The following is a 71,587-nucleotide window of genomic DNA, read 5'->3' on the forward strand; positions in this document are numbered from 1 at the left end:
GACTGGCCCGCTCCCCAAACCAAAAGGCAGGTCCAAGACTTTATTGGGATGGCAGGATATTATCAAAGATTTATGCCTGCCACACTTTAGCTCCATAGCCCCCCACATCTCTGAGCTGTGCAAGAATGAGAAGCCAGACAAGGTGGTCTAGACTGAGCAGTGCCAGGGGGCTCTCTGTGTGCTGAAAGAGGCTCTGGTCAGTGGCCTAGTTACGACAAACCCAGACTTTGACAAGCCCTGTTCACTGACGCCTCAGACATGAGGTCGGGTGCGGTGTTAATAGAGGCTGATGAAAAGGAGGAGACACATCTCATCGTGTACTTGAGCAAGAAGTTACCTCGGGAACGAAACTACGCGGCCATCGAGAAGGAATGCCTGGCCATAGTGTGGGCCCTTAAGAAACTAGAGCCATATCTCTCTGGGCGACACTTCACTGTGTACACCGACCACTCTCCCCTGACCTGGCTGCACCAGATGACAGGAGCCAATGCCAAGCTCCTAAGGTGGAGCCTGCTCCTGCAGGACTATGACATGGATGTGGTCCATGTGAAGAGGAGTGCCAATGTGATAACTGATGCGTTGCCCCAGAGAGGGGGACCTGAACTCCCCCAGCTCACTGGTTAGAGTGACCCTGCTCAGATCAGTCTCGAAGGGGGGAAAGATGTGACGGAGTAGGGAGTATTTAACTGGTAATGTTGCGTGGGAGTTTTACTAGTTTACTGTCTGCATCAATACTGATGGTGGTGGGATATCAGGGTGTGACCACTTGAAGGATGATAATTGCACACGCACCCTGAGCCCAGGAATCTGGACAGAGGCTGGAGGAGGAGCCGGGGTGTGTGGCTGGGGGGAGACGGCTGGAAGGGGTTTCAGTTTGGAGCTGGCTGGGGAAACGGCAGAGGCCCTGCACCAGGGTCTGGGCTCCCTACCCCCAAAGATGGAGCTGACCGAGGGGTCCTGTTTTCTGTACCTACAAGCTCTGTTTTGACTGTGTTCCTGTTGTCTAATAAACCTTCTGTTTTACTGGCTGGCTGAGAATCACGGTGAATTGCAGGAAGTGGAGGGTGCAGGGCCCTGAATCCCCCACACTCCATGACAAGGACCCCCTGCGGCCCAGCAGGGCAGGGCAGCAATGGGCCACAATTAGAAGGAAGAGCTTGGCTGACCAGAAGGAAGAGTTTCCTGATAGCGAGGGGTCTGCTGGGCTGGGGGCACTTATGAGTAGACAGGCCAGCCTCGTAAATGGCACAATCCTGCCCTGGCAGGCATGCTGGAACAATCTGTGCTGAGCACCACTGAACCAAACTGTAAACCCTGCATATAATATAATGGAAACCACTTCAAGCCGAGGGGCCGAGGGGTGAGGAGCGGGTAGCACCCTTGGTTCCAGCACGTAGGGGCACAGGTCAAGGAGCGCAGCAGGATGGATTCGTAGCGTGGAAAGGGACCATCACGCAGATTTAGCGTCACGTGCATTATGCTGGCCTCGAATTTCACCCAGCCATTCCTGCACTGAGACCAGCAGCTCGGCATCAAAGCAGGGCCAGAGCTGCTGTCATGTCCCCAGAACTGTTACCAAGTTGCATTCCCATAGCACCAAGGAGCCTCAGTCACCAACCAGGCCCCTGCTGTATTCGGGGCTGTACAAACAGAACAGACAGATGCGTTAGGAAAGGAGAGATTCCCCAACATGCACAGCTCCGGGCTAGCAACCAATTCCCCTTCCCAGAGTACTATTCAGTCAGGCCGGGGGTGGGGGTGGGGGCTGAGCAGCTTCTACACCATGCCCCTACCCAAAGGGGCCACACACACTTGGGACAAGCGCCACCCCACCAGCTTGAGACACAGCGGTTCTGTTATATGCCCTGACCCAAGTAACGGAGCAGGCTCATGTCCACTATGAAGACCTCGGATGCTCCTGCTCCAAAAAGCAGAGCACTCTACTCCTTGAACTGAAGGAGAATCTGCATGAGCAATATAGTGCATATGACCCAGCTGAGCTGTTAGGATTCCACCCAGCAGAGGGCAGTGCAAACACAGGCACACATTTTATTTCAGGGCAGGTGCAATACAGAGAAAACCAAATAACTTCAGCCAGAACCCAATTTGATTTTATTCTCCACAGAAGCAAAGGGAACACATCACAGAGGAGTTAATTTCACAGATAATATAGAACCCAGGTGCTACTTTCAAACATCCCAAAAGAGAGAAGTCTCTGCTGATCCCTCCCTTTGTACAGTGTTCAATATATCTGTGCATGTTCCAAGAAGACTGTTACAGCCTCTCCACGCTAGGACGAGATGCTGCCTCTCCATGGGGCAGAGGAGCACATGGGCAGATGTCCATCCACAGAGGTAACACACAGATCATGTGGTCTCACCTTCCACCTTGGTGCAGCTGGTGGTGGTTGCAGGGCACGCGCTGACTGAGCGTTACTGGCGGAGGGGAAGGATGGTTATATCTTCCTCTGACCCACCTGGCACCAGCCTCTGGCCAAGATAAGCTACCCACAGGCATTAGAGTTGCAAGGGACTGTTACGGACATCTCGTCTGACTTCCTGCAGAGCACGGGCCGGAGAATTCCACCAAGTGATGCCTGCATCAGGCCCATAACGTGTGGTTGAATTGGGGCATCTTCTAGAAAGCCACTCTGCCTCGATGCAAAGCACCCACCGCATGGAGAAGCCACCCCATCCCTGGGGAAGCTGTTCCCATGGTCCATTACCAGCACTGGTAACAATTTGCACCATATTTCCAGTTTTAACTTTGCCAACTCCCAGCCCTTGGATTGTGTTCCACCTTTGCCTGCTGGCTCAGGAGCCCTCCAGTATCAAGTATCTTCTGCCCATGCAGGTAACTAATTAGATGGATCAGCCACTGGTTCGGATGCAGCAAACCCTCTGGGGAGAGACGCTGTGCTGCTTTTCATTCATGTTCTCTCAGTCATACCCTGCCTGGTTCACCCACGCCAGGCTGGTGACTGCAAACGCCTGTTACCCCGATCGCTTCCTGCCACATGGTCCCTCATCGCTGCCTTACACAATGGGGCGAGCCTCTCTCGCAAACAATGTTGGATAGGCATACAGCATTAGAATACAAAACTGCTTACCTCCTCCCGCCACGTGTAACCTGTGCTAACGGTGCGACTTCGTCCCCTTTGGGGTGACACCGCGTACACAGGTTTACGAGTGTTACTGGGTAAGCGAACAGACTTGGTCCGTCAGCTCAAACAGCCACAGCCACGTTTCTAGAGCCAGAGATCGCAGGTTCAATCCCTGCAGATGGATCCATTCAGGAGCACTGTTATAGACACGGCTTAGCGAGAGCTCAGCAAGAGAGCAGCTGCTCTGAGGGTTTTAAACATCCCTAAATTCGAGGCTTGGGGGAATTGAATTCAGTATAGTCAGACTGGCAGAAGCTGTTACACTAATGGCCCTGACTCTTCCATGCCCAGAACGGGACACTCTACTCCACTGCTGTCTCTGCTCTATGCTGGAGGATCTGCCGCTTCGGCCCCTTCCCACAGCCAAGCACCTGGGGCTGCAGGCACATTGGCCAGACCTGAGGTGACCCAGCTGTGTGCTGTGGGGATACCAGTCCCGGCGTGGCTGTCGCGTCAGCGTGGGCATGGCCTGGAGGCCCTAGCAGTGAAAGGCTTCATATCCCATGCCCAAGACTCACTTCAGAGTCAGATGAAGCCCCCAGAGTGGAGTCAGCACCCTGGAGGGCTGGGCTCCAGATCCCATTCCCAGCCCCACCCCCCCCAATCTGGTTTTTGGCCACTAGCCCTCCCCCCTTAGCAGCCCCCTCCTGATGCTCCTCTGGCTTCAGTGTATCAGTAAGGATCAGTGCAGGGTCAGGGGCTGATCACTCTCCTGTCTGGTGTCACTCCCATCTGGATACAGCCAGCTGGTCCAGGCCTGGGGGGAGGAAGCTGGCTAGGCCCCCCTCCCCATACTCCAAGACCACACAGGAGGAAAGACGCTTGTACCTGCATTATACCGCCAACCCCCCTCTTACCTCCCTTCCATACCAGCCAGCGAGCCCGGGTCCAGAGCGTCAGCCTTCTGGGGAAGATGCAGCCAAGGCAGCTTTCAAGGCAATTCCCAGAGAGGGCCGGGGCAGCTGGGAAATATTTTGCTCTTTTCCCTCTTTAAATAAAAAAAAAAAAGCTGCCAAAATAAGGGACCAAGATGTCAGTTCCTTGGGCGGGGATGCTACAGATGATGCTGGAGACGTAGCAGCCTCTCGCTGGCTGCCTGGGGGTCTCTCCTGGGGGCTATTCCCTTGTCCAGTCCCCTGCAGGGCAGGGTGAGCAATAGCATGGAAAAACGCAGGTCTCTTCTTCCTCCTGGGGGGCGTGTCCCTCCCCACACGGGACGAGAGGCATTCGCTCTTCTGGGTGGGGTTTCAGTACCAAGGATCTGCTCGGTGCTGCTGGTTGTAGAACTGCAGCTTGATCTGGTCTTTGATCTGGCTGATGAGGATCTGGGAGAGCAGGATTCCCACCAGCTGCAAGGAGAGGAGAGCACCACAGGCTGAAGGCACCTGGGAGGGCTCAGGCACAGATGAGGTTGCTGCTCCAACCAGGGATGGCCGGCATCCTCGCTGGCCAATTGGTGCACTCCCCTCCCGAGGCTAAGCCCGCCAGAAAGCTCTCGCCAAGGGACAAACGCATGGCTACTGACGAGAATATCCGTCGTTTACGTTTGGTGCTCTGGCTGGAGCCGGTAAAGGGGTGAGCAGGCCAGGCGAGGGCCCCCCACCCCCAGTAACTCTGTCGATCCCGAACCACAGCCTGTTCCAGCCCCGGGCTCCCCCACAGGGCTCTGCCACGCTCCTCAGCCCAGGGCACCAGTGCGATTTGAGGCTTCCTTAGGATTCCCCCCCCCGTTACATCACAAAGTCAAAACGTGACCTGGGGGGCGGGGGAACCAGTCCTTCCCAGTCTGAATGCCAGGGGGTGTGAATTCACGCGTACGCACAAATTACAGGCTACACCCCTCAGATCTAGGAGTGCCCAATCCCCTGGCTTCAGATAAGGGGCCATTCCCTTTTCATCCAGATGACGACCTCTGCTCCATATAAGATGGCTCTCATTATCCTGCAGGGGCATGGAGGCTATGCTGAGCAGGCTGGGCCTCTCCCTTGCTCAGACTCAGACTCCAGGGTCAGAAGGGACCAATGTGATCATCTAGTCCGACCCCCTGCAAAAAGCAGGCCACAGAACCCTACCCATCCACTTCTATAACAAACCTTGCTCCCCTCTGCCAAAGCTAAAGGGGGGCAGAAACTCCCCCCCCCCAAGTTTGAGTCAAACATCAGACCCTCTGGCCCCAGCAGAGAGCAGCTGGGGGAGGTGGGGGCTACCTGGGGAATGGCCAAGCCGAGCGCGATGCCCCCCAGCAGGAAGAGGTTGCTGTGGATCCAGTTCACCAGCTTGTCAATGCAGCCATTGGTGTAGATGAACTCGCTGGCCTCCAGGTAGTTCATGGCCTGCATCCCCTGGCCACACATGGTGTTGATGACAGCCTGTGGGGAAGCACCGGGGCAGGTGACAGTGAGCCGGGGTGCCAGGGGATGGATAGCCTGGTGCGGCCACACCTCACACACCCTGGAAGTTGCTCCAGCTCCCTCTCACGCCTGTGGGATGGGGGGAGGAGGGGGTGTTGGGCTTTCCCGAGCTGCTGCCTAATGCCACGTGGGACAGACCCAGGGACAGCCAACATAATGTCAGGTTTTCCCTGTACGCTCTCTCTCCTGCAAGCCCAACCCTCAGCCCTCCCTAGTTCCCCCACCGCGGGAGTGTCTGGGCTCCTAGCTGGGAGAGCGGCTGTGCTGCTTCCTAGGGAAAGGGCAGAAGCTCCATTGCTTGTGACTTTTTGGGAGATTAGGCTGCAGGGCATCACCTTGTCTGGCTATGGGACAGGCGGACTAGAGGGGATCCCATCCCTTACGGACGAGGCAACCAAAAAGTGCCATGACGTATGGGAACCCACGTGAGCTGCTTTCCCATCCTGCCGCACATCCATGTGGCATTTACCAACACAAGCCATACAAGTTTCATGGGATTCCTTTTCCACCCAGCATCTACAGCGAGGGTCTCCCCCTTGTAGGAGCTGCTGGGGCTGGCGGGGGGGAAGCGGGAGGATATGCATCCCTTGCACAGCCTCTGTCTCCCTGACCCACTCGGGGACCATGGGGGCCAGTACCCTGCAGGTCCCAGCCTGCCTGTGCCTGGTGAGAGCCTGGGAAACCCCAGAATCAGGCCCCTTGTTTCTCACCCAGGATCAGTAATCGGATCCCCCTTTTTCCTGGGGCTCAGAAACAATAGCCATTCCCAGTCACGATCGGGGCAGGGCAGCACTGGCCATCTGATCGGCTCCCCTAGACACCCTGCCTCCAGAGGGAGAAGAATTAGCAGGGCCTACACCGATTCCTATACAGCGTCCCCAGCCCTCTCCTCCTACCCCAGCCTTGTCACTTAGCTGAGGGAGCTTCTGCTTCCACACCCAGCCAGGCCACGGCATGGACCGGCCACGGCTGCAGCCTGGTCAGCTGGAGCTGCAGGAGCCACTGGGCTATGAGCGCCCCCTAGTGGCACGAGGGTTTGTCCAGCTGCAAAGGTCATTAAAGAGAAGCTGGCACAGGGATCACATGGGGGACATGACTCATAGACCATAGACCAGGACTGGAAGGGACCTCGAGAGGTCATCTAGTCCAGTCCCCTGCGCTCATGGCAGGACTATGTAATAACTAGACCATCCCTGACAGGGGTTTGTCTAATCTGCTCTTAAACCTCCAATGATGGAGATTCCACAACCTCCCTGGGCAATTTATTCCAGTGCTTAACCACCCTGACAGTTAGGAAGTTTTTCCTAATGTCCAACTTAAACCTCCCTTGCTGCAATTGAAGCCCATCGCTTCTTGTTCTAGCCGCAGAAGTTAAGGAGAACAATTTTTCTTCCTCCTCCTCCTTATAACAGTTTTCAAATACGTAAAATGTTGGTACATCAGTTTCTCAGGTTTCTCTTTTCCAGTTTAAACAAACCCAATTTTTTCAATCTTCTCTCAGAGGTCATGTTTTCTAGACTTTTAATCATTTTTGTGGCTCTTCTCCGGACTCTCTCCAATTTGTCCACATCCTTTCTGAAATGTGCCCAGAACTGGACACAATGCTCCAGCTGAGGTTGTATCAGCGCGGAGTAGAGCAGAAGAACTATTTCTCATGTCTTGCTTACAATACTTCTGCTAATACATCCCAGACCCCCAGATCCCTTTCTGCAATACTCCTTCCTAGACAGTCATTTCCCACTGTGTATGTGTGCACCTGATTGTTCCTTCCTAAGTGAAGTACTTTGCCTTTGCGCCTTTATTGAATTTCATCCTATTTACTTCAGACCATTTCTCCAGTTTGTGCAGATCATTTTGAATTTTAATCTTATTCTCCAAAGCATCTGCAACCCCTCCCAGCTTGGTATCATCCACAAACTCTGTAAGTGTACTCTCAATGCCATGATCTAAATCATTGATGAAGATACTGAACAGAGCTGGACCCGGAACCGATCCTTGTGGGACCCCACTTGTTATGCCCTTCCAGCATGACTGAACCACTGATAACTACTCTCTGGGAACAGTTTTCCAACCAGTTCTGCACCCACTTTATAGTAGCTCCATCTAGGCTGCATTTCCCTAGTTTGTTCATGAGACGGTCATGTGAGACAGCATCAAAAGCTTTACCACATCTACTGCTTCCCGCCTATCCATAAGGCTTGTTACCCTGGTTGGTTTGAGATGATTTGTTCTTGACCAATCCATGCTGACTGTTACTTATCACCTTATTATCTTCTAGATGTTTGCAGATTGATTACTTAATTATTTGCTCCATTATCTTTCTGGGTACTGAAGTTAAGCTGATTGGTCTGTAATTCCCCAGGTTGTCCTTATTCCCCTTTTTATGGATGGCAGAGGGCACATGGAGGAGGAGTCCAATGCTACTCAGCTACCCGGCTTAGAGACTTCCTTGGCCCTGGGTGCAGGCGGTCACCAGAACTTGAGGGTGGTAAGGAGAAGTCCTGTTCCCAGCAGAATAGCGCGGCTGCTCTTACCTGGTCAGCTGCATGCAGGCAGCACGAATAAGGCACAGAACAGCGCTCCCTGCTGGGGTTGTCAGCAGTGCAGTTGAAATACATGTTTTGGGACCAGTCCTTGTAGGAGATACCCCCACAGCAACTGAACTGTAATGAGACAGCACAGTCAAAGAGGGCCAAGGAAGGGAAAATTGGGCAGATCTCAAAGGGCATGTCTTTAAAGAGAGGCCAGGTCAATTTGAATGGGTTTTTAATGTTTTAGTAGGTCCTACATAAACAACAGCTTAAAAACAGATGTAGCAGGGGAATGAAAGACTTAAATAAATACATTACTTCCCATGGAGAAGAAATCTTAAGAACCAGAGAGACTGTCAGTTTGGGTCAAATTTAAACTTGTTTGTAACGTGGCTTCATGCTTTGCCAGGATGAGACCACGAAAGCAAAAGACAGGGAACTCTAAAGGAAGCATGATTGTATTTGTCTAGCACTAGTCCCATTCCCATTCCCTCCAGCCTCCATCCCCAATCATGGCCTACAGACAGCAATGGAAACGGGAGAACAGGGCTCTGGCGGACAAAGGGTTAATAAGGGTCTCTGAGCAGAGGGGTGAGAGTATATTTAGAATCCAGATGTGCAACGCCAGCTGCATGACCATCCTGGGACCAAGCCCGTGGCAGGAGAACACAGAATCATGTGTGCGTACATGAGAGAGTTAGGTGGGCACTTGTGACTAGCACGACTGGACTGAAACTGGGAGGGGTGTGGTCTGCGATGGCACTGCCCTCCCGACGGAAGATGGGGGCCCACAAAGAAGCAGAAGGATGTGGGACTAGTGGAATGGGGTCTGATGGACAATGGAAGGGAACCAGAGACCCGTGGACAGCCGCACCCACTGCTCCGAGAAGGGAAGCAGATCCTGGCCTGCAGCCTCGGCGAGGAGAGAGACCGTGTTATGTGCTTTGAAAGGGAACTTGGGTCAAAGCAGGAAAGACAATTTCAGGGATGCTTTAAAGAGAGGGGAACAGCACGAGAGAGAGTTTGAAGGCCCAGACCATACCCCAGGCCTGACCAAGGACCAGCCATCCCTGCTACGGGGCTGGGAGACCCAGCCATCCCCATCACAGAGAAGGCGAGAGAGCTCGCCCAGGGCCAGTCACCCCAGAGGAGGCAGGAGACCCGGCTGAGGGCTCTTTAACGGGACCCACCTCCTTCTGCCCATAGTCGATGAGGTTCTGCAGGTCCAGGTCGTCCCGGTAATGCACGACAGCATTGTTGATGATCTCGCTCACCTTCCCACGTGCCTGGAGGAGGAACGCCGAGAGGTCGCCAGTGAGATTTCCCTCCTACCTAGGTGCTTGCACGCCCCTCACCATGGCAGCGTCCGAGCGCCTCCTCCCCTACGATTTAACCTGACAGCTGCCTGATGGGCAGGCGTCACCTGCAGTTTCTAGATCACATGTGGAGTCAGAGACCTGAACCCATGTTCCCTGAATTGCAGGCCAGTGGCCTCACCCCAGCCCATCCTGCCCTGCCCCCTCCACTTGTTTGGGGTGAGGTGGGGACATACTGGAAACCAAAACGCTGGCCACTGACACAGACAAGGAGGTCAGGGACCAAACCCTGGGGCGGACCCACCCAGCCAGCTGCACGCTGATGCGTTTGGGTCTCCAAGTCTGCTGGGGAAGCCTTGGATCAAAACAAACTTTTTCATTTAAATAAGATTTAAAAAAGAGAGAACAGTCTCTGTTCATGCCCAGACACCTCGCCCCCCATTTGCCGTTCAGCCTCTTTGGCCCTCCGTCTCCACGTAGAACCACCTTTCCCTGGAGAATTGCAGCTTAGTGAGGGAAGAAATCTATTCTGTCCTCCTGGGCAGCTCCCTGCCAATCCAGGACTGGTCCTCCAGTTATGCTGGGGCATCCTTCCCCCCCTCCTCCCCCAAAAGAACAATGTTCACCCCAGCTCTCTGGTGTATTCACCTTGTCAGAGAAGACAAAGCCCAGCACTCCAGCTGCCAGCTGCAGCAGGAAGACTACGGTCAGGCAGATTGAGAACTGTAGGAGACAGAAAACTACCATCAACAAATTGCCACAGAAGAGGCAACAATGCACCATCCTTTACAGAGCCAGAGTTGTGCCACCATGACCCAAGCAGGGACGCTTGAAGCTGCAAGGTCCCAGGGCAGCAGGACTCCATCACCTTATATTCCTGTAGTGCCTTTTTTACTGATTCCTATCTACTGACCACTTCACTCAGCACTGAAATGCAGCCACTTCTGGGGTGGAACAGAGCAGCTGCTTAACACTGCTCAGAGGACTGGGACAGGAAGAGAGAAACAGTCACTTTTTGAAACTGCAGGGGACGTCAGAGAGGCAGAGTGGAGTTAATACCTCATTCTTGCGAAGTATGCTGTGGGATCATCCCAAAGTGCTCAGAGCCTGGGTTTTACATCTCTTCTGGAAGATGGCACCTCTTGGAGTACTGCGCTCTGGTAGGACCTAGCTGGGTCACTGGTTCAGGGCTGAATCAGACAGAACCCACCTCCTATGGATTTGCCACACTGCTCTAAAGGATTGCCCATGTCTGTGCTAGCAAACACTGAGGGCTGAGAGCTGTATGTAACTACAGGAGATCTGTACAGACTCCAGCGTCTGTTCCCCCCCCGGCTATGCAAGCAGCTCCTACCAACAACTGACTGGATGTGTGAAGGAACGAGAAACCCTCTTTAGCCGAGACGCCTGGCTCAGTGCCATTCAAGACACTTTGGAAAGGGTCAGTTTCCCGGGGTATCTCCTGGGGTGCAGGAGTTCCCCAGCTCTGGCCACTAGAGGGAGCCCCACAAGCTTTCCCATCATCAGCATGGCTGGGCAGCAGCGGAGATTTCGCACCAATGGGTGGGAGAAGGAAATCGGAGACAGAGCAGAGACATCCTGGGTCCCATCAGTCCTGACGGCTGCCCGAGGGGCCAGTCATTGGGGGGGAACCCCAAACCCACTCCTGGCGGTTTCTGCAGGCCCAGGTAGACAGCGGGGTCCCCATGAGGCTTCCCATCCCCTGCCGTGGCCATAACCCCCATACGACTGTCCCCTTCTCCCCCCGGCCCAGGCGTGGATCCCGCAGCCTCCCGTCCGCTCACCGTCTGCAGCAGGCAGATGTTCTCACGCAGGGAGCCGATGCAGCCGCAGAAGGTGATCAGGAACATCAGGATGCCGACCACGATGAGCAGGATGGCGGGATCCACCGCGAGGCAAGCCATGGCCGCCTCTGCCAGACGGGAGCAGAGAGATCAAGGGGAGAGAGGGTGCGAGAGCTGTTAGTCCAGCGGCACCACCCTGCCCGCTAAAGGAACCCAAAGGAGACGGATCTATGGGGTGGGGCTCAGGGAAGGATCCTTTGGGTCCCCAGCCTCTCCCATTATGACCCCCTCCCCTTTCTACCCTCTACTGCAACAGGCCCCTCCAGAACCAGCCAGCCAGCCACTAGAGACGCCTTTCCCCAGGGCTCTCCAGTGCTTCTGACCCAGGGGTGAACGAGCTCAGATCCAGGCTCTTGTAACTCCACGCGGACCCGAAACCAGAGGTTGATTTGGCAATGGACAATGGCCCCAGATCTGAGCAGGCCTGTGACAAGCAGGGGTTGGGGTGGGGACGCGTCCAAGCCCCGTTTCACTGGACAAGAGCAGCAGCTTCTCCCCTCTCACTGCAGACGACATCTGCCGCATGCAGCGGGCTGTGCCTCCCCACACAGAGATCTCACCCCCCCTTAGCTGCGTTCCAGTCTCAGACCCAGGGAACGGCTCCGCTCTCTTCCTCAAACCCGTCTGCTTCCAGGGCAGCCAGTCTCCAGGGCCTTCCCCTGCCTCCCACCGGAAGGAGAGATCCCAGAGCCCCAGAACAGACCTGGGGTAAGGGGAAGGTGCCAGTTGCTCACCTGCGTGCTTCATCAGCCTGGCGTAGATGCCTACGGCCACCATCACCATCGAGATCATCTGTAGAGGCAGGACATGGAGATTCAGAGCCAGCCACCTGCTCGGCACTTCAACCCACACATGCAGTGTCCCTAAATGAGGAGAGGGTACTGGGGGCCTCCAGAGGGCTCAGGCTATCGTCAATAGGATAAGAAACCTCCCCCTCCCCGCCCCATAGGCATGAGATCAAATCCCGGTCAGCCCAGCCAAGGTTGAAAGTTACCACCATCTGAGGGGTGCTGGGGGCCTTGCTAAGCGTTAGAATATAGATATTCAGGCCTGCATAGGCCTCTACTTTAAGAACTTAGGTGTATTTTTATCACTTAGCTAGTTACAAGGGTATAAAAACAAAGAATCAAAATCTCAGTCTGCCTGTGTCTGGGCCTTCTCTCACTAGGAGAGCCTGAGGTCTGGTTCTTAGGCTAAGGCTTTTGGCTAAGCAGCAGGGGCAGCCATAAGTTGGGAAGCGAACAGTAACATCCTCCTGTCCCAAACCAGCCACACTGAAATAAGGTGTTGTTGGGCTGTTAGGAAGACGATCCTGTCCTGATAGCGCCCATCACCACCACATAAAGATGGTTAAAGAAAACGTAGTTCGACAGCAGCCTGTCTGGCAAGAAATCACTTCTCAATGGTTGTGGTTGTGAAACCCTCATTTTTGTATTGTTTTATCTTTATGGCTCCCACTTTTCTATTGTTAACTGTCTGGTTCTCTAATTGTTTCTGTCTGCTGTATAATTAAGACTGCTAGGTGTAAGTTAATTAGGGGAGTGGGATATAATTGGTTAGAGAATTGTGTTACAATATGTTGGGATTAGTTAGTTAAATTTCAGTAAAATGATGGGTTGAGGTCTAGCTGAGACTATTGTAGTAAGATGAGGCCCTGAAACATAAACTCTTGTGTCAGAGGCCCAGTCTGAGGCTTGAAGCTGAACCAAAGTACTTCCAGGCACTGCTAAGCAAAAGCTGGGCTGTGAGCCAGAAGCAGGCCCCACTCACAGAAGTCGGTGAGAAGAGGGCTGCTAGAAGCAGGTGCATCCACACGTAAGTGCTAATAAGAAGAACTTGTGCCAAGATGGCATCAGGCCACTCCACAGAGATAACAAGGAACAGGCAGATGCATCTTAAAGGGAGGGTCAAAAGGACAGCATGATGGATAGATCTGTTTGAAACAACATAATCAAAGGGGAGACAGCCCCCAACGAGTCAAGGGGCTGTACCTCAATATGTCAGTAAGGATGAGTAACCTGTCCTGTAACTGTATAAAAGTAGGTGCTGGAGTGCGCATCGTTGTCTGGCCTACAGGGCAGTGGAGAGTCCCACCACTGACTCAGCCAGTCCATTGCCAGGGGGCACAAATTCGTAGTACGTCTTGTAGAGTCTACAGGAAACTATTACCGTGCTTCATTTGACAATAAACTTGGCTCGGGTTCCTTCATAGCCTACTAGAGTCTGTGGTCTCTGGGGGTTCTCTCGGGGTTTGCTCTGTCAGCGATCCGTGCAGAGCTGGGGCAGCACACAGAGGGAATATGCACGCAACTGACTTATCATCGAACAAGAGCAGAGCACCACACCGGTAGCTACTGACAACGCTGGTGACCCCAACCGCTGATCTGTTGAGTAAGCGAGCTGTCCGCTGTAGGAAACCATGAGCTAGGGAACCCACTTAACCCCTCCCTGCAAATCCCCACAGAGTTTAAAATATACAATGAGGAAGAAACATGTCATGTAATTTGTAAGGCTAGAGCTGAGACTGTAGCCTTAACATGTAAACTATTGCAAACTATAACCAGGGCTGTTGAATGATTAAAACAGCACCCCACAATTGGTGGGGCAAGTAACAGTAACAAAGAAAGAGTTAAAAGAATCAAAAGAAGTTACACAGCCCTGGAATGCTTCCACTCCCCTTGCAGGGTGGCCAGCAACCCGGAGACAACCAGCACAGGAACAGAGTAAAACACTGGAAACAACTGCAAGGAACCGACAAAAAAAATACATGTGCCATCCCCTGTTATGAATATTGGTGGTAAATACCAGGCTTCAGGTAGCTCCCCTGTGCCTGAATCGCAGGGACAGATGTGGAAAAACGTGGCCCTAGTAAAATTAAAAGATGAAACGGGGTCCACTGCAGTGCAACCACCACCTTATGATAACAGCCAGGTTCTGGTACAACCTAAACCGGGACCTGATGGGTGCCCGTCAGAACGGGAGAAGTAAGTGCACAGAAGGAGAGTAGCACCCAATACTGTCCCTGAATTGGTAAATCAAATGAAGGAAAAAAATGGAACAGTTCACAGAGCCCGTTAGGAGACAGGAGCTGCGACTTGATCGCAGGGGAGTGAATAAAAAAGAATTTCAAAGTAAATACTCACAATTAAGTGGGTAGAATTGATGCATTAACACATGGAGTTGCCCCAAAACAGTTAATTGCAGCACAAAAGGGCACTCCCGTCATCCATCTGGCATGCACACAAAAGCAACAGACACTGGGGGAACAAATTCAGGTTTTACAAGAGCAGGTAACTACTCCACCCCCCTTCAAAGCCAGGATAAAAAACAGGGGCGCGGTTCCCAACTGTGCAGGTTCCCAAGTGCTTTGACCCACAGAACCACACTCTGCTCTCATATCTGAAAATAGAACCTTCTTTCTCAAATATTACGTACCGGTTAAGTTTTGTCCTTTCTATGCTTTCTCAGTTTGCTAAACATGCTGCTGCTGCCTGTACTTTCAAACACCTTGATACAGTTAATCTCTCTTGGCTCAGGTCTCGCTACCTTCCTAGGTTGCTTTTCACCTCCCCTTTCCCCCGCCTCTCCTCACTTCGGCTCTCTCACTTTGTTTTAAAACTTATAGTTTTTACAGAAACCTTCAAAGGATAAAGCAATTGAAAAATGAACAAGACGCAAAAAGAAAACAAGGTACAAACTTTAAATAAATCCAGTATATTAATTATTTTAACCCTTCAGGAATGCAACAGCTGGAATTATTCCCAACTTTCTAGAAGATATGGTTGCCAAGCAACAGAAATGCACTCTCTGCTTCTAATCCTAACCACTAACTAATATTTAAAACATGAACTTTTCTTATTTCCATATAGCAGAGTCTGAAAATAATGTTAAATATAAAGTAATGCAAAGTTCCTCGTTACCAAATTAATACATTTGGCAAATATGAATTTTTTTTATCTATTTATGTTACAAGTTTTAAAGAAGGTCATAATTTGTTTATTCAAACGTTTAACCCTTTTTATTTTATTTTATATTGTGTTTGCCTTATTTTGTAATAGTTATGAATAGAATTCTGGAACCATTTGTTTTTAACTGTAAGTTTGTCCTGTATGTCATGTGTGTTGTCTTGTGTTCTATGTTGTGTGTGTGTCACGGGACTATTTTTTATTATTTTTATTTTGTTGCGACAAAAGTCAATTTTATACCCTTTTAAAAAATATACGTATATGTGGTACCACCCTATTTTAAAATTGTGGTTGGGATATAATCATAGTAATAACACCACCAATTTTTTGCGCAAAGATCAAAAAGGTTTCAGTTACAAATATACGTCCATATATTTATGCCTCAACAAATAATGCAATTGCCAACAAAAAGAATTCTCTTTTTGAAAACGGTTTTGTTTAAGTATTTGTTATTGTCATTCAAAGAAAAAAGGTAACATTAAGGTAAAGAGAATATTAACAAAATGTCAATTTCTTCTTTGGACTTTTTATAAACTTGTTTTCACTTTTAAATACAGCTATAAGAATGTGACAGCAAAAAATGTATTCCTAAAGCTAACCAAACGTCAACAGGTTTTCATGTTTTCAACAGGTTTCCACCTTTGGCTCTCAAACACAACAAAGCATCGTGAAAGTTTAATATCCTCAAAGTATTTGCATGGACCTGTATTGAAAATTTATTTTGGTTTAATTTTATAGTTGGTTTAATTGTATATGCTTTTCTTCTGCTATGCTAAGTTAATGGGAAGCAGTGGTTGTTAAGGTTAATGCTTCTAAACAGTTAACAAGAGTGAAGTTGGTATCACAAGCAAATTAACTCTAAAAAGCTTCTTAAAATTACGTTACTAACTCTTTTGCTGAAACTAAGCGTTCAGCAAGGGAAAGCAACACACCTTCGCTTGGAACATCGTGAGCATCTATTTCAGCTGTTAAGCATTACGTTTCCTGTGAAATATTAGTAACGCACCCCAAAGGAAAATGAATGTCTGTACAACAATTGCAAAAGTATAGCTTGTGTTATAAAAGACTCAGTCTCTACTACGTTGTTCTTATTACACTGGAAACAAACTAAGTTAAACTGTGTATTAAGCTTGGGTTACTGAAAACAAAATAAAACAAAAAACCAAACAAAAAAACCCCTTTATTATGTTAACTAACTAGCTGTTAAAGTTGCATCCCACAGACTCCAGAAAATATCACACCCTGAAGACACCAGTTGATATCAGGATACAGTGAAGAAACCTCCAGCATCAAGAAAAGAAAAATAAAGTGCTTTATAAGTGAGAGACTGGTCAAACACATCTCTACCTACCATATATGGACAATTAAGTTAACGATCAGCTAAAAACCACTAGCTGGACCAGGATAAGCCGTCATTAATTTCAACTTTGTTACTGTGTAAAAACAACTATATTCTTGCTGTGTTACTGTATTATCATTGTACTGTTGTATTACTGCTGTATTGTATTATTGTGGTACAACATTTACAACGCGCATAACTTTGCTAAACTGTTTAACCAACACACAGGTAAAAATTAACAAACAAATGACAGCAAACAAAGTGAAGACAAGGAAAAAACAAAGTGGTAAACAAACAAAAAGTTACATAGTAACTACAAATTGGGTAAACAAATTGCCAGTCATAATTCGGGTCAGTGACAATGCATCCTAACTGAGGCACGTTATTTAAAACAATCTTGTTCAGGGCTGCCCAGAGGATTCAGGGGGCCCCTTCCATAAAAAAAAGTTGCAATACTATAAAATACTAGTAACAACATATTAATATATAAAAAAGGCCTCAGTGGTAGTGTTACTACTCCAAATTTCTCTTCTACTTCTCACATATATAGCACTGGGGGGCACATTATCACAGTCCCTACCCCGGAATTTCAAAACACTTAGCATACTGCTACTAATGATACAGATGGTAACTGTAATTGCCCTAAAAAGTGGGTTGCTATCTGCGGTACCACAAGGGCCAAACTACAACAACAGATTGGAAAAGAATTGTTATGCTTGGATATAAAGTGTTGCTGTATGTATACATACATACTATACATGTATGTCCATATACACTACAAATATATACACTATATCCATATTACTAATATATACTAATGATTTGGGAGTGCCCCTAAGACTCAATTATAAAACTGCATTCATTAGTCGAGGGCCCGGGCCTAATATTCCCAGGCCCACAATAAGGGACTAAAATTAATTGAATAATAAAATCTGTCTATCAGTCGTACGAGGGAATGTGCAGAGTGAATGACAGGTGGGGCATGAGTGTATGGATGGTAAAAGGAGGTAACCATATAACAGTGTTTAGCCCACTGGGTTATCTTTATTCCATGAATTATGCTTTTCCGGGACGACGGGTAAACATCCTTCCCCTAAAAAGACAAAAAGTGGGGGCATGTAGTAAGATGAGGCCCTGAAACATAAACTCTTGTGTCAGAGGCCCAGTCTGAGGCCTGACACCTGAACCAAAGTACTTCCAGGCACTGCTAAGCAAAAGCTGGGCTGTGAGCCAGAGGCAGGCCCCACTCACAGAAGTTGGTGAGAAGAGGGTTGCTAAAGCAGGTACATCCACACGTAAGTGCGATTGCTCTTTATAAATATATCAGAGGGATAAATAGTAGGGAGGGAGAGGAATTATTTAAGCTTATTACCAATGTGGACACAAGAACAATTGGATATAAGATGGACACTAGGAAGTTTAGACTTGAAATTAGATGAAGGTTTCTAACCATTAGAGGAGTGAAGTTCTGGAACAGCCTTCCACGGGCAGTAGTGGGGGCAAAAGACATATCCAGCTTTAAGACTAATCTTGGTAAGTTTATGGAGGGGATGGTATGATGGGATAGCCTAATTTTGGCAATTAATTTGGCAACTGATCTTTGATTATCAGCAGGTAAGTATGCCCAATGGTCTGTGATGGGATGTTAGATGAGGTGGGATCTGAGTTACTACAGAGAATTCTTTCCTGGGTGCTGGCTGGTGAGTCTTGCCCACATGCTCATGGTTTAGCTGATCGCCATATTTGGGGTCGGGAAGGAATTTTCCTCCAGGGCAGATTGGCAGAGGCCCTGGAGGTTTTTCGCCTTCCTCTGCAGCATGGGGCACGGGTCACTTGCTGGAGGATTCTCTGCAGCTTGAGGTCTTCAAACTACGATTTGAGGACTTCAGTAACTCAGACATAGGTTAGGGGTTTGTTACAGGAGTGGGTGGGTGAGATTCTGTGGCCTGCATTGTGCAGGTAGTCAGACTAGATGACCATAAAGGTCCCTTCTGACCTTAAAGTCTATGAGTCTATAAGAGGAACTTGTGCCAAGATGACACAGAGATAACAAGGAGCAGGCAGATGCATCTTAAAGGCAGGGTCGAAAGGACAGCATGATGGAGAGATCTGTTTGAAACAACATGATCAAAGGGGAGACAGCACCCCAATGAGCCAAGGGGCTGTACATCAATACGTCAGTAGGGATGAGTAATCTGTCCTGTAACTGTATAAAAATAGGTCCCACAGTGCGCATCTTTGTCTGGCCCACGGGGCAGTGGAGGGTCCCGAAACTGACTGAGCCGCTCCATTGCCAGGGGGCACAAATTCGTAGTACGTCTTGTAGAGTCTATAGGAAACTATTACTGTGCTTCGTTTGACAATAAACCTGGCTCGGGTTCCTTTGTACCTTACTAGAGTCTGTGGTCATTGGGGGCTTTCTCGGGGTTTGCTGCGTCAGCGACCTGCGCAGAGCCGCGGCAGCACACAGAGGGAACACGCACGCAGCTGACTGTTATCATCTTCGAACAAGAGCAGAGCACCACACCGGCAGCTGCTGACAACAAATATTACTATATAAACGGGGGTCGAACAGGAAATTGGGATCATGCTTGCTGGGTGCGTGACAAGAACTGCGGGAGAGGGTGACGGGAAAGCCCTCTAACACTAAGCAGTATGGGTAGGGCCCACGGACTCTCTACTCACAGCCGCTATTAGTCTGCTGGGTGTCCTTGAATGAGTCACTTTATGCCTCAGTTTCCCCAGTAGGTGGACGGCAAGGACTGGATGGACACTACAGAACTCACTCCCCTCTCACACTGATGGGGGATCCAAGCAGGGCTGGGGGCAGTACACTGGGGAAGCATCATCTCCTTCTCTGCAGGCAGGGACTTCACTCTGCAAGGCCATCAGCCAGCTCCTTTCACCAACTCTGGATTCCCACCGACCCATGGAATCAACACCTGGAGTGATGCTTTGCAGCCAAGCCATGTGTGTGTGTGGGGTGGGTCCCATATACTTTCCAGGTTCACATACACAGCCGCACACACCTTCCCCATCCCACTCAGGGACACCACGCCTGGCTGGCTGAATAAAGCAGCTGCATTTCAAGCAACGCTGCTCTCCCACAGCTCTGTTCATCCTGGAACAGCCAACCGCCATAGCCAGAAGCTAGGCGGTAAGAGTGGAAGTGGATTCTTTCTGTTCCACAGGCAGGCCGATCCGCAGACCCTACAGCCCCCTTGCCTACTGCTCTGTAAAAGGCTTCCTGATGCTTTGCACTGGTAGCCGAGTATCAATGCCCAGGGGAAGAGGTCGTCTGATCAGGGCCGGCTTTAGGAAGTGCGGGGCCCAATTCGAACATTCTCGGCGGGGCCCTGGCAGGGATGACTTAAAAAAAAAAGGTGGGAAAAAAGCCTCTCATTTCTTCCATGTATTATTTACTTTCCGTAACTATATAAATAATAAAATTATATATTATGTACATTGCATCATGTATGCTGTTGATTGGTTATTAATGACTGCCGTTTCACATGTGTGGGTCCCAGCTGCTCCCTGCCCCCCTCATTGAAGCAGGTGTGCAGGGTTACTGCTCTGGGAACTGCAGGGCACAAGTGGACATGGGGCTGGCTGGAGGCAGGGTCTGGCTGCAGGCAGGGCAAGGGGTGCGGGGCTGGCTGGAGATAGGGGGTGTGTGGGGCGGGCTGGCTTCAGGCAGGGCCGCGGGGGGATGCAGCAGGGGTTGGCAGGGCTGGAGACAGAGGATTGTGACTGGCTGGCTTCAGGCAGGGGTGTGTGGCAGGGGTTGGCTGCAAACAGGGCAGGGTGTGCAGGGCTGGTGCGGGCAGCAGTGTGTGGGGGGCTGGCTGGCTTTGGGCAGGGCCACGGGTGTGTGGCAGGGGTTGACTGGAGACAGGGCAGGGGGTTTGACAGGGACTGGCTGTGGGCATGGGGTGCAGAGCTGGCTGCAGGCAGGGGGAGCGGGGCTGCTGTGGGCAGGGCAGGGGGTGCAGCAGAGGCAGCTGGAGCCCCCACCCTTTTAATCGCCCCCAAGCTCCCTGCTATCCCAGGGCTTTGGGGACTATTTAAAGGGCACAGGGCTCCCCAGCTTCTACCCTGCCCTGGACCTTTTAAATAGCCGCGGGAGCCCTGGGGAATGCATGGGGGTGGCAGGGCTCTGACGGCTATTTAAAGGACCGGGGTGGCAGAGGCAGCTGGAGCCCTGACCCTTTAAATAGCCCCCGGAGCCCCTCACTACCCCAGGGCTCTGGAGGCTATTTAAAGGCCCTGAGCTCCAGCCGGGAGAGAAGGGCCACGGGGCTTACCGTGCTCCGGCCGGGGCTCCAGCCAGGAGAGCGGGGCCGAAGGGCTTGCCGCGCTTTGGCCGGGGCTCCAGCCGGGGGCTCCAGCTGGGGCCACGGGGCTTGCTGCGCTCCCGCCTGCGCTTTGCTCAAGGGAGTGGGACCACGGAAGACCCCTGAGCAGATCGCAGCCAGGGACCCGGGGTAAGTTTAAAAAAAAAAGTGTCTAAGGCGCGGGGCCCGATTCCTGGGAATTGGGCAAATCGGCCTTAAGCCGGCCCTGCGTCTGATTCCTGCATCTAACCAGACTCCTAGCGAGGCAGGAGCAAACCCAGCGGGGAAGCTGGCGCCAGCCACGGGAGTTAAAGGGAAAGCAGGTAGCAGGCAGGTGGCTTGCCGCTGAGCTCCATCACTAAATGCCCTGCAAAAGGAGGCTTAGAACCAAGCCTGGCCCCCTCCAGCCCCCGGGGGAGGAGCCTTGTTAAAACTGGTTACCAAGAGGCCTTCACTAGCACTAGCCTGCTTTTTGTCGATGGAAGAAACTGAGGCTCAGAGGTGAAGCCGCTGGCCCGTGACCGGTGCTGCGAATAGAGCCCAGTGCTCTGTCCACCAGACCGCGCAGCCTCTGCTAGCCACTTCCTTCACTGGGCCTCGCATGGTACGTCCACACTGTTGTTAAAAACCCATGGCCAGCTGGCTTGGGCTAAGGCACTGTTTAGCCATCTGGGTTTGGTCCAGAGTCTGGGCTCTAGGACCCTGCAAGGTGGAAGGGTTGAGCCTCCACACAGCAACTCAACTGCCCCTTAGCTTGGATCAGCTGGCACAGGGCAGACCTACTCCCTGCCGGCTGGAAGGTAACAGAGTCCCTCAAGGCTTCCTCTCGGGCTGGATTCTCTGTTTTGGCCTCTCATTACGGGAGGCACCAATGACAAGGCCGAGTTCCAAGGTCAGATTCCTTCTTTCCTAACCCTGAGGGATATCCTGACCAGACCAGGCCAGGGAGAGGGACCCCACCCAGAGGGCATCGTCACCTCTGCTGGGTACCGTGAATCCCGAACACCTACTGGGATGAAATGGGATTGGACTTTAACAGCAGCATCTCGACTGACTTAGTCTCTGTTCTCCAGAAGAATGGTTACCACCATCTGAGACACCATCAAAGAAACCGTCTAACAAGGAGGGTTTCCGTCAAACTCTCGGCAGCACAAGGGGAAGGGAACAAAGGAGGCTGTTAAAACGAAGCCTGACTCAACATTTCACATTTCAAAAGCTTTAGCTGGTTTTCCTTCTTTTCTTTACCTTTCCTAAATCCAATAGTTTTTACAAGGTGCGTTTGCCATGGTGCTAGGCCGGCTGAGGGCTCAGCACAGCGAGCCTTGTTTAACGATGGACAGCGACTGGGTTAGGATAACCCCTTTATTCCCTCTACATTAATACAACACCCCTCCAGGGCCTTTTGCACTGCTCCCAAGAGCCACGCGTCACTGCAAGGCCTACGCAGACCACAGCTGTCCTTTCCTGGAGCCCGGAGGGTGAAGGCAGATGGAGGCCGGTGAATTCAGGCAGTTTCTCTTGCGTTTGTGGGCCCTGCATCTCTGCCCCGATAAGACATGCTGCTCGCTGTTCCCCCGCAGCTCTGAACTCAGGGACTGGGAGCAGGGTGGCTTATAGACAAGTCTATCAGGACCACAAAGGCGGCCCTGGCTGGGGAAGGAGAGTCAAGCCAAAGGCTCTCCCCACTTTGGCTTCCAGCCTTCTCCCTTCACACAGCAGCTTACACACATCCCCTCCTGCCCGTTCTCCCAGGCAGAAAGCAGGTTGGTCTCCCCGGAGGACAGGGCCACTCCTATGTAGGCAGGAAGGCCTCTTATCCCGCAGAGCAGGTGCAGGGGAAGCGGCCCATCCCTTGCCTGGCTAACGGGTCTCATTCTGACTTGGAGGGGCCAGGTGCAGTCCAGTCTCCACTGCCCCCTCGTGGCTGAAAGCAGAGCGCAGCTGCCCCCTCTGTGCCCTGGCTTGGGTAAGGGGTGCAAGGAGAGCCCCCCGGCAGCTAACCGCCTGTTAAACCCCCTCATGCAGAGCGCACTAACCAGGCTCACCGAGCCGAGACACGAGAGATGCCAGGCACACGGAGCCGATGCTTGGAAACGGAGGCACTTGTCCTTCACACACCACAAAGCAAGGGATGGGAGACATGCCTCGCCCTGCCCAGCCCTGGCTGCCACGGGGAGAGGGGAAGATGGACACCGGGCCACACCCTGCGGTGACTCAGGCTTCCCACGAGGACCTCGGCACCGGGGACCTCTCCTGACGGAAGGGAGGCTGCAAGCAGGGGTGGGAGGCGACGTGACGGCTGTTCAGCCTGAAGGAGCCCTGGGCACCAGCCTCAGAAACAGAGATTGCCACAAGACGGCTGACAGGGAAACGCCAACTCTTGGGAGGAGTTGGGCAGGGGGGTCAGCTCCCTGCCTCCCTCACCCACAGCTATAGCACTGGGGGCTGCAAAAGGGGAGAAATCTCCCAGGCTGTCCAGTCAGCCCCTCAACCTGAAGCAGCTCTCCCAAATAGCGTAGGGCCAGGCCGTGCCCTGCACAGTGACCCATTCCCCAGGCCATCCAGGGATGGGAGATCCACATGCCCACCACCCCAGCAGGGACCAGCCACTTACTCGGACAGGCTGACGCCTGCACTGGCCTGGCATGCCCAGAGGGTGAGGAGAGGACATTCTCCCTGACCCCACGGCACCCAAGTTCATGGCCCATGCGCCCACTGGGCCTTGCACAAAACGTCACCTTAGCCTTTACCTGGAGGAGCAGAGGGAAATCGCAGCTTCCGCGACTTCTCCTTCTGCTGGGGAACTGCTCAGCACCAGGGGGGTGTTTGCTTCCGTCCAGAGATGGAGTCAGTCCACCCCCTTCTAGCACCTCTCACCACTCCAAAGACACTGCGGGGTTTGGAAAAGCACCAGAGCCAGACATGGGACACGTCACGTCTTCTCTGCCTCACCAGCCTGGATGGAGGAGGCTCCTGCTAGCCTCGGCAGGAGTCAAGGCCTCAGGACAGAGAGGAGGGGAGACCTACATCATAACAGCAGCTCCTGTGGCCGCCCCCCGCCAGGCCTGGGCACCTGCGTCCCTTCGCTGGGGCCATTTTAGTGGCTAGAGCAAACCAGTTGATGGAAAATTGCTCACTCACTCCTGAAATCATGAGGTTACCCTCTGCCCCACCTGCTCAAGCAGTAACCATCCCTCCCTCTGGGGCTGGTCGCATCTCTGCCCCATCTACCCACCCTCAGCTGTGGCCTCTCCCCATCCTCCACTTACCTGGGCTCACTTCACCTGCATGGCTGGAGGGGCAGCAGCCCCTTCTTTCATGCAGGGCACATCACCAAACCGCCCAAGTCCCTAGCAGAGGTCTCCTGGTGGCCATAACAATCCCACCCAGACCTGACAGGGCGCAGAACCAGTCTGCTGCCACTGCACAGCAACGGCTCCCCTGCCTTGTACGTGGGCTGGGGAGCGGCAGTCTCAGAGCAGGCATCCCTGGTTCCTTGTCCAGCTGGTCCATAGCAGGCCCAGCCCCAGGCACACAGAGGGGAGTTCACTCTCTGGTTCATACTGTGCTGTTAGCATTTCACCGGAGGCCGGGCTGGGCCCAAGGCCAGAGCTGCTCTCTGCATCACATAGGGTATCTCTACACTACGAAATTAGGTCGAATTTACAGAAGTCAATTTTTTAGAAATTGATTTTATAGTCAATTGTGTGTGTCCCCACTTAAGACCATTAAGTTGGCAGACTGCGTCCACAGCACCAAGGCTAGTGTCGACTTTTGGAGCACTGCACTGTGGGTAGCTATTCCACAGTTTCTGCCGCCCATTGGAATTCTGGGTTGAGCTCCCAATACCTGATGGGGCAAAAACATTGTCGCAGGTGGTTCTGGGTAAATGTCATCAGGTCCCCCCAATGAAAGCAACGACAATAAATCGTTTCTCGCCTTTTTTCCTGGGTTACCTGTGCAGATGCCATACCACCATGAATAATGGGGGGAGGGATAGCTCAGTGGTTTGAGCACTGGGCTGCTAAACCCAGGGTTGAGTGTTCAATCCTTGAAGGGGCCAGTCTGTATGACAACCCTGTAAGCCAGGTCGTCAATCACCCCTCCCTCCATCAGAGCAACAGCAGACAATTGTTTTGCACCTTTTTTCAGTGCAGACACCATAGCACAGCAAGCCTGGAGCCTGCTCAGGTCACCACCACAATTATGAGCACTGTAAATACCACACCCATTATCCTGCAGTATATGCAGAACCAGAACCTGCAAAAGCAAAACCAAGTGAGAAGGTGACGGCAGTGTGGTGATGAGAGTAATGAGGACATGGACACAGACGTCTCTCAAAGTACGGGTGCTGGCAATGTGCACATCATGGTGTTAATGGGGCAGGTTCACACTGTAGAATGCCAATTCTGAGCCCGGGAAACAAGCACAGACTGGTGGGACCGCATAGTGTTGCGGGTCTGGAATGATTCCCAGTGACTCCGAAACTTTCGTATGCGTAAGGGCACTTTCATGGAACTTTGTGACTTGCTTTCCCCTGGCCTGAAGCACAAGAATACCAAGATGAGGGCAGCCCTCACAGTTCACAAGTGAGTGGAGATTGCAAGCTTCCAGAGGGCTATGCCAGACAGCTACTGGTCAGTCAGGAATCAATTTAGAGTGGGTAAATCTACTGTGCAGGCTGCTGTGATCCAAGTAGCCCATGCAATCAAAGAGCTGCTGCTATCAAGGGTAGTGACTGGGAAACGTGCAGGTCATAATGGATGGCTTTGTTGCAATGGGATTCCCTAAGCGTGGTGGGGCAATAGAACCCGTTTCCCTATCTTGTCAGCAGAGCACCATGCCAGCGAGTACATAAACCGCAAGGGGTAGTTTTCAATGGTGCTGCAAGCACTAGTGGATCACAAGGGACGTTTCACCAACATCAGCGTGGGATGGCCAGGAAAGGTACACGACGCTCACATCTTCAGGAACTCTGGTCTGTTTCAAAAGCTGCAGCAAGGGACTTTCTTCCCAGACCAGAAAGTAACCGTTGGGAATGTTGAAATGCCTGTAGTTATCCTGGGGGACCCAGCCTACCCCTTGATGCCACGGCTCATGAAGCCATACACAGGCAGCCTGGACAGTAGTCAGGAGCTGTTCAGCTACAGGTTGAGCAAGTGCAGAATGGTGGTAGAATGTGCATTTGGACATTTAAAAGCGCGCTGGCGCACATTACTGACTCGCTCAGACCTCAGCCAAACCAATGTCCCCATTGTTACTGCTGCTTGCTGTGTGCTCCACAATCTCTGTGAGAGTAAGGGGGAAGATGTCAAACAGATATTTAAGGGTTAATAGAACAGGAGTACTTCATGTCTCTTTCGCCTGTAAAGGGTTAACAAGTTCAGTGAGCCAGGCTGTCACCTGACCAGAGGACCAATCAGGGGACAAGATACTTTCAAATCTTGAGGGAGAGAAGTTTTTGTGTGTGCTGTTAGTTTTCGGTTGTTGTTCTCTCTGGGTTCTGAGAGTGACCAGACGTGCAACCAGGTTTCTCTCCAATCTCTCTGATACAGTCTCTTATATGTCCAGAATAGTAAGTACTAGGTAGATAAGGCGAGTTTGGCTTATGTTTGTTTTCTTTATTTACAAGTGTGTATTTTGCTGAAAGGATTTTACTTTGCACTTGTATACTTAGGCTGGGAGGGTATTCCCAGTGCCTATAGCTGAAAGACCCTGTAACATATTCCATCTTAAATTTACAAAGATAATTTTTACTGTTTTTCCCTCTTTAATTAAAAGCTTTTCTTGTTTAAGAACCTCCTTTTTTTTTTATTCTGGTGAGCGATCCCAGGGAACGGGGTCTGGATTCACCAGGGAATTGGTGGGGAGAAAGGAGGGAAGGGGGAGAGAAAGGTTAATTTCTCTCTGTGTTAGGATTACTTTCTCTCTCAGGGAGAGTCTGGGAGGGGGAAAGAGAAGGAGGGGGGGAAGGTGAATTTTCCTCTCTGTTTTGTGATTCAAGGAGTTTGAATCACAGTGATCTGCCAGGGTAACCCAGGGAGGGGAAGCCTGGTAGAGGCAACCGTGGGGGAAAGGGTTTACTTTCCTTGTGTTAAGATCCAGAGGGACTGGGTCTTGGGGTTCCCCGGGCAAGGTTTTGGGGGGACCAGAGTGTACCAGGCACTGGAATTCCTGGTTGGTGGCAGCGCTACAAGTATTAAGCTGGTAATTGAGCTTAGAGGAATTCATGCTGGTACCCCATCTTTTGGACGCTAAGGTTCAGAGTGGGGAATTATACCATGACAGGAGATGTTTATGGTGGGGTGGGAGATTGAGGCAAATCGCCTGGCTGCTGATTATGCGCAGCCAGACACCAGGGCAGTTAGAAGAGCACAGCAGGACTCACTGCGCATCAGAGAAGCTTTGAAAACCAGTTTCATGACTGGCCAGGCTATGGTGTGAAAGTTCTGTTTGTTTCTCCTTGATGAACTCCCCCCTCCTCCCCCCGCAGCTTGGTTGACTACTTCCCTGTAAGCTAAACACCCTCCCCTCCCTCCTTTGCTCACCACCTGCAGAGACAATGAAGTCGTCGTTGCTTCACATTCATGCATTCTTTATTAATTCATCTCACAAACAGGGGGACGACTGCCAAGGTAGCCCGGGAGGGGTGGGGGAGGAGGGAAGGACAAGGCCACATTGCACTTTAAAACCTATTGAATGCCTGCTTTCTGTTGCTTGGGCAGTCCTTTGGGGTGGAGTGGCTGGATAGCCGGAGGCCCCCCCACCGTGTTCTTGGGCGTCTGGGTGAGGAGGCTGTGGAACTTGGAGAGGAAGGCGGTTGGTTACACAGGGGCTGTACCAGCAGTCTGTGCTCAAGCTGCCTTTCCTCAACCTCAACCATACGCTGGAGCATATCAGTTTGATGCTCCAGTAGCCTCAGCATTGCCTCCTGTCACCAAGCTGATGCCACCTATCATCTTCAGCCCGCCACCTGTCCTCACGTTCAGATTGTGCTTTCCTGGACTCTGACATTGTCAGCCTCCACGCATTCTGCTGGGCTCCTTCAGTGTGGGAGGACTGCATGAGCTCAGAGAACATTTCATCACAAATGCTTTTTTCCCCCCCCCCCATCTTCTAATCTTCGCTAGCCTCTGGGAAGAAGATAGTGTGAGCGTTGAAACATTTGCAGCTGGTGGAGGAAGAAAAAGGGAGAGTGGTAGTTAAAAAGACATTTTAGAGAACAATGGGTAGACTTTTTCACAGTAAACCTTGCTGTTAACATTACATAGCACATGTCCTTTCGGTACAAGGTCGCATTTTGCCTCTTAGTGAGGGTATGCCAGTTTGGTGTGAGATCTTTCAGGCAGGGCCAGGCAACAGAATTCGGCTTGCAGGCAGCCATGGTAAGACACAGTCTTTTGGCTGCTTTAACCTCCATAACATGTGGGAATGATTTCAAACAGCAGCACCTTCATTTCCCATACCAAGCACCCATTGGGTTGGCCATTTAAAAGGAGGAGGGGCTGCGGTTTTTGGGTTAACGTGCAGCACAAACCCAACTAACTCCCCTCCCCCGCCACCACAATTCTCTGCGATGTCTGCTTTAACCTTCCCCGCACTGCGTGGCTGGTATCAGGGAAGATCCCTGCTAGGCAAATACGAACAGCTCAGCGCCAAAGCCCACCCCCGTTTGGCTAACTGCGGGAAGGATTTCTTTTCAGCCACTGGCAAACAGCCCAGTAGGAACGGCCACCTATGAATGTCCCCTTAATTAAATTCATGCATTTCAACCAGGGTACCATGAACGATATCACTCTCCTGGGGATAACACAGAGAGATAAAGAACGGATGTTGCTTGAATGCCAGCAAACACCAGGCTTTGTCATGCAATGATACCAGATTACTTGCTACTAGCTTGGCGTGGTAAAGTGTCCTACCATGAAGGACGGAATAAGGATGCCCTCCCTAGAAACCTTTTGCAAAGGTTTTGGGAGTACATCCAGGAGTGCTTTATGGAGATGTCCCTGGAGGATTTCCGCTCTATCTCCAGACACGTTAGCAGAATTTTCCAGTAGCTGTACTGGCCACGAATGCCAGGGCAAATTAATAATTAAACACGCTTGCTTTTAAACCACATATAATATTTACAGAGGTACACTCACCAGAGGGTCCCTTCTCTGCCTGGCAGGTCCAGGAGGCAGCCTAGGCTGGGTTCGGGGGGTACGGACTCCATGTCCAAGGTGAGAAACAGTTCCTGGCTGTCGGGAAGAATGGTTTCTCCGCTTCCTTGCTGTGAGCGATCTTCCTCGTCCCCCAAACCTGCATCCCTGTTCTGTGCTACTCCACGGATGGAGTCAAAGCACAGCGGTGGGGTAGTGGTGGCTGCACCACCTAGAATTGCAGGCAGCTCATCATAGAAGCGGCATGTCCGGGGGTCTGACCCGGAGTGGCCATTTGCCTCTCTGATTTTTTGTAAAAACAGCAAAGAGTCCTGTGGTACCTTATAGACCAACAGACATATTGGAGCATGAGCTTTCACGGGTGAGTACCTACTTTGTCGGACGCACGAAAGCTCATGTCCAATAGGTCTGTTAGTCTATAAGGTGCCACAGGATTCTTTGCTGCTTTTACAGATCCAGACTAACACGCTACCCCTCTGATACTCTGATTTTTTGGTAGGCTTCACATGGCACTGCTGGGAGTCCCTGTTATAGCCTCTGTCCTTCATGCCCTTGGAGATTTTTTCAAATGTTTGGGCATTTCGTCTTTTGGAACGGAGTTCAGCTAGCATGGATTCGTCTCCCCATACGGTGCGCAGATCCAGTACCTCCCATTCGGTCCATGCAGGGGCTCTTTTGTGATTCTGGGACTCCATCATGGTCACCTCTGCTGATGAAATCTGCACTCACCTGCACCTTGCCACGCTGGCCAAACAGAAAATGAGATTCAAAAGTTTGCGGGCCTTTTCCTGTCTCCCTGGCCAGTGCATCTGAGTTGAGAGCGCTGTCCAGAGCGGTCACAATGGAGCACTCTGGGATAGCTCCAGGAGGCCAATACTGTCAAATCGCGTCCACACTACCCCAAATTCGACCCGGCAAGGTTGATTTCAGCGCTAATCCCCTCGTCGGGGGAGGAGTAAAGAAATTGATTTTAACAGCCCTTTAAGTCAAAAATAACGGCTTCATCGTGTGGACGGGTGCAGGGTTAAATCAATCTAACGCTGCTAAATTCAACCTAAACTCATAGCATAGACCAGGGCTCAGATACACCTCCCGGCCGCCTGAGCCCTGAGAAACAGTCGACTCAGCCCTCGGGCACATGAGACGGGGCTGGACGAAGCCTGAGAGCTCACTGACTGGCCTTGTGCTCAAACCAGCAGTAACGCCAGGTGGCCCGGCTGAGTGGGCAGGAGCCAAGCACAGAGGCCCTTGGGCAGTTGCGTGCAAGTGGGACAGCTTTCCTGGGAAGCCTGAGGTGGAGTTAGGAGACTAACAGGTCCTGTTGCTTTAGAGCACCGTAGAAGGACACCCCCACCTCACCCCAGGGGCTATGCTTTGCTGCTGCTTCTGAGAGCAACAGGGAAGTAAAAACAACCTCCAGCGTTTACATTTCAAACAGGACAGCCCCATGTTAAACCTTAATCTAGGTGTTTTAAACACCCTTTATTATCTGAGCACCATCCACGCACTCAGCCCCATATCACGACGGACACGGTCACTGCCCGGAGGAGCACAGACTCTAAAAAAAAAATCCTACCACCCCCCAGCTCTGCCATTGACACTCTGTGCAACCACAGGTGAAACACAACCCTGCTCCATGCCTCCATTTCCCCTCCCACCCTTCTCCTGTCCATTCAGCTTGCAAGCTCTTCAGCACAAAGGCCATTGCCTACCGTAACACGGCCTCAATCTTGGTTAGGGCCACTAGGCAATTAGGAAAATAAGAAAAATACATACATACATACATACATACATACATACACACACACACTTTTACAGAGTCTAAATTTTGACTTAAGTCTGATCTAAAGTGCAGCTACAAGCAGAAGAGAAAAGGGACCTTTCTCACACAGCCTCTCAGCTGTATTGGTTTTCATACACGCATTTATCCCTGTGAGCCCTGCAGAACCCAGACAGCTAGAGGAGGAAATCTGCTCTGCCTCCTATCCCAGCAAGTTTTCCCCTATGGCCTGTACGCCCAGAACACACACAGTTTAGATCAAGTTCTCTATTCCTTGCAATTGCCACGCAAACCCCACCTGCTTGGTATGGCGACATCGGAGTCTGTGCTACATTAGAGAGATTTTTGCACAACTTTCTCAGCATTGCTCCCACTGGTTCAGCTCCACCTGAATTAGTGTTAGCGTTATCCACACCTACTCAGTGCGCTGGTCTGCTCCCCTCCCGGCTGGTGGCTGGGCCATATATGGACACTGATGAGACTGTCACAGCCTTAGCTTACAGGCCTGAGATCCGTTAGGCCCAGGCTTTTAGATCCAGAGGTCTTTGGTCTGATCTCTGCTGCCAATGACCTACTCAGCAGCGGCGTAGCTGGGCTGCCAGGACAGCAGCCAGAGCTGGCTTCGCATGGCACATGTTCGTATAGCACTAGGATGCAATGCAGTACATTGGGCTATTAAATAGAAGTGAATAATCAAATCGATTGAAGCGTTAGCTAGGTTCAGACGGCAGGTTACTTGGGATCGTGTGCGAGGCAAAGAGAACGGCTGAATTTTCACACGACAGGGGAGGCAACGGGGGGAAAAGAATCAGTTGGAGACCTCCAAGTAGAAGCAGTTTCCTGATAGAAAAAAAATGCAGAGCCCCACAGTGCCGTCTTTTCTTGATCATTAGAGCCCTTTACACAGACTCACAGATGCTGAGAGCTCCCTGTGCCTCCAGACTGCCAGTCATTTCACATGCAAGTCACACTGTGGGCTGTATCTGCGCCAGGCCGTTCCCCTCCCTAAAAATCCCCTATTGCCTTCATCTGCATCAGCATCCACTGGTGCTTCTGCAGCTAACCCTGCAGAGAGCAGGCCTGGGGCACATGGGGGTTAAAAAGCCGGGGAAGGCTGTCCTGCGCCTACCCCGTACCAGACGCCTGGTGGAGCTACCTGAACCCAGGTCAGAAGAAATCCCAACTCCCCTGGAGTGATGCAAAGTTACGCCAGGGACAAGTGACAACATTTAAATGTATGTAAACGACTCAGCCCCCGCCCCAGCCATGCACACGGTGCCTGCTTTAATGCTCCAATACAGACATGGCTGAGTGACGGATCACGGGCTCAGCTACCCAGCCTGAACTGCAGATGCTTCTGCCAGCCTGCTGCGGTGCGACCGTGCCCGGGCGCCCTTTATCTTCCATTCTCTTTCCTCGCCGGCCACCTCCAGCCAAACCTGCTGACAAAGCAACACGGCTCGGAGCCCCTGATGGCCCTTGCTGATTTTGGTGCAGAAACCCACGTACATCTCCAGCCCCAGATGGGCCCACAGGCCACGAGAGGGATAAGCCATGAAACCCCAGGTGCTGGCACAGGAGTCATAGGGCGGATCACACCCAGGGCCAGTGAAGTGAATGGAGCTTATGGCAGCAACTCGGAGGCACTTCACGAACTCTCCTAGGGGCGACAAGTGGGGTGGGATGCATAGGCAGCTAGTGGCACAGTCCCCTCCGCTTCCCCCCAAGGCCGCCCAGAGGGGGGGGGCAAGTGGGGTAATTTGCCCCAGGCCCCCCATAAGCCCTGGCCTGGCGGCGGTCCGGGTCTTCGGCAGCATTTCTGCAGCAGGGGGCCCTTCAGTGCTGCTGAAGATGCAGAACGACTGAAGGCCCCCCCAACTGAAGACCCGGACTGCCGCCGGGTTAGTACAAGCACCACAGCTCCCCCGCTTTGCCCCAGGTCCCCTGAATCCTCTGGGTGACCCTGCTTCCTCCAAAGTCAGCAGGGTCTGACGCCTAGGTGCACCACACACACCAAAAGGCTCCCAGCTAAGAATCAGCGATGGCCCGACTGCATCCTTGAAGCCCATGGGATGGGGCCCTGCTCCCCTTGGGAGACCTCCAAAGGGGCACAGCAGCCCCAGGCTGGAGTCTCTTGGCCAAAGAAGAGCGGGCAGGAGAGAAACGCAAGAGCTGAAAAGGAAACTGGCCCACACGGTTTGAGTTTAGAGCTGTCCCCGCTCTAGTGGCTGACAGGAACCGGTACCTGTTTAGAGAGAGAGAGTGTGGTCAGGCAGAGCCCTATCCCCAACAGGACTTGACCACTTCCCTAGGGGATGGAGCTATGAGCATCTCCAGGCCTAGCAGGGAGCTTGGAAAGGCCGGAAAAACAGCCAGGGTGAGGCCAGGACAGCATCCAAGCTGCAGCAAGAATTCCAGCTGCAGTTCCATTTCATCCTGTATGAACCAAGATTTTCTTTTCCCGGTAGCACTCTCTCTTTGTCCCATTCAGACCAATTTTACCCCCAGGGCGTTGCGTTTTACACTACGTGCTCTCTGGCTCACTAGGGCTGGCACGCTGCACACCCACCTCATGCTCGGAGCACGTCCAGGATGCAATGCTCTCAGACCAAAGGAACCCTGGCACCGCCTGAGGGCCCAGTACCTCAGTGGGGCACCCCTTTCCTCCCCCACTGCACCCATGAACACCACAACCCATCTCCAGAACCCGGTTGCAGGCTGCTGCAGCTGCCGGGGAATATCAGGCAGCCCCGACAGAGAAAGCGTTTATAAACCGGAGGGAAGACAAAAACACAAGGAACTAGTCTGGAGGTGGTGGAGGGGAAGCAGCAGGCAAACACGCATGCCAGGGCTTTTCAGAAGGCAGCCAGAGCGATTCAGCCCGCACAATGGCTCTCAGAAGAGGAAAGATCTGTGCTGGGGAGACACATCCAACAGCAGCCTTCGCACAGCAGGAGAAAGAACATTGTGGCGTGAGCGCTCGGGGCAGTCCATGCTTTCGATTTTAAAGCGACACCATCTAAATACGAGTCCTTCCACAGGGTGTCCTTCCCTTGGCTAGATTATTAAAACAACATTTTAGCAAAGCCTGATTTACTTTGCTAGGGGCGTTTCATGCCATATTTAGCATTAAACTAGACCAAACCAGGTCAGTTTCATTGTATAGGCTGCATTCTCTAGCTGCCTGCTCTTGTGCGGGTGCACACCTTTAACACTCTCATGCATTTCCTCATTTCATGAGAGCTTTTATACTTATAATGAATCAAATCCATCCCCATGGATACCTAATGCACGGTCTCCTGTGTGTCACTTTACCTCCACTATGCTCAAGAGAGACACAAGGCGGATGACGGAAACATCTTTTACTGCACCAACTTTTGTCAGTGAGACAGACAAGCATTCGTGCTTACGGAACACTGCAAACATCCGATGAAGTGGGTGTGAGCCCATGAAAGCTTTTGCCCAAATAAATGTTAGTCTCTAAGGTGCCACAAGTACTCCTTGTTCTTTTGGCAAACAATAAGGGGCTTAAGGGATATATAGACATCATATGCTGGTCTTCTGCAGGGACTGAAATTCACCCAGCATTTTTTGGTAAAATCCTTTACAAGATTTTAATGTGCTGGGCATTATGCTACTGACAGCCCCCTTTGCCATCTCCCCCCCAAAACCACCGTTCTATTTCCTAAAGCATCTCCTTAGCATGGTGGTTCTCAAACTGGGGTCCACGGGCCCTTGGGAGTCCATGAGGGTACACCAAGGGGTCTGCGAGTCACGTCCGGCTCCAGGGGGGCCATAAGTCATGTCCGAAGCTGCCGGCCCCACTGATCAGCTCCTTCCTCTCCCTCCCAGGGCCTCCTGCATGCTGCAGAACAGCTGTTCCAGGGTGTGCAGGAGGTGCTGAAAGGGAGTGGGAGGAGTGGGATGGGGCAAGCTTGGGGGAGGAGGCAGGAAGAGGAGGGTCAGGGGTGGAGAAAGTGCAGGAGGAGGTGGAGTGGGGGAGGGGCCTTGGGGAAGAGGTGGAGTGGTGGCAGGGTCTGGAGCCAAGCGGGGGTTGAACACCCCCAGGGAAAATTAGAAGTCAGGTTGGGGGTCCACGAAAAATTTTAAATCAAAATGGAGGTCCTCAGGTTAGTAAAAAGTTTGAGAACTGCTGCCTTAGAGGATTCGTTTTCTTTGCCAATATTTTGAACAGACTGAAATTACAGGGGTTACAAAGACGTCTTCCATGGAGGCAGTAATGTACGTTACACATGCAGCCTCTTTCCGGTGCTTAAAGTCATCCCAAAAGAGCGGGGGGACTTGTTATCATCCAGGAGCAGCAGCTTCGGTAAAGCCAGTGCTGAACGTGGGCTATTCAGCAATACGGCTCTATCTGTAATTATTTTTAGGGGACAGGCATGCCCCACTGCCCCCACCTGCAATCAGGAGAGCCGTGGTACTGTCAGCCGACCCGGGATTTAAAATTCTGAAAAGCCACCTTCTGACAGTGTGTCATGGGGAAGTTTATCTAAAGAAAAATAAGTCAGTGGCTGAGATTGTCAAGCAAGCTAGTGATTTTGGAGGATTGGGAAGTTTAAGACACCTGAGGACACGTCTGTAACCTCAGCCCCACTTATGTTAACACACTAAAATTAGCTGCGTGCATGCTGCAGCTTCAGCGGAGACTAAGGTTAGCCGCTGAACTAAGCCTAAGGGGTTGGTGGGCTTGAACTTGGGCAGCTCAGGAGTCTCTGCTGGAGCTCCAACATCCACACGGCTATTTCAAACCCCAGAAACGTGCGTCTGCTTAGCTGGGCCAGGTAGCTCGTTGCGAGCTGCAGCATAAACATTCCTTTACAGAGGAAAGTGCTCAGAAAAATCAAGTCCCTTTAGGAAGTTAGGAGTTGGCCGTTCAGACAGATATCAAGGACACAAGGTAAACGTTTTCGAAAGTGACTTGTATGATTTTGCTTCTCCTCCCTACCCTGCTTCCCCCCCAATCTATGGATGTTATTCACCAGTAAAGGGGTCATGGGTGTGAGAAACAAAAACCAAACCCCACAGTTTAGACATGCCTTAACACCCCCTCAGACAACGTGTGTGTATGGTGCCTGCCTATTTCTGCAAGTCTGTTTTGTCCAGTAAAGTTTGTAAGCTCCTGGATGTCTTTCTAGGTGTCTGTACAGCCCCAAGGACTCTGACGTGCTAACGCACTGGAAAAATGGAATCCCAAGGTGGACATCTAGGATCGCAGGAAACAATAGACAATTAAACATTCAGAGCATTTGGGGAGAAAGTTTTTGTTGGTTGCAATATACAAAATAGAACCACCCGAACTCTACAGAGTGGCTGTTTCTTTTATATGAAGCCTCAGCCGCTGGATGAGATAATTTCACACACTTCTCCATCTCCTGCCCGCCCGCCCACACGGGGATGCATGGACCACAGAGTATGTCTACATTGTAAAGAAAAAAAAAAAACCACAGCGACTCAGACCAGGTCAACTGACTCAGGTTTGCAGGGCTAAAAAGGCAGAGTAGAGATTTGGGCTCAGGCTGGAGCCTGGGATCTGAGACCTTCTACTCTCGCAAGGTTTCTCAGCCCGGGCTCCAGCGCAAGCCCCAACTTCTACATCGCTGTTTTAGCCCTGAAGCATGAGCTCTGTGAGGCCAAGTCAGGAGATTCGCTTCCGCTGATCTTTTATTGCGGTGTAGACAGACCTACTGTGACCTGCTCAGAAAGCAATACCCAAAGGCAGGTCACAGGAGCTGAAGTCCATAGGAGCTGGGGGCACCGTCTGGGAATCAGTCCCTAACTTCTCCCCTTACTGCTGTGACTCGGCGCTAAGCCAGGGTCAATCCTTTGCATGCAATTCTCTCACCTGGGTTTGCTCTTCCAAGCACCTAAATCTGCAAAGCAGATGGTGACTGATTAGCTACACAAATCGGACATCAGGAGTGGTAACATACAAAAGCCAGCAGGTGAACACTTCAACCTCCCTGGACATTCTATAAGGCCACGTCTACACTACAGCATAAAATCGAAATTATAAAACCGGTTTTATAAAATCAATTTTATGCGTCCACAGTAGGGCACATTAATTCGGTGGTGTGAGTCCATGGACCTAGGCTACCATCGATTTCCGGAGCGGTGCACTCTGGCTAGCTCAGTAAAAGAATGAGACCAATAACTTCGATTTCTGTCCACACTAACCCTAAATCGATATAGTAATATCGATTTTAGGGTTACTCCTCTCATTGGGGAGGAGTACAGAAATCGATTTTAAGAGCCCTTAAAATCGATTTAAAGTGCCTTGTAGTGTGGACGGGTACAGTGTTAAATCGATTTAACGCTGTAGTGTGGACCAGGCCTAACAGATTGAAAAGTCACTTTTCTTGAACAAAAAAACCTTCAGAAACAGACGTCAGAGAAACTGCAGAACTAAAATTCGTTTGCAAATTTAACACCATTAATTTGGGCTTGAATAGGGGCTGGGAGTGGCTGGCTCATTACAAAAGCAGCTTTGCCTCTCCTGGAATTGACACCTCCTCATCAATTATTGGGAGCGGACTACATCCACCCTGATCGAACTGGCCCTGTCAGCACTGGTTCTCCACTTGAGAGGTAACTCCCTTCTCTTCATGTGTCATTGTATAATGCCTGCAGCTGTAGTTTTCACTCCATGCATCTGAAGAAGAGGGTGTTTTATCCACGAAAACTTATGCCCAAATAAATTTGTTAGTCTTTAAGGTACCACCGGACTCCTTGTTGTTCCTGTGGATATAGACTAACACGGCCACCCCCGATACTCTGCTCTCAGCAGAGTGACATTTCTACACACAGGACTTGGCGTGGGTTGGGGGCAAAAGAAACTGGGAATTTTTCCTATTTAACACAGGCCCCTAAAGTTTTACAAACTCCATCCAAGCAGGGGCGGCTCCAGGCCCCAGCACGCCAAGTGTGTGTTTGGGGCGGCAAGCCACAGGGAGCACTCTGCCAGCGCCGCGAGGGAGGTCCACCGAAGCTGCAGGACCAGCGAACCCTCCACAGGCAAACCGCCGAAGGCAGCCTGCCTGCTGTGCTTGGGGCATCAAAAACCCTAGAGCCGCCCCTGCATCCAAGTCCCCGCACCTCCCCGCAATATACGGAAGATTCTGCAGCTAGATTCTGCAAGGGGAATTCTATACAGATGCTTCCCTCTCCTGCTTCTGCCTTTCTTTAACTGCATTCAGATGGCAGCACTTCCCCAAAGGGGTCTGGTCACAAGACAGCGGGTCCTTCTTCCTCAAACTGCCAGTAGTGCCTGGATGGGACTGAAATGGGGGTGGTGGGCCCAGGACTGGGCAGAAATTGTGCGTGGGGCTGGGGGGGTAAACCAGAACTCAGCTGCACTAATACTCACTGCACCACAAGTAAAGCTCCTTCCCGTGGAAGTTAAAATCATCAAAGCCACCCAGTCAGTGTCTCTCTTTACAAAGTCAGCAGAAAGCGAGTCACACCCGTGGGAATCACCCCATTCCCAGCACGTTCCTCCAGGGGCCCTGTCTCTTCCCCGAGCTCATTACGCTCCTCTGCTCAGCTGCCAGCGCTGCTCATTAGCTATATAAAGTGCTGTAATCTGCATCCCGAGGCTGGGGCGCACCCTCTCCGTTGGGCGGCCAGAGGGATTATAATTCAATTAGTGGCCCAGCAGGGAACACAAGCCGGGATTCCACACAAGGACAGGGCTCTGCCCGCCTCTGCTGAGAATCAAGGAGTCGTTACGCACCAGAGCCCTGCTCCATGGGGCAGTTCCGCCGGTATGGGACGGCTTTCCCCAATGAATGTATCCCCCTGCCATGCCCCGTGGCTTAACCTCTGAACCCACTCAGCCTGATTTAACTCTTTACTTCCCACCTGTGCTATTTGCAATGAGAATGCGGAGGAGTGGGGGGGGGGGAAGTGTCTGCTCTCCCTCTTCCCCAGGCAAGCCAAATAAAAACAATCATGCCAACGACTGACCGGATTAGAGGAGCTGCAAAGGAAAGTGCCAGGCAGGTAATTGGATAACAGAGGCAGCAGTAATTACGGTGCGTGCAAGCAGCACAGGAAGCCCTGGCACGGCTGGCCCAGCCTGGCAAGGTCTCTGCTTAGAAACATGCTGATAGCATTTCTTTTGGGGTGGGGCTTTTGAGGCACCCCCCCCCGGGTTTTGCCATCCCCCGAATCAGACATTTTCCATCCCCACCAGCCAACGGCCCCCGAATTCCCATCATTCTCTGAGGCATGCAGCGAGGACAGACTCCACAGGGCTGCATGAATTCGGAAGGCCGGTGGCGAGGTCTGCAATAAGGAGCCCCCCCGAGGGACACTGGTTCCCCTTTATGAAGGGGAAGGGCAAACACGTTGCTGGCTCCCTCCTCCCACTACAATACTGAGCCTGGACGTTTTGCCGCCACCGTTCCTGTCTCTCGATCCAGTGCGATCAGGCCGGAGAGAAGCATCGGGGTGAGAGCCCACCAGACCAGACAAAGCAGCAAGCATCGCACAGGAACGTGCCTTATAACAAGAAGAGGAAAGAAACTGCCTCCTCCATGCACTATTCTCTCGGGCAGCAGGTTCCCTCTGGCCCCGATCATGCCAAAGCTGCACCCACAAGGGTGGCAGACGTCCCCCTGGCTAGACTGGGTCTGGAGCCTTTATCAGAGCGAGCCTCATTTGACCTCGTTGCACCTCCTGGCAGAACACCATGTTCTCCGCAAGGGACAATTAGTTAATCTTCAACCTTGGAGTCAAATCCCTGTTTTACAGGCAGGGAAAGTGACCTACTGTGGCCTGTGCCAGGTGTATTTAGAGCTGGAATAGCTATGTTGGTTCGACGTGTGAACAAAATAATAAATACACCTCTACAGAATACATTCATGCTGGCAAAACCCTGTGTAGATGCAGTTATATTGGGGGATGCAAGCCCTTTTGCTGGTATACCAGCAAACCCCTTCTTGTGTAGGCAAGGCCTAGGAGTCCAGTATCAAACCCAGGAATATCACCTGACTCCCAGGCCCCCCAGCTCTGACCACTAGACAGCGATGTAGATGCTCACTGAAGAAGGGGCCAATACAAACAGATCAAGGCAAGAAAGCTAGAAGCAGAGGATTCTCCTAGACTGGAAGCACAGGAGCTTTGGGGCAGTTCCTGGCAAGTTACAACCTTGTGAGGTTTTGCTTCCCAGTCAGAGGACCACTCTAAGGATCTCAGCTATTAAAGAAATCATCACTGGCCATGGGAGGGTTCGAAGTGCGTGGGGAGAAAAAAAATGGGTAACCCAGTAGGTATTTACAGCTGTACATTTATCTGTGCTAGAAGTCAGTCAATTTCACTTTTACTCTGAGCTGGCCCATGTCCATTCAGATGTACGAGATTAACTTGTGGAACTACTATATTTTATGCTTCCTCTTCTTCTTCTTCTTGGGATTTTACAGGGAGATAACACCATAATATTCAGAGGGGACAGGTGCTGCACAGGGCAATGCAGAATGAAGACAGGCAGAGAAAGCCAACTACCAATGGATTTGGGAGGCCACTGGGAAAGGAGATGGGATCTCAGCCCCATTTCCAAGGGGCAGGTGGCCACCCCACAAAAAGTCACCTATCTAACCAACAATCTCAGCAGAGGCAACAAGGAACCAATGTACCACGGAGACCGAACTGCTTTTACTCCAAGGTGGCCCTGGACATGGTTGGAGAACACGGGCAGGAGGCTGTGGGAAGGCTGCCATTGTCCACACGGTCTCTGTTCGGCAGCTATGCAAACCCTTTTCACTAGCACCACAGTACTTGCACGAGCATGCATTGCTAGCACAAGATCCCCTCACTGGCATGCAGATCAGAAGTGTTCCTCTGAAGCCCCAGCCAGTTTACAGGAATTCCTTTATCTCCAAGTCTTCTCTACACAATGCTACTTGCGGAGACTGACAACCTGATGTTCAGTTCAGGGAACAAAGACTTGCCAGTTAAGATGAAGGACATTGCTGGAGACAATCAGCAACCGCGCCCCATGTATGCTGGGCACAGCTGTAAGGTTCATAAGTTCATTGGGGAAGGCACATCTTACCAGGGAGTTGTTTACAGGGCTGACCAGATAGGAAGATCTGCTCTGATTTGTTCTCTGGCCTGTGTCTAGCCCTTCTCGGACACTGTACTCCCCTAGCAAAGATATTCTGACTATGGCAACTCCCGTAAGCTCTGAACACTTGTCTGAACTACACGAACCTGGGAAAAAGAGAGCTGAACTGCAAAGGATGTTATACATGGCAACAAATTCACTCAGCAGCACTGGAAACAGCCAGCCAACCTGACAGTGCCTACAGAGTAGGTCTGGGCATACATTCCTAATGTATAGTCATTCTAAGCTCTAAAAGCATCTTCTTTTTACCCCAAGATATCACTTCACTGTACTAACTGGAGTAAAGTTACTACTAATATCAAAACAGCCAACATCAACTGGAAATACAGTCAATTTAAAAATATTCAAAGGAGTGTCCCCAATGCTGCCACGCAGCAATTGCATTTTCCTTTAAAAATAAAGGATCTCTCTCTGGCCTGCCAGTCTCAAGAAAACCCACAGAAAGCAGAAGTGGAAACTGACTGTGTAAGACAGGAATAAAGCTCCATAGTGGGTTTAAAAAAAGCCAAAAGGATGTGTGATTTTTAAAGTCAATGTCTCAGTAAATTCTACAGGCTTTGAAGGGCAAGGAGAACAGGGATACTTATTGTTTTTTATCTCCCTCTTACCTCCCTTGATTAAAAGATCTTTTCTGAGGGAAAAAAAAGAAGCCAGATGAGTATATGAGATATGGGTGGAAGTCACCCTATAGCTGACTGGCAACCCCATTCCACAGTCTCAAGCAATGCAGCACCACACAGGTCCCTGTGTAATAGAAATGCATAGAGCAACAAAAACCAACAGAGACAAAACATGTCCAAATTTACATTAGGCTGGTTATCCAAAAGGACAACATACCCTGACATGACACCACTGCTGATGGCGGCTGAAGGTCCATGAAGCACATATCTTTCCAACTACTCAGAGCAAGTGAGACATTTCTTTTGCATGTCCCCCCCATCGCTTTTGACCGATTTCACACAATAATCAAAGTCTAAACAACCACCAAAACTACAAATAGGCCCCTTTAAGTGTAGCATTATCTGCTGTTCCCCAATTCTCAGCCAAGTTCATACCAGGCTAGAGTTGCTGTCTTTATAACTGTATCCAGGTTGAAGGAACTGTGATCACTATCCAGTGACCTTTCAGATAGTCTAAGCACCACTCCCTTCTTAAAGTGATACATCTCACAATGTAGGTTAGAGACAACCTTTACCATACTTGCACCTGTGTTGGAGGGAGTGGGGGAGACAGACAGTTTTACGAAACCTACTGAAACTAGAAATGCATTTTGTTTCTGGTTTCCTGGATTTTAACATTTGAACACAACAGCAAGAGTGAAGCCAGTCCCCTTTCAGGTGCAGATGAAGTAAATGAGAGTTTTCCCCTTCTTTTGGTTTTCCTTTCAGAAGCCCAGGGAAGGGTTTTTTTTACATGTACAACTTTGGTCTGGACAGATCTCAGCTCCTGATTTTGTTAGGAATAAAAATATCATGCGCCCTCCCCCCCCCCGCCAAAATTAATGAGCAGGCAAAGAGAGAGGGGAAGAAAGAGGGAAAAACGGAGTGCTTCCTCCATTACATGGATAAAGAGAAACTGACCGTGCTCCTTAAAGAGAGGTGAGCCCTGTGCAGAGCTGGGATGGAGAGAACATTAGCTGGGTTGGATTTTATGGGGTCATTTTTCTCCACCCATGGACCGTCTCACGGCCCTCCCCTCCAGATCCCCACACACCTCTGACCTGAAGGTTCATCCCCGCCAGGCTCCCCAGGCATAGCAAAACCCTGGGAGCCCCATGCCCTGCCGGCCCCCCATGCACCAGACAGGGGAATCGCCCCCCATGCCCCGCACACTCTGCCAAGGGATGGGGCTGGCTGTCCCTGTGCCCCTCGGCTACCCACCCCCTTCCTCAGGTGCCCCCCGGCTGCCCTACCTACCCCCTGGCTGCCCGTCCCCTGCCTCAGGTGCCCCCCCCCCGAGGCCCGCCCCCCTGGCTGCCCCCCGGCCCGGTTCTCGCCCCCTGCCTCAGGTGCCCCCCCCCGAGGCCCGCCCCCTGGCTGCCCCCCCGGCCCGGTTTCTCGCCCCAGCCTCAGGTGCCCCCCCCCCGAGGCCCGCCCCCGGCCGGTTCTCGCCCCCTGCCTCAGGTGCCCCCCCCCGGGCCCGCCCCCTGGCTGCCCCCCGGCCCGGTTTCTCGCCCCCCTGCCTCAGGTGCCCCCCCCCCGAGGCCCGCCCCCCTGGCTGCCCCCGGGCCCGGTTCTCGCCCCCTGCCTCAGGTGCCCCCCCCGAGGCCCGCCCCCCTGGCTGCCCCCCGGCCCGGTTCTCGCCCCCTGCCTCGGTGCCCCCCCCGAGGCCCGCCCCCCTGGCTGCCTCCGGCCCGGTTCTCGCCCCCCTGCCTCAGGTGCCCCCCCCCGAGGCCCGCCCCCCTGGCTGCCCCCCGGCCCGGTTCTCGCCCCCTGCCTCAGGTGCCCCCCCCCGAGGCCCGCCCCCCTGGCTGCCCCCCGGCCCGGTTCTCGCCCCCTGCCTCAGGTGCCCCCCCCAGACCGCCCCCCTGGCTGCCCCCCGCCCGGTTCTCGCCCCCTGCCTCAGGTGCCCCCCCCCGAGGCCCGCCCCCCTGGCTGCCCTCCGGCCCGGTTCTCGCCCCCCTGCCTCAGGTGCCCCCCCGAGGCCCGCCCCCCTGGCTGCCCCCCGGCCCGGTTCTCGCCCCCACGCACCCAGAAGAGCAGGTTGAAGAAGAAGAGCAGGTACTTCACCAGCGGGCTCACGAAGGAGAAATCCTCCCCGTGGGGACCCACGGGGGGCCCCGCCAGCCGCCTGGGCATGGCGCCGGGCCCGCTCACTCACCGCCGGCTCATGGGAGCCGCAGCCGCCCTGGCCAGCCGCAGCCACCGACCGAACCCGACCACCAGCGCCAGCTGGCAGACCTCAGCCTTGCCCCGCCCACCTCGCCCGCCCATTGGCCCGGCGACCCCGCCGCCTGCCTCTCTATTGGTCTCTCTCCCCCGTCACTCCACTCCCGCCGCGGCCCCTCCCCGCTCAGAACGCTCTGTATCAATCTCATCTGGCAACACCTGCGAGGGGAGCCCCGCCCCGCCCCTGACCCGTGGGAGGGGCAGGTCTTAAAGGGGCAGCGTCCCCTTCCCGGGTGGGGAAGTTCTAGTTCTAGTTCTCCAGGAGAAGGGGTTCCCCGTGCCAGACCAGCTCTGCTGGAAAAGGAGAACCCCACTGGAGTCTGTGAATCCACTTTGCCCAGAACTCTGCCTGCCTATGTGTACTGGGATCTCAGGGCAGCTGCACAGCAGTGCTTCTCAACCTTTCAGGAGTTTGTGTAGCCCCAAGTTTCACCTCACTTAAAAATGACTTGCTTACAAAATCAGACATAACATACAAAGATGTCATGGATTTTATTATTTAAATTGGATTTTTTTGATAAAATGCTTTTTAAGGAAAAAACCTAGCTAAAGATAGTTTTAATTAAGATACCTTAGCTCAAAGATATCTCATCATGGAATAGGGATTATAAATTCTAATTCTATAGTATGAGACAATATATTCATGTCATGTTTAAGAAAAGTTTTGTAAATGAGTTTCAGTAGTTCATGGATTAGGGACTCAATTTTATGGGGTTCCAGGGGCTTCTGTATAGATTATTTAGGTTACTCTTTCTATCTATCCAATGGGACTCAGTGCTCAATCTAGAAGAAACCATCAGAGATGCTTAGTTTTGCAGTTCTCAAACTGTGCGTTTGTGTCTCCAGAGGTAACATGCTTGTTAACAGCAAAAATCTTTTAAAATAAATAATATACAGAAGTGAGAAATAACAGACCTCAACCGTATTGTTCCTCAGAAAATCTGTGTACACAGAGTCAATCCCTCATCTTTCTCTTAAAAGTGCAAAATTTTAAAAAGTTCAATGAATAGAAGATTGTTGGGGGCGGAATAGATCTGGACAAGGAGAAGTCTGGAGATAAATATGAGAAGTGAGGGACATATGCTTGTTTTGTTAAAATATTATATGTTTGCTGTTGTAGAAAAAATCCAGAATATTTAACGTTGTTGTTTTAGTTAAAACAATTTAAACGTCTGTCTGGTGATGTTCTCCTCCTAATGAAGCATGGCAGGAAAATCCTCCAAATATTGATGTTTAACCTGTTGAATTGGAGATAGTTAGCCTTCCAATGACTTCATAAATATCTGCTTCAATTACCTTTGGTAAATGAAATAACCAAACAATCGTTCATTTTCTGATATAGTAAAACTAATCTGAAGAGTTTTCAAAATAAATCACTGTTTAAAAATGTATCGTGTGTACCTTCTAAAATCTCTGAGTCGTGAAGAATATGTATTAAGGTTATAACAACCAACAAGAATGCACTTCTGTGTAGAAAACCATGATTAAATGGAGTCTTCCTGACTAGTGATTTAAATCAAATCCACCCTGTTGTAAAATAAATGGATTTGAATATAAATACTGTACTTATATTTCAAGGCATGATACATAGAGCAGGAGAAACAAGTCACTGTCTGTATGAAATGTTAGTCTGTACTGACTTCGCTAGTGCATTTCATGTAGCCTGTTGTAAAACAAGGCAAATATCTGGACGAGTTGATGTACCCACTGGAAGATCTCTCCCCCTTCGTCTGCCCCCTTCTTTGCTGCTTCTCTCTCCCCCTCCTTCTTCCTGCTTCTCCTCTGCTGCCCTACATGTCCCTGCCAGTCACTATGTGTACCCCTGGTTGAGAACCATTGCTGTACAAGACACAGGCAGAGACCATCCCTGCGCTGTGACACTTACAGTCTAACAGGAGCAGTGGTCACCCTGATACAGTGAGGGGGCTATGGAATTGCCTTGGTATCCCCAATCCTAAGTGTTCAACAAATCATGCCTCAGGCTCAAAAAAGTCACGAGGTTGGCTTAAAAATCATTAAAAATAATAGAGTCTTTATTCTTCTGATTTCTGAGCATCTGGGGGTCATGTCTGCAAGTTTTGTTCTCCAACCATGACCAAGGTGAGAAATGTACTTAAAAGAAAGAAGAACAACAGATGCGATTCTCACTTAATCACAGGCCTCTAGGAGCTAGGGCTTTAAGAACATCAAACTTCACCATGACTGGCAATAAATGGCAACTCCTGGCAGCGCCCGGGTATGCCTGGAGTAAGAGATCACCCTCTTTTGATCCTCACGTGCTTCCACAGATTCCCCATTCATTTCAGCTGCCAGAGAGCTACCGGCCATCCCCAGGATAATTTGCTATTTAGAGTGCTCTTCTACACAAGAGATTGGCCACTGGGAGACCCATGAGCCAAATTCCTCTCCTGGAAGTTTTACATGGGGACCAAAGCTACCATCATCTTAAATATGGAGTAACAGTGTGCAAAGAATACAGGTCCCAGTCTGGTGTTCTAGCCCTGCTGTCTCTGCCATCTGCATAACTACATTGCAGATGATGATTCTGCTGCAATTTAGGCACGTTTGCTGTGCATATGGCTGCTAACGATTAGCCTCCCTTGTTAATGGAGCAGAATAACTTGAGTTTCATGCCTGCTGACAACTGCAAAGTCTACATGGTGGTAGTGTGCACGGCACCTGACCGCCACGAGGTCTGTTGTGGTCGCAGATTATTACAACTCCTCTAACCTACGTGTCCCTGCCCATCACTTCTGCATTTAGCCCTCGAGGAAACCTATAAACAGAGCCTGAGTATCCTCTCAATATACACCAGTCTACAGCAGAGGCACTCCAGTGAAGTCAATGGGGTTACACGGGTGTAAAACTGGGGTAAGGGAGTGGGACATATGAGCGTTTCTTGGCAAACAGTACCTCTGAACTTTCCAAAATCAGGGAAAGTGTTTCTGCAACAGGATAAAGACAGACGCTGCACCTTGAAATGGGTTAGAAAATCAGTAAAGAATCAACAACAGATTTTTTAAGCAAACCTGATGCAGGTTGTGATGTGTACATTCCTGCATCTAAGACACAACCGCATTTAGGATATAGCAGAAGGATATTTCATACAAAATGGGTACAAATAAGTTTCAGTTCTTCATTTCGCTGCAAAGGCCATCGCTTCACGCAGGGCTTGGAAAGCGATCTGAGACGTAGAACTTTATTTTGTAATTGAATTGTGTTAATGAGAGAATCACTACAGGGCTAGAAGGCTGCTGACTTCCGAAATTCTGGGGCTCAAGCCATTGAGAGCCTAAGACAAAGCAGCCCAAGGGGATTTTTTTAAAGCTTAGGAAACTTTTAAAATAAATGTAATTCCATCTCTCTGTATTTCTCTTCAGTCATTCTTTATTATGAATGTAGTTGGGCTCAGACACCTCCACTGCTGTCTGGGGCTTCACAGATGCCCCGATGCTGGCCACAGACTGTCCAGCTCCAAAATCTCAGGGCCCTGGCACCTGAGCCAGGAGTGGCAGAAGCACCATAAAGGTATGGGGGGGGGGGCGCACATGCACCTGAACGGTGGCCCACCCCCTGAGGCCCGACCTCCATTCGCTCCTCTCTGCCCCCTCATTCCCCATCATTCACACTTATGGCTAGCATGGCCCCCTGGTCCCTCTGTTCTGGTGCCCTTGGCGTGAGCTAAAGGAGAGTTTCCTTTTGTGGACACTGTACAGTCATGGGGATTTTAGCAAAATAGTCCCGATGATGTTACCACCAAGTCAGCTGAGCCAGTGAGAATTTTTTACTAAAAGTCCCTGCTGCAGAGACTTTTGGGAGGCAATTGTATGACAGGGATTTTTGCTGTATCAGGGCTGCATTTGGCTGGGATGACTTCTGCTTTGCTGTAATCTGAAATCCTGTTTAGCCTTTTCTTTAATAAAGGAGAAGTGGCCTAAGCAGAGATGTTGTCCAACTGGCACAAAGCTCATTGTGAAATGTTTTTATATTCCTTTGAATGTAAAGTACATTTATACATCAATCGTCCCCGGCAGGACTGGGCACTGAAATGGATCAGCATTATGCCAGTCAGTGCCTGAGAACCAGGATGTGAAACTGGTCTGAGAAAGAACATGAAATTTACCATTCCAGACTCAGTATCCCAGCTGAGAAAAAGCAAAAAATGGTAAAGTAACTGCAGATGCAGCATTGCCAACTCTTGCAGTGTTATCAAGAGTTGTGCAATTAGGGTGGGAACTCGGGGGTGTGGTGTGTGTGTTTCTTAAGGCCTTTGATTGCTGGAATCATGTTGCTATCTGAAAGTCTCAGCTTTCATTAAACAAAAAAAGTAAATTTACAGCCCTCCTGGCTGCAGAGAAAAACCACAGGGGGGGATGAACCCTGAAGTCTCCGACCTCAGAAGACAAAATAAAAAGAACCCCACATTTATTCTTTTTCAAAATCTCAGGATGTTTGAGCCCATCCGAAGATGTCCTGGGTCTGATGGATGATTTGGAGTTAGCAATACCGCAGAGGCATGCTGCAAAGCAAATTAGGTTTTAAAAACCAGCCAGTTTGAACAATCTGGGGTGTTGTTAGTAACCAACAAGGAATTTGGAGGTTTTAGGCTATAATTTTTACCTTGTGAGGACTGCTTTAAAAAGATGGGTGGAGGGTTGGGGTAAGGGCAGTTGGGGATTAAATCTAGGAACTTTGGCTCAGTGTGTATCAAACAGGCTCTCACTCCAACTCCTCTTGATGACACGGACTGGTTACCTCACCACCTGAAAACGCTGTGCCAGGATATACATGGCTGAGTCATTCCCATTACTGTACCTGGAGTAAAATTAAACCTTGCACAGAGCTGCATTAATGGTTTTCTTTAATTACCTTTCTAAGCGCTTAGAGCTAAGAATTTCTCCATTGCTGTCAGCACAACACCAGGCTGGTGCGTTTTCACACAGGGCCAAGTGAATCCGGGCACCGCTGATTCGACAGTTTCTTGGGGAGGGAAGGATGACGCATGAAGTTGAACAAACCTGAGTCAGCGAAAGAAAGTCTCCGAGGATGGTTTATGGCTCTGCTCTGGTGCAAAACAATAACGCCTGGTTTGATTTTTTGTTTCACATTTTGGGCCATAAATCTATGCAGATCATCCATATTTCAGCCTCTTGTCCGCTGTTACTTGGGACTGTTAACCCAGCATTCAGTACAGATTCCACTGGGAGAGAAATAGGTCATCTCCATCAGACTAGACTGTCCACCCCAGAATTACCACCCCCCCACCAAAGATCAAAGGGCTATAAGAACTGAAAGCTTCCTGCTAACTCAGGCCTGATTTCAGGATGCTGGGTTTCCCATACATTCATAATGACAACACAGCTGACACGTAGAGCAGGAAAAGAGCTAAATTCCTTGCATTGCTTTATATTGTAGTGACAGCAACAATTATTTCCAGAAAAACACACAACATTGGACTCATGGCTTGGGTCAGGTCAGCCACTTAGTGCTAGGGGGCCTGAGTCTTCATTGTCCTGCATCTTGTGTTGTCATTTATACCTGTGCACGAATGGCGAGTGTGGATTTTACAGCGCTTTACAGTCTCTGGGCCCATAGTTTATGGTTGAAGACACAAGGTGTAAGGCAGTGGAAAATCCAGGCTGGAAATGGGAGAACAGCCTGCATGCTTTACTTTAGATTAAAGGGGAAAACAACAAAAGAAGAAAGACCAAATACACAGCCTCTGTGAGAGAGAGAGCACAGTGTGTTTATTATCCTCTGGACAACAGGCTGCATGGGAACAGAACACAAAATGGCAGATATCTGAAATTTAAAGGAGCAGTTACATAGCTACACTCCCAAGGTTGCTTTCTACTGTCAAAGTTAGAATCAGGACTCACAATTTGTCAGACCACTCTGTTTTATTAGCACAGCGCTCTGCCAATAACATTCAGAATATGTGAGCGGCCATACAAGGCCAAAACAGTCTTATTTATACAGATAAAAGAGCGGGAATCAGACAAAAGAACAAAGAAAGCAAAACTGTAAAATTCACCTGGGGCACAGCATGCATATCCTACTTCCTTACTAACTCTTTATGGATCTGAGGCTAATACTTCACCAATTGCCCTTAAATGGTGCAATTGTTCTATGTGAATGTCTGTATTCCTGACACCTGGATTGCAGCATTCCAACAGTTTTTCTTAAAGGTACAGACAGCATTTCTTTAATCCTTTCTATTTTCACAATATAATTCATTCTACTTTCACAATCCCTCCTTTTGGTCAAGCGCACGCCATGACCAACAATTACTAGGTTCCACAAATTAACCGTTTCTTATCTTTTTGTTCATCAGTGATATTCAAAATCATTATATTAGCACTCTGTTTTGGGGCAGCCATCTGGGTGACACAATTCTGGATACAACAGATTAACTGAAAGCATACAAAAATCACTAAGATTTCAAACAGGATAGTTAGGGCTCCCTGAAACAACCAGTTTCCTATGCCAGAGAAATTAAACAGGTTACTTAGCCACTTCCATAAAGAACTCAGCTTTTCATGAGGAAGATATGCGATTTGTTCTAAGTGGCTATAGCGATCTATTACCTTATTGGTATTGTATAAACATACAACATTGTTTTCCAGTGAGAGCACAGGTCCCTCCTTTGGCCGCAAGCACTATGTCCAATGCCTGACGGTTCTGGAGGGCCACCTGTCCGATCGCCTCTGTTTCCTTGGCCAGGGCTCTTAAACTTTCTCTGGTTTTATTTGCCATTATTTAACTACTTAGGAGCCTTTTTGCCTGGTGTATTGCTCCCCCAAGTGGGGTAAAGGAACTGCCAATAGCCTCTTCCCAGGTGTCATTACTGTTCCATATTGTGTTAAACAGACAAGGTCCTCCAGTGAGGTCTGGGTAATTGAGTGGGATAGCCAGGACAGGAACACCAGTTTGAGAGTGGGCTGGGATGTGGCTGCAGACCCAGCATTTAGAAATAATAAGGGTCTGAGCTATCCACACTTGCTGCTGGATAAAAGAATTGTCATTGTGTGCACCCCAGACCTTAAGATACCAGCAGCCGAGGAACAGGCGCTACCAGAGCTGCATGTTGGAGGCAAGGCCCTTCTGGTTCTGACAACCTCAACTGAGGGAACTGCACTCACAGTTTTAAGTCCACCAGGCAGCAGGCGCTCGGCTCACTACTGCTTCTTCTTGGGCCTTGCTTTATGTAGTCATCTGCTTCTGGCAACCCTTACGAGAGCGTAGATTGTAAGGTATTGCAGGCTGTTCCTCTACGTCTTCTTCTGGAGTCAAAAAATTGACTCTGCGTGGTCCTGAGGTGGTGGTTGGTTCACTGGGGTCTGTGCATTCTTACACTGCGAAGCATGTATCCACTCTGAGATGCCAGACAGTTTAACAGCCGTCCCTTGACTCTGGCTGTAACAATGGCCTTCACACCTTATCTTTTCCTGATGCATACATTCCTCATTCACACAAATAGGTTTGAGAATACAAACAGTACTATTTTATATTGAACAAAAAAAACATTGCAAATTAAACCTTGCTAAGTTTTACAATTGATAACTAAGACAATTTACATTGAGACCCAGGCCTTCAATGTTTCTCTAATTTACTTAACACAGACACAATAGAGAATCCTGTCTCTTACTACCTAAATCTTAAAACAAAGAGTTAGAGAGGGCCCAATTTGTAATGCATATGGGAAAACAGAATCCTATAGTCCCAGGGGGTCATTTCTTTCTGCTATTTAAAAATAGTGACTAGCAGGATGAAATCAAATTATACTTTAATTCTTATGGGATATTATAAAATCCTGCTCCTACATATCCCCCTTTTGACACTAAGATTATTAATCGCCAGTGTCACTTCTTATTTAGTCCACGTAATAGAAAATACTGGGAGGTGATTTGGGCCTGTGGCTTTAGCTTTACATACATTTGTTTTATCCACCAGCACATTTTAAACATTTCAATTAAACACATACAATGTAAAACCAAAAACAATTAGGGTAGTAATATTAGTATGCCAGTAGTTGTGGGAGACCATCCAGAAAATATGTTATACCAATGGTAAGCTGTTATGCTTTTATGCAGTGGCAATTTTTAACATGTCCCCATTTGCGTGTATAATATGAATAGTCCAGTTTTCCACATTTTTGTTTTTATTTTTTTTAGGAGCCATGTTACCTTTTTACCTTTTAACAGATGATTGGTAACTGTTTGCCATTCAATGCCAAGGTTGATAGAGAACTCAGCTAAATCAGTGCTTACAGTAAGCGGAGACTCTTTTGTTGTTGTTGTTGTGGCAAATAGTAAACGTGATTATTGGTAAACACAGTACTTACATTACATTTACATTTGTCTTCTGGTGGGTTGCTAACACTTTTTAAACACTTTTCCCCAAGAATTAACACATACACATAGTCCATTATACAGTACTTTGGATTATCTGAAAGACAAAAAGAACAGTTTTCTACCCCTTTTGGGGTGGCATTGATTATTGCTTAAAGATTTCATTCTTTTACAAATACCCTTCCTGACTGCAGGCAAAACAGAGGAATTACCCCCATATTTTCCTGTGTGTGTTTTTTTTTTTTTTTTTTTTTAAATAGGCAGGCCAGGTTTTAATGGCTTCTACATTTTAAGGGTTATGCAAGAATTATTTCACTGTTTAGTTATTAAATTCATGAGGTGGTGTACCTCAAGTTTTGCCTCTTATATAGCAGACCAAGTTTGTAATGTTTTCCCTGCTGTGTTAAGCTTTAAGTTTATTCACAGGTAATAGCTGAGAAGAATCATTACCATATTACTTTAAAGGATTTTTCCAAAAATCATACACACTACAAGTTGTTACAGGGGTACTCACTAACATTAAAGTTATTTTAATGTTTAATATTAACAGTAACATTAGCATCAAATTTATTAAAGGTATCTTGTTATACCATGCCTTTTATGTAGGCAGTTTGTTTGCTGACCAGGTATGTTCTTTATTTGCAACTTCGTTTGTGCTGGCAGTTTTCACCTTTCTTTATCAGTTAGGTAATTTGCATCAACACAGGCTAGGCTTTTGGATTCAAAGCCATCAGCAGAGCTCAGAGACTCTGTTTTAACACACAGGGATCTGAAAAAGAAAACACAGCCTATTGCGGCTCTTTTTGGAGCCCTAATAGGATTTTAATTCAGCAGCATGTTTCATTTGCATTTTTTTTTTACATCCCTTTTTACAATATACGCTGCACATGTCCTACGGAAAATGCACATTCTTTCTATACTATAACTTTTTAAAAACATTAGCCATATTAATTTTTACATAAGGTATAACTTTGTTTTGTTTTTTTCAGAGTTTTCATGTACTTTTATTAAAGTGACAGTCTGATTACACATAGTCATTTTAAGGCTCAGTGTTTTTAACATTGCTTCTTTTTGTTTTGTGCACCTCACCTCTGCTGTTGCTTCAGAGGGTCAGAGGGTCACTGTTAACTTCTTATTCTGTCATTACAGCTCTTATCTGCTATTGTTACAAAAAACAAACCAAACAAACAAAAAGACTCCAGAATCTCTACCTATTCTCCTGATTCTGACTGCCCTATTGCAGCCATGACTTGGTCTTCATTTAAAAACATTTTAATTTTTGTAAAGAATCAAGTTACCCCTTAAGGGTTAAATGCTAAATCCCAAAGCCAAACAACACTAATTACCTGTGTCTTGCAAAAAGGTCTGTCAGTTTTGCAACTTTGAATCAAAGAGTCAAATGAATTTTTAGTGGCATTAAAAACAAAAACAAAATCAATTTATCTTACACCTACAAAACAGTAGTTTTACAAACCAGATGTGTTGGTTTAGATTCTTAGAACTTTACATACACAGACAAATGGATACATACACATTTTCTTTTCCTTAACATTTTTTTTTACACTGCTTTGTTTTTGCATAGCTGTATATATATATAAGGATTATTTACAGGCACTCTTCTGGAAAAGGGCCCATTTTCCCTTCAGAATGTCTGCAAAGAAACCAAGAATTCTCTCTCTTTAACATGGTCCTTTTTAACATTTTCCACAAAGTTTAACTGCTTAATTCTCTCCAGCCTCTATAGTTAACTTTTCACTCTCTTTTCTTAAAGCACTTGTTTATGTTCCAAAATGACACCTTTATCACCTTAGATTTCACCCTTTTAAGTATTGTTCCAGGGGTTCATGCCTGCACTTACTACTTTTTTTTTTTCTCCTGACACTATTCCCTTAGGGCTTTCAACCTGTTTCTTTTCTGTTGCTTGCCTGCTTGTCTGGGCCCGATCCTGCTTTTTTCAATGAACCGTTTGTGAATGATATTGTGGTCATTTCACAATTTTGAAAGAAATGTTCAAGGAAAGGGACCAGAAAGGGTGGGGGCTAGTTGAGGAGCCCCCTCCTCGCCCCCAACCTTGCTGAATTGGTAGTGGGACACTATAAAAAATCAGTTTCTGAGGCAGACAACAAAGGGGAACAGAACAAGGGACTTTTTGTCCTTTTTACAATGAGATGGGAGTATGAAGGGGTTTGGATCGATCCGGGGTTTGGAGAACGGGGTAAAGGGGAGCGCTCGGTCTAGTGGTGGGAGAGGAGGCTTTTAATAAAGCTTTTAACTTATTATTTGAATAAGTGAGAGAGGCCAGTTTTGATTTTGTCCACCTATGATTTGCCTCTTCCCACCACTGCATGAAACAATTAACCTCTCCTTTAGCCAATTTAGTTTTAGGTTGGCCGAGTTTGTCCTTTAAGACGTCCACTCAGTCTTTGTTCCAAGATTTTAACAGTGGCCACTGAGTTTTGGGATCCTCCTGAGTTAGCCAAGACCATTTTCCCAGAAATTTACAGGAGTCTGGACCCTTTTTACAGGAGTCTGGACCCATCCTAAATACATAAAATGAGCCGGCGTTCATTTAGGGAACTGTCCCGACTTAGACGTCTGGTTACCAGTACAGGAGGACTTTCACACACCAATCACACAAGAAGGAAATTCAGGTTCGTCAGAGCGATGCCTGCTGCAACACATAAAAGGAGCCCACAGGCTACTGCCTCAATTGCCCTTGCTTTCACACTAAGGGTTTTACCCAAGGTATGGTGCGGCTGCAATTGTGCAGATTTCACTCACTCAGACCGCAGGGACAGGAACCCCTTGGTCGGCCGATCCCCAGACAGAGACGGCACCCAGACTCAAACACTCCACAAGAGGACAGATAGACACAGAGACAGGACAGTCCTCAGTCCGGACAAAACACAGAAATAATTACCTGACCAGATTCCTGATGTCAGATCCCGGGATCCCTACCAGAACAGAGTGGGAACCAACAGGTTCGATGGCGTAGACCTCACTGTGGCTGTGCGCCTTTCCGCTCTAGTGGGGGACCGCTTGGGCCAAATGCCCAGGTGCCGGCTGCCACGGTCATCCCACAAAAACAGTCAGGAATCACACAGCCCCAGTGAAGACGGTTGCCATCTCGGTGGGACCTCCAAATTGTCAAAGTTAGAATCAGGACTCACAATTTGTCAGACCACTCTGTTTTATTAGCACAGCGCTCTGCCAATAACATTCAGAATATGTGAGCGGCCATACAAGGCCAAAACAGTCTTATTTATACAGATAAAAGAGCGGGAATCAGACAAAAGAACAAAGAAAGCAAAACTGTAAAATTCACCTGGGGCACAGCATGCATATCCTACTTCCTTACTAACTCTTTATGGATCTGAGGCTAATACTTCACCAATTGCCCTTAAATGGTGCAATTGTTCTATGTGAATGTCTGTATTCCTGACACCTGGATTGCAGCATTCCAACAGTTTTTCTTAAAGGTACAGACAGCATTTCTTTAATCCTTTCTATTTTCACAATATAATTCATTCTACTTTCACACTACTAACTCGATAGTAACTGTATCACAGGCTAGAAACTTACAGAGGATGAGGCATCAACCATAACTACATTTACTGACAGTCTCTTAGTTAGAAAAATCATCATCATCATCGGCAATCCCTTGATTCAAGGGTGATCTCTACCACGGATTTACATATGGGTCCCTGAGATGACTCAGGATTCTGATCCTGGAACCACAGATCCACCCACAGTAGGTACATACATTTCCTGGTGGGTCAGCTGCCTGCTGGGAGAAAGTTCTTTCTATGCCACATTTAAAACATAACTTTCCTTATTTGGGCTGAGTCCCAAACCCGTGTAGCGCCAGTGCCAGGATCTCAGCCTATGTCTGTCGAATTTCAGAGATTCATCTATCCTAAGGCAGAAGAGATACCTGTGATCCTCTTCTGACCTCCTGCATGACACAGTCCATAGAACTTCCCCCAAATAATTCCTAGAGCAGATCTTCTAGAGAAACGTCCAGTCTGGATTTTAAAATTGTCAGTGGTGGAGAACCCACCATGACCCTTGGTAAATTGTTCCAGTGGTTAATTACTCTCACTATTAAAAATGTATACCTTATTTCCTGTTTGAGTGTCCAGCTTCAACTTCCTGCCCTTGGTTCACATTAGACCTTTCTCTGCTAGACTGCACAGCCCATTATTAAATATTTGTTCCTCAGGTAGGTATTTATAGACTGTAATCAAGTCATCCACATGGGTAACCCAGGAAAAAAGGCAAGAAAAGATTTTTAGCCATTGCTTTCACGGAGGGAGGGAGGGAGGGGGGCCTGATGACATGTACCCAGAACCACCCACAACAATGTTTTTGCTCCATCAGGCATTGGGAGCTCAACCCAGAATTCCAATGGGCAACAGAGACTGCGGGAACGGTGGGACAGCTACCCACAGTGCAATGCTCCAAAAGTCAACGCTGGCCTCGGTGCTGTGGACACACTCCGCCGACTTACTGCGCTTAGTGGGGATGCACACAATCGACTGTATCAAATCAATTTCTAAAAAATCGACTTCTATTAAATCAACCTAATTTCACAGTGTAGACATTTGTTTGCTTGGGCCCAGTTTACCTAGCAATCCACATCGCTCTGTATCACTGACCTGTCCTCTTCGTTATTTACCACTCCCCCAGTGTCTGTGGCATCTGCCAATGGATCAGTATGCAGTGTAGTCGTAGCTGGGTCGGTCCCAGGATATTAGGGAGACAAGGTGAGTGAGGTAACATCTTTTATTGGATGAACTTCAGTGATGATTTTATGTTTTCTTCCAGGTCACTGACAAAGATGTTAAATAACACAGGACCAGGAACTGATCCCCGGGGGGGCTAGCTAATGCCATTTGCTTTATGGCTTTCCAGAAATGGAAAGACTCCTATTGATTTCACTGGGCTTGGATTGGGCCCTAAAGGAGCTGCCATGTTGTTCAGGAGGATGGCTGCTGTTGATGGCTGAAATGGTGAGCGACCATCAACAGAAGCTGAACACATGCAAAATCCCCTTCTAGTGCTAACAGCAGAGATAATGGGCTGCATTCTCAGCCCTGGTACAGTTGTTCCGTGCCACTCTGGTGATGAAAGCACCTTTACAGGGAGCAAAACAAACTTTGGCAAAGTGACCCACTCATGCCATTAGCGGTGTTGAGTCCTGACCGCAGCCGGCCCGTCAGCCCCTGTGGTGGTTTCTAACATTTTGTGCACCTGTTCTGGTGTTTTAAATGTATCAGATTTTAATAACTGGCCTGTTCAGTTCCCTCCACCCCCGGCCCAGCGTCACTGCAATAGATGTATATGTAGTGGTCTGACGGTCCTCACGCGGGGGTTGGTTGTTCAGATAGTGGCTCCTATGCTGATGGGAGAGGGCTGTCTCGTCAGCGCCATTAATCCACCTCCCCGAGAGGCGGTAGCTGTGTCGAGGGGAGAAGCTCTCCCATTGACAGCGCTGTCCACACCCTGGGTTAGGTTGGTATTACTTTGTCGCTCGAGGGTATGGAAGTAGTTATACTGAGGTAAGTCTGTAGTGTAGACCTGGCCTCAGCTCTCATTTCATCACTGTCTCCTTTAGATTCAGTGCAGAGGGGGAAGGGAGAAATCCCCCAATCCAGCCCCATCTATAAATAACTCAGAGTACCGTGTGATGGAGTTCACATAAGCAGAACCAAATGGCTGAGGTAATTCATCTGTGATGACTCCATAACAATGGGGATTCATCTTCCCTGCTCCTGTTATGAGCCTGGTATTGGTTTCCACGTAGCACTTTGGCTCATGTTTCACAGGGTTTCATTCTTCCTGGTTCTTGCCATCTGTCTCTGGTTTCTGCTCTGCTTTATCCATCCTTGGTCAGGTGTCATTGATTTGGACCATACATTCCAGTCTCTCAGGTCGCTGTGATCCAATCACTCAATATGATCTCCAGTGAAAATTGATCTCCCTTCCCAGGTCCAGATTTGTCATCATTACAAAAGAAAACCTGTCACCTGGTTGGACTAATCCAAGGTATAATTCTGGTTTCCCCTAACCACATGGTAATCTGAGGTCATATCTTTTATTGGATCAACTGTATCGTGTACTGCAGGTTCCAATATACAACTGATTTCTGCATGCTTGTCATAGCGCAAATACTGTACTGCACTGACTGTTGATATGTTTGAATTTGCATGCTGGCAGTTACTGACCCTGGAATAGTATGAAGGACACAATGTAATGGACAGGCTGGCGGGGGCAAGCGTCTACTACATTTGGCTACCTGTGGACGATTTGGAGGCTTGGCTGCGTTTGTATCATGGCGATACCATATTTCAGCCAAATTGCCAAGCGATATTAAATGCCGCAGCCACAAATGGCTGTTCTCCGTGTTGTTCGGTGACACGATTGCCCATGACCGTGGTTGTCACTGGAAGAGGAAGAACGGTCACACCCGGGGGCTCGATGTTTCCTCCATCCTGTCCGTGGCCTAGTGGAAGTGTTACTGTCGCAGCGCCGTGCTGCTAAAAGCCGTGTAGTATAGCCCCAGCCTTAGAAACGCACTAGTTTTTAGTGCACAAGAGCTGATTGAGCCGGTTGGAAACATGATCCTTAATTAGCATGGGACGGGTGCTTACGGATCCTGGAGTGTGTCTGGCTAGTGGCAGAACAGCCCTTTCAACCGCCGGATGAATTCAGCCCCACTTTAGGCAAAGGAAGGACAACATGAGGCCAGATTTTCAGTTTGGTGTAAATCCACAGGTCTCCCGTGACTTCAGAAGTCTGAGCAACCCCATGGCAACTCTAACACATGCCAGAGCCTTCACAGATTGGGCTCCAGCCAGGGCCGGTGCAACCATTTAGGCAAACTAGGCTGCTGCCTAGGGCACCTAGTGGTTGGGGGCACCGAAATGCCCGCTCCAGGGAGGTGGAGTGGAGGCGAGCTGGGGTGGGGAGTGGGGGGCCCAGGGAGGGCCGCCCCGCAGTAATGGGGGGGGCGCACAGGGGAATCGCTTCCTGCCCCAGATCACCTCCACTCTGCCTCCTCCGCTGAGCACACAGCCCAGCTCTAAGTCTCCCCCAACTGGCGCTGCAAGCCTGGGAGGGGAGGAGAATTAGAGCAGTGCCAGCGTGCTCAGCGGAGGAGGTGGAGCCAAGGTGAGCTGGGGAGAGCTCCATGGGCGGGGTTAGCTGCCGCGGGGGGGGGTGGAAGAGTCTCCCTGGGGGGGGGGTCAACTGCCGCCGGGGGGAAGAGTCTCCCCGGGCAGGGTTAGCTGCTGCTAGGTGGGAGAGAGTCTCCCCAGGTGGGGTTAGCTGCTGCCGGGGGGGCGGGGCGAGAGTCTCCCCGGACGGGGTTACCTGCTGCAGAGGGGGTGTCTCCCCAGGCGGGGTTAGCTCCTGCCGGGGGGGGTGGAAGAGTCTCCCCTGACGGGGTTAGCTGCTGCAGAGGGGGTGTCTCCCCAGGCGGAGTTAGCTGCTGCAGAGGGGATGTCTCCCTGGGCGGGGTTAGCTGCCACGGGGGGGGGTGTCTCCCTGGGCGGGGTTAGCTGCGGCGGGGGGGGAGGCTCCCTGGGTCAGGGGGGTGGCGGGCTCCCCGGGTAGGGGGCTCGGTTAGCTGCCGCAGGGGCGGGGTTAGCTGGGGTGGCGCAAGGCGGAAGTTTCACCTAGGGAGCGAAACTTCCTTGCATCGGCCCTGGCTCCAGCCTGAGGACTCTGGAACCAGCTCTTTGGTGCCCTTTCCCAGCTGTGCCAAGTGGATCTCTGCACCACTATGGTGCAATGACTTAGTTTGTCCTAAGATTTGCTCTCATGAGATTTTTCTCTTGAGAAGTTAGAGGCAGGTCACCTGGAGGCTCGGGCCCTGCATGCTCTTTTCCCTTGTCTTGGTTCAATCCTCCTTCAATAGGCCTGGTGACCCCGACGCCCTCAAGGTCTCCTCTTTGGGTGTCACCAGGAACCAGGCTGGATTTTCCTGGATGTTCCAGTCGTCCCATAGACCTTGCACGTCAGAGTTCAGAGGGAGCATTCTCTGCTCATTCTCTGTCTCACTGGATGACTGCGTTAACAGCCCTCTGGTTCACTGCAGCTCTTTGAGTCTAGTTAGAAAGACTATGGCAGCTTCCCCATTTTCGCATCACACTCAGACACTCGCACTGCCACATACCGGCTTGTACTTGGCTGGGCTCCCTTCTGCCAGAAGATGGCAATAGTCCTTTGTGTTAGTGATGACATCTCTTGCTGCTCATCAAGTTCAAGTGTCCTACAAACCAGCCAACACCGAAGAGCACTGCCTCAGTTTCCCCTGTAGCTCACCGGCATGTAGGAAAATCAAATTTGCATTTGTAAAGTGCTGTGAGATCCTCGGAAGGAAGAGCCAGGCAAGGGCTTGTTAGCTCAAAACAAATGCTGCCAACAGAAGCAAAGAGAAGGCAGACATTTACCAGCTCCAACTGCAGCCAAATGCAAAAGCTGATTAAATAACCAAGCTTGCAGGCCAATGTTCAGGGAGCAATAGGTGCAATCCCATGGGAGCTGCCTGGCCTCTCACCCCCGACCTGCATTTGGCCTTTCGTGCGGCACACTTTGCATCTCAGAAATAAGCTGGGAAACCCCCATTAGGCAGTTTTCCCAGCTACCCACCAAAGCACAGGGACAACGGCATGAACTGCTTTGCTGTTAACACCTGGCAGGAGAACCAACCTGTGTGCAGCCAGGGCTGGCTCTAACTTTTTTGCCACCCCAAGCAAAAAAAAAGAGCACCACCCCACCCTAACACCCCCCCTCTGAGTGCCACCCCGCCCTGCTGCCCTGCGGCAATACCCCCCTACGAGCACTGCACTGCCCCACCAAAACACCCCCCTGAGCACCATGCCACCCTGCCGAAACACCCCCCTGAACGCTGCCCCACCGAAACACCCCCCCAAGCGCCACTCCCTTGAGCGCTGTGCTGCTGAAACACCCCCCGAGAACTGCACCGCACCACCAGAACAGCCCCCCGAGAACTGCACCGCCCTGCCGAAACACCCCCCTGAGCACTGCACCACCAAAACACCCCCCGAGCACTGCGCCATGCCACTGAAACAAAAACAACAACAAAAAAACCCCTTGAGCACTGCTCCGCCAAACCAAAAACAATAATAGGAGATATATCTATTGCCTAGAACTGGAAGGGACCTTGAAAGGTCATGGAGTCCAGCCTGCTACCTTCACCAGCAGGACCAAGTACTGATTTTTGCCCCAAATTCCTAAGTGTCCCCCTCAAGGATTGAACCCACAACCCTGAATTTAGCAAGCCAATGCTCAAACCACTGAGCTACCCCTCCCCACCAACAAAACCAAACCAAACCTGAGTGCCCCTGTGATGATGCGGTTCTGGCGGGACCCAATTGAGAGTGCCAATTCAGGACCAATTGCTCAAACAGGGCAGTCACAGCCCAAGGTTTTTCCACCTCTAAGGCAAACCAAACCAGCCAGACAAAAAGGACTTCGGTTTCACCCCACTGGCTAACCACAAGTCACACAAGCAATTTCCTTAGACACTCCACTCTCCCAGTATCACCACCAGTCCCACTCGTCCTGGGGATGAATGGTTATGAAAACCAACACCCCAGTAAAAGAAAAAGGTTCTCTCAATCCCAAAGGACCAAGCCCCAGACCCAGGTCAATATACACATCAGATCTTACCCACAAATCACGCTGTTGCCAATCTTTTAGAATCTAAAATCTAAAGGTTTATTCATAAAAGGAAAAAGATAGAGATGAGAGCTAGAACTGGTTAAATGGAATCAATTCCATACAGTAATGGCAAAGTTCTTAGTTCGGGCTTGTAGCAGTGATGGAGTAAACTGCAGGTTCAAATTAAGTCTCTGGAGAACATCCCCAGCTGGGATGGGTCATCAGTCCTTGTGTAGAGTTTCAGCTTGTAGCAAAGTCCCTCCAGAGGTAGGTAGCAGGATTGAAGACAAGATGGAGATGAGGCATCAGTCTTATATAGGCTTTTCCAGATATAAGAACACTTCTTTGTTCTTACTGTGGAAAATTACAGCAAAATGGAGTTTGCAGTCACATGGGCCAGTTTCTGCACACCCTGCTGAGTCACAAGGCGTATCTGCCTCCTCTCAGTGGGTCAATTGTGTAGCTGATGGTCCTTAATGGGCCATCAAGCAGGCTAAACAGAGCTAACACCCACTTGTCTGGGATCTTTTCCAGTAACACAGCACAAGTTTGAAATATAGACAGTATACAGCCAATATTCATAACTTCAACTACAAAATGATACAGACAGCATAATCATAATCAGTGACCCATACCCTGGTCTTAGACACCTTACATGACCCCCTTTACATAAGATCTGGTGCCACTACAGGACCTTGGTTGCAACCCATGTTTTATATGGTCCCAGTTTATATCAATAACGTCACACCCCCAACGCAAAATTGATGCAGGAAGGAATGACACAAACATCACTGACTGCATCCCAAGAGCTCCCCATCCTGGGTTCTGTCTTATTACAGCTTGTCCTGGGTTTGAAGCTATATTAATGTATAACAGAAATGCTTTACCAAACTTACGTTCAATAACATGATTGAATCTCTTTACAAACTTAAGGTAAAACTTGGTTAGAACAATAGTGGATTGGATCTGCTTTTGCAGCAGGATTCCTGTGTGTCTCATGTGATCTTGCCAAGAGTTAAAGTACATAGCTACTTTATTCATACACACTCTGGCAAATGTTTGGAACCCAATTAACATTAAATCAACATAGATATGACGTGCATCTGAGGAAGTGGGTATTCACCCATGCAAGCTCATGCTCCAAAATGTCTGTTAGTCTATAAGGTGCCACAGGACTCTTTGCTGCTTTTACAGATCCAGACTAACATGGCTACCCCTTTGATAATAGATATTAATGTTGTTTACAGTGTAGGAATCTTGGCATTTAGCCATGAAAGCAATGTGATAGTGTGCCTCAGTTTCCCTTTTCATACAGCACATCAGGTCTGGAATGTCTTTTTTTCTGTGAAAAGTTCCAAGACTGTTTACAGGCACTAGCAGTGAAACATCAGTATAACAAGCCCTTTTAACATAAAGTATGTTCTCATGTATTTCTCTTAACATGTTCAAGGGATTTTTCAAAAGATTAGGCACATTGTACATTTTTACAGTTTTTGGTAATAGCAATACACTAATTACAAAAATTACCATCAGCAATAACAACAAATTCATTGCAAGTGTCCATCTACAATCATGTTTGTCCTGCCACACCCTTGGATTAATACCATTGGAGTTTGGGCATTTTAGGGTTAATTTGTTGCTTCCCTTTGCAAAATTTAGTTTTTTCTCTTCTCCTTGTTCTGCAGGATGAAACCCTGATTTCTCTTGCTTAACTAAATTCACTGGCTGATGGGATGGGCTCCCTGTGCTAACAGCTATTAGCAAGTCCTTCTTCTCTCTGCCAGCCAGGTAATTTGCATTAACACAGACACTAGCTTTTAACTTTTTAGCTGCCACCAATTTTAAGGCTGGACTTTGTCTTACAAAGATACCACACAAATCCAAAGGGTTTGAGGGTGAGAATTTGTTTGCTCTTTCCTGCATCCCCAAGCATTCAGCCATAAAACCGTTTAACTCTGAAACACCAGCAACCAAATCTGTCCTTAGATCCTGAAGCACAGACTGCTCACTCACAGAATTAGCATGGAGACATTTCTGTTTCAACATCATTGTCTTTCCAACAAGCTGGCCACACACAGCCATTTGATTATAGCTGTTAACTTTCTTAACAGCTTCTACTCTATCTGAGACCTTTTCAAAGCTACCCCCACTGGATCTTTCAAAAGGAAAGTCAGTGGATCGATTCACAACAGAAAATTTCTGGCTGTTAGGAACTGAAACTTCCTTGATTAAGGCCATGGCTACACTTACAGTTTTGCAGCGCTGGTAGTTACAGCTGTGTTCGTACAGCTGTGTAGGGCCAGCGCTGCAGTGTGGCCACACTGACAGCTACCAGCGCTGCAGTGTGGCCACATTTGCAGCACTTGCAGCGCTGTTGGGAGTGGTGCATTGTGGGCAGCTATCCCACAGAGCACCTCGTCCCATTTTGGCACTGTGGCTTGTGGGAAGGGGAAGGAAGTGTGCGGGTCTTTCCGCTTCCTGTTCCAACGCCCCGTGGTGCTTTGCTACACATTCCGAGCAGTTTGGCGGCATTGTGAGTCTGCAGCGCAATTTCTGAGATTTCTGTTACAAATGGAGCCTGAGCTGCTGAGGACCTTGCTGATGAATGTTGCCAGCACATCATGCATGGCAGTGGAGCTATTCCTTCAGCTGCAAAGTGACAGTGAGGAGTCAGACGATGATATTGAAACGCCTGACGCTCAAGACACTCAATTGCTTGTGGCAGTAACAGACGTGCTTAGCACCGTGGAACGGCGCCTTTGGGCTCGGGAAACCAGCACTCAGTGGTGGGATCACATCGTCCTGCAAGCCTGGGATGACGAGCCGTGGCTGCAGAACTTTCGGATGAGAAAAGCCACTTTCATGGGACTGTGTGCTGAGCTCGCCCCTACCCTGCGGCGCAGGGACACGAGATTGAGAGCTGCCCTGCCAGTGGAGAAGCGGGTGGCTATTGCAATCTGGAAGCTGGCAACTCCAGACAGCTACCGATCGGTGGCGAACCAGTTTGGAGTGGGAAAGTCTACCGTTGGAATGGTGCTGATGCAAGTTTGCACAGCCATTAATTGCACTCTGCTAAGAAGAACTGTGACTCTGGGGAACATGCAGGACATTGTGGATGGCTTTGCACAAATGGGTTTCCCTAACTGTGGAGGGGCAATAGATGGGACTGTCATAAACAGATAGCTAAGGGTTAATAAAAGCAGCAAAGAATCCTGTGGCACCTTATAGACTAACAGACGTTTTGGAGCATGAGCTTTCGTGGGTGAATACCCACTTCCTCAGTTGCATCTGAGGAAGTGGGTATTCACCCACGAAAGCTCATGCTCCAAAACGTCTGTTAGTCTATAAGGTGCCACAGGATTCTTTGCTGCTTTTACAGATCCAGACTAACACGGCTACCCTTTGATACTAAGGGTTAATGTCTCTTACACCTGGAAAGAGGTAACCTGAAGCACCTGACCAGAGGACCAATCAGGAAACCAGACCTTTTCAGGTCTGGGTGGAGGGAAGTTTGTGTCTGAGTTCTTTGTCTTGTTCCTGTCTCTCTCTCGGCTATGGGAGGATTTCTGTCTCTTGCTTTCTAATCTTCTGTTTCCCAGTTGTAAGTACAAAAGATCAGATAGTGATTTATATGTTTTTTTGTATTTTACATGTGTGTAGTTGCTGGAGTGTTTTGAATTGTATTCTTTTTGAATAAGGCTGTTTATTCATATTTCTTTTAAGCAATTGACCCTGTATTTGTCACCTTGATACAGAGAGACCATTTTTATGTATTTTTCTTTCTTTTTACATAAAGCTTTTTTTTTAAGACCTGTTGGAGTTTTTCTTTAGTGGGGAACTCCAGGGAATTAAGTCTGTGCTCACCAGGGAATTGGTGGGAGGAAGAAGTCAGGGGGAAATCTGTGTGTGTTAGATTTACTAGCCTGACTTTGCATTCCCTCTGGGTGAGGGGGGAAGAGAGATTAGCTCTCGGTACTTCTGTTTTCCAAGGCTGGAAACGGGGAGGGTGGAATCCCTCTGTTTAGATTCACGGAGCTTGTTTCTGTGTATCTCTCCAGGAACACCTGGAGAGGGGAAGGGAAAAGGTTTATTTCCCTTTATTGTGAGACTCAAGGGATTAGGGTCTTGGGGTCCCCAGGGAAGGTTTGGGGGGACCAGAGTGCCCCAAAACACTAATTTTTTGGGTGGTGGCAGCTTTACCAGGTCCAAGCTGGTAACTAAGCTTGGAGGTTTTCTTGCTAACCCCCATATTTTGGATGCTAAGGTCCAAATCTGGGACTAGGTTATGATATGAGTGGCAGCGTTTGTGGGAAAGATAGAATCCACAAGCCAGTAGGAATATTATATTTTTCTTTTCTCTGCTAGGGGCTTTTAAGCAGAGAGGAACGGTTTGGTTTTAAAAGGAACCAGAGACAATTTTTTTTTCTGCTCTGTCTGGCAGTTGTGGCTTGCATATTAAGCAAGCAACCATTAAGTAACTATTACGGGTCTTTTGTCACACAATAGCACTCCCATTAGGAGTCAAATACCAGCACTATATACATGCAAATAAAGTGGTTTTTCTGGTTTACTTTACCTTTAAAAGATTAGCTAGAGGAAGAAAGGGAAAAAGGCACTGTTGCTAGGCAGACGCCAGGAGGCAACAGAGCCTGCAGTTCAGACAATAAACACCAGAGGGCACCCCAACACAAGAAAACAGGAACCATGACTTCCAAGGAAAAAAGGGAGGCAGAACAACAAATCAAAGAAGCTGAACACAGGCGACCCATAGCCGAGAGAGAGACAGGCACAAGACAAAGAACTCAGACACAAACTTCCCTCCACCCAGACCTGAAAAGGTCTAGTTTCCTGATTGGTCCTCTGGTCAGGTGCTTCAAGTTACCTCTTTCCAGGTGTAAGAGACATTAACCCTTAGCTATCTGTTTATGACAGGGACACATATTCCTATTCTGTCACCACCCCACCTGGCATCAGAGTACGTTAATCGCAAGGGGTATTTCTCCATGGTTCTGCAAGCGCTTGTGGATCACCGTGGGCGTTTCACTGACATTTACTCAGGATGGCCTGGAAAGGTGCACGATGCACGCATCTCTCGGAACAGTGCCCTGTTCAGGAAGCTGAGGGCCAGGACATTTTTCCCAGACCGCAAGATCACAGTAGGGGACGTCGAAATGCCCACTGTGATCCTTGGAGGCCCCGCTTACCCCTTAATGCCTTGGCTCATGAAACCGTATACAGAGAAGCTTGACAGGAGCAAGAACCGGTTCAACTACAGGCTGAGCCAGTGCAGAATGACTGTGGAGTGTGCTTTTGGCCATTTGAAAGACCGCTGGAGGTGTCTTTATGGGAAGCTAGATTTGGGGGAAAGCAGCATCTCCGCTATTATATCCGCGTGCTGTACCCTCCATAATATTTGTGAAGGGAAGGGTGAAAGATTCAGTGAGGAATGGACCTCCGAGGTTCGACGCCTAGAGGATGAATTTGCACAGCCAGAGAGCAGGGCTACTAGAGAGGCCAAGGAAAGGGCTTCAAGGATTAGGGATGCCTTAAGGGAGCAATTTGATGCTGAGAGCCAACAGTAATGTTTGGTGCCTTTGCTGTGCTCCTTTCTACCTTGGGGTACAATATTTACCACTTCCTGCAATAATAAAACGTATTGTAAAAGCCATAAAATCCTTTATTCAAAGTACAGTACATAAAAGGCCAGGGGGGTTAGGGTGGTGGACTGTACATTCAGGGGTTTGAATATGTCCTGTTTGGATTACTGTTCAATGTCTGCTGCACTTCAGGATTACTATGCTGCAGAGTAATGCGGGTGGAGTGCACAGGGTAAGAATTGTAGTTATCAGGGCTGGTAGGTGATCGTACAGGTGTTGGGGGCAGCTGGGGGTAATAAGAAACTGGCTGCTGGAGAAAGGTGTTTTGTGCAAATACTGGGGAACAAGAAAGAGACCTTTGGGAGGGGTGTGGTTTAGCATGGTACAGATCTGCCTGCATGGCTACGAGAGATTCGAAAGAGTCAGTTTGGCGAGCCAGGGGGCTTATCATGTGCTTTGAGGTTTTTTTGGTAGCTAATTCCTTTCTCCTGCTTTCTGTTTGCCTTCACTCATACATTTTCTCTCTCCATTCCTGCGTCTTCCTACTTTCTCTGTTGTAGTGATTCATAACTGCTTTGATCAACTCCTCTTTTGATTTTCGTGGATTTTTTCTCAAGTTCTGCAACCGACGTGAGGCCGGTGATCCGGCTGCATTAGTCAAGGTCACTAAAAAAAACATAGATAGAAACATGTAATACACAGAGGCTACATTGTTTATTATCACACAGTGAAGGAGTTTGTAGACTTTTTGTAGCATCATTCCCACATGCCTAACATAACACAGAGAGGCCAGGGAAGCGAAGGCATGGCGAGCAATGGGGTGAGTGTTTCTGCCCCGACTTCACCTGGGAGGGGGAACTGACTGATGGCTCACTGGGGTTTATCTGCACTGGGTACAGGAGGTAGCTGGTGGCCTGCACAGGGGACAGTAGGGAACATGAAGCTGGTGAGCTGCTGGGGGGGGGGGGCGGTCCGTTGAACTGCCGGCCTGCTGGAAAGGGGGGTGGGGAGACCGGAGCGCACCGCGGGGCTGGCTGCCTGCTGGAAGGGGGTGGGGAGACCGGAACGCACCGCGGAGCTGGGGGCGGACCGCGAACCTGGCACCCTGCACTCCAGTATCCCTAAATTCTCAACAGGGTTTCCTACTGCCAGATATATCACTGCTGCGTGTTACCTGGGAAGAGAAGGAGGATCTTCTACAGCAATGTGCATTCCGCCCTGGCCCCTATGCAGCTTGCCTGTGTGCAGCCATGGTCCCTCCATCCCTCGCTGCACAGTGGATCGGACGAGTTAGCCTGACCGGGACAAGGACCACGGTGGCTCTCCCTATAAACTTGTGAAAGCACATTGCCCACGCTCTGGCTGCAACTTTTCAAGAGATTACAGAGGCAGATTACAGAGACATGACAGAGCAAATAAATGGGCTATTCCACGTTTAGGCATGCATGCAGGCAGCCATAACCCAAACCGTCCTCTCCCAAAACATAAAAATCTGCTTACCCCGAGCACGATCCTCTGCTTCTTCCTCACCAGCAACTTCCAGCTGCTGCGACTGGCTAGCCTCCTCCTGGCTTGAGAAGAGCTCCTGGCTGCATGCCTTCTGGGACTCCGGGGTGTCTCCCTCCATGCCAGTAGCCTCACTGTCGGCTTCCTCTACACCCTCCCCCACTTCTCCCTGCTCTGAACTCTCCATCGTGCTCCTAGGATTGGCAGTTGGGTCACACCCAAGTATGGCATCCAGCTCCTTGTAAAAACGGCAGGTCGTGGGGGCAGCTCCTGAGCGGTGATTTCCCTCACAGGCTTTGCAGTAAGCACTGCGCAGCTCCTTAATTTTTACCCTGCACTGCAACGCGTCCCGTTCATGGCCCCTTCTCAGCAAGGACTGTGATATCTGCCCATAGGTATCATAATTTCTCCGGCTGGAGCGCAGCTGTGCTTGCACAGCTTCCTCACCCCAAACACTGATGAGGTCCTGCAGCTCGGAACTGTTCCATGCTGGGGCTCGTCTGGGGCGGGGAGGCATGGTCGCTGATTGATTGATTGATTGATTGCACTCCACACCTGGCTGAGCAAACAGGAAGGGGATTTTTAAAATTCCCGGGGCATTTAAAGGTGGGGTCAGCTGAGCCCAGGGCAGTGGAGTGTGCAGGATTACCAGAGAGGCTTATAAGGTATGCTGGGATACCTCCTTATACCCCGGAGGTCAATAAAAGCGCTGGTGGCTGTCCACACTTGCTGACCAGCGCTGGATCACCAGCGCTGGAATCCCTACACCCGAGGCTCGACCGAGTGTACAGCCAGCGCTGCAACCAGGGAGTTGCAGTGCTGGCCGTGCTTTGCAAGTGTGGCCACATCCTAAGTTGCAGCGCTGTAACCCCCTCACCAGCGCTGCAACTCTCTAGTGTAGCCATGGCCTAAATCACTTTTACACCCTTTAGTTGTACCAAACTGCTTGCACAGATTACCATGAGGATTTCTTTCCTTAGCAGCTTTTCTAAGCAACAATTCACCCCTTACAGACATTCTGCTCTTACCTTCTTCACCTAGGGCTTGCTCTAAAGGAACACTTTCCTGATTCACAACAGACTCTTTTTGGGTCTTACTTACATCCATGATCACCTTTTGCCCATCCAGCAGATTTCTACCCACTTTCCTTTCAGGCAAACTTATAGACTTACTAGATAAAAGTTTAGAGGTTCTCTCCTTCCCTTTGCAACTTTTCTCATAGTCACTCGCAACCTGCACGTTGTCAGGCTTAACACCCACAAGTTTAGGAATCTTTTCCTCCTTTTTACAAGTTGTTAAACTATCAGTAGGTAACACAATTAAATCACCTTTCTGCTCTCCTTGTGCCCTGGCTAGGGTACTACCCTGATCAGACAGAGCTGCTACACCCTTTTCCAGCCACACATTAGCAACTGGCAAACTACAAGCACCAGAATTGTCTGGTCTCTGGGATTTTGCTAAGACACTAACTGGATGCACCCTAGTTACAGTGCCATCCTCCCCAGCAGACACAAACTTAGGACCATTCCATTCCTGGACTTTAGCTGTATTTACAACCAATTCTGAGACAACTGAATCACCCTCAACCATCACAGGCTGAAAGGCACCTTCTGTCTGCTTCACAGACACAGAAGAGCCAGAGACACATTCTCCTTTACCAGACACACAGCTTGGGATTTCATTTCCCTTGTCCCAGCACACCGGGCTGTTCACAGACAACTGCTTGGAGACTGGGGTAGCTTCCTCCATAGGCAAGTCAATATGCCCAACAGATACAGGCACATTTCCTTCACTGTCACATTTCTCCACACAGGAAACAGGTAAGGGATAGGGACACTCATCTTCCACTATCCTTGGTTTCCCAAACTGCTGACTAGACAAAGCCATCAGCTCACAAGGCTGCCTAGGCTCCTCCAAACTTTCCCTACCAGGCACATTGCCACTTCCAACAGATAAGCTGCTGCTTTTTTCACTACACTGAGCTACTTCCAGCAAACCACAGTTACCCATTTCAGGTTCACTTTTACAAGCTGTACTAGCCACCAATCCATCACCCATCACAAATCTACCCTTTCCTTCCTCAGTTAGGGCTTCCACCTGACCATCTACTTTAATCTGCTCCTGAGAAACATTTTCCTCCCCAATGAGATCTTTTTGCTCTTGATCTAACTCCAGATTCACTTCTGAGACATTAGACAGACATTCAGAAACTCCATTCACAGACACACTGCTTTCTTGCACAGACAAACCTTTGGAGCAACCCTCCTCAGGCAAACCATTGCCCACAATAGACACATGTGTAAGATCATTCCTGTCCTGTGACTGGCTACCTGAACTGAACAAAGCTTTAACATTTCCCCCAATTAAAAGATCTGTAGGCAATAACTTCCTTACCCCAGCTATAACTTCATGCTTAGCCCCATTCCATTCGAGGTGGATTCTGGCTAAAGGCACACGGACAGTAAACTCATAGAGGACCACAACATTCACACTCTGATTTGGTAAATAATCTTCCTCTTTGACCAGATCTGCTTTAACAAGAGTG

General features: G+C 49.6%; 1 protein-coding gene across 3 annotated transcripts; it reads right to left on the reverse strand.

Moving 5' to 3' along the window:
* Nucleotides 1–3,788: 3,788 nt before the first annotated feature.
* Nucleotides 3,789–43,921, reverse strand: TSPAN33 (tetraspanin 33). 3 transcript variants are annotated; one of them, XM_030582045.1, is made up of 8 exons: nucleotides 43,831–43,921; nucleotides 12,021–12,078; nucleotides 11,227–11,354; nucleotides 10,070–10,144; nucleotides 9,296–9,391; nucleotides 8,109–8,237; nucleotides 5,371–5,532; nucleotides 3,789–4,512 (listed from the first exon to the last, which is right to left on the reverse strand). In XM_030582045.1, the coding sequence occupies exons 2-8, from the start codon at nucleotides 12,076–12,078 to the stop codon at nucleotides 4,411–4,413; spliced, it is 750 nt and encodes a 249-aa protein (XP_030437905.1). In that variant the 5' UTR covers nucleotides 43,831–43,921; the 3' UTR covers nucleotides 3,789–4,410. The 3 variants fall into 3 exon arrangements, with proteins under 3 accessions (XP_030437905.1, XP_030437830.1, XP_030437988.1); XM_030581970.1 differs by having other exon boundaries at nucleotides 43,701–43,902; XM_030582128.1 differs by lacking the exon at nucleotides 43,831–43,921 and adding an exon at nucleotides 14,430–14,554.
* Nucleotides 43,922–71,587: the final 27,666 nt, after the last annotated feature.

The sequence above is a fragment of the Gopherus evgoodei genome, chromosome 1, assembly GCF_007399415.2.
Source record: "Gopherus evgoodei ecotype Sinaloan lineage chromosome 1, rGopEvg1_v1.p, whole genome shotgun sequence".
Taxonomy (NCBI): Eukaryota; Metazoa; Chordata; order Testudines; family Testudinidae; genus Gopherus; species Gopherus evgoodei.

Coding starts and splice junctions, on each gene's coding strand:
- TSPAN33 (XM_030581970.1), bottom strand. CDS start 43,808: ATGCCCAGGCGGCTGGCGGGGCCCCCCGTGGGTCCCCACGGGGAGGAT. Junction 9,392..10,069: donor GCTTTGTCTTCTCTGACAAG/GTGAATACACCA, acceptor TTCCTCCTCCAG/GCACGTGGGAAGGTGAGCGA. Junction 8,238..9,295: donor TCGACTATGGGCAGAAGGAG/GTGGGTCCCGTT, acceptor GTCTCATTACAG/TTCAGTTGCTGTGGGGGTAT.